Source organism: Rhinichthys klamathensis, unplaced genomic scaffold (assembly GCF_029890125.1).
Source record: "Rhinichthys klamathensis goyatoka isolate OS25496 unplaced genomic scaffold, OSU_Roscu_1.1 h1tg000157l_1, whole genome shotgun sequence".
Lineage (NCBI taxonomy): Eukaryota > Metazoa > Chordata > Actinopteri > Cypriniformes > Leuciscidae > Rhinichthys > Rhinichthys klamathensis.
Window position 1 is genome coordinate 3258539 of NW_026606692.1, and position 72089 is coordinate 3330627.

The window sequence follows — 72089 nt, forward strand, 5'->3', positions numbered from 1 at the left end:
AGTCTACATCGGTCATGTCTTTGATGACAATATTGCACATGCATATCATTGCATTGTACATGAAAAAAAATTAAATAAAAAATAGGTGATTTTTTTAGTAATTTTTTTTAATCTAAAAACAAATATGTGCCTACCAAATATGCTGTCTAGTTAGGCAGCTCAGTCGGTATTGAGACACAGCCATTGGAGCTAATCTGCTCAAGAGAAATCAAGCGCTCTACTTCGCATCTTCCCAGCAACCTCTACCTCTCCCTCTCCCTCGGCCGGTGCGCTGCTTTTATGATTTAAAAGTAATTTAAACAGCCCGGCCACTGGTAAATCCGTCTTTGGCACCCTGTGACAGAGGTGCGCAAATTAAATTGAATCAATGGCACCGCCGGCCTCGTGTCACGTCCTCTCTATTGCGCGCGCACACATGCAGGTTTGTTGCATGCTTACCAGTGACATGCATTGCAAAAATAAGACTGCTGACATATATCTGTAATAAGAATGATTGTGATTTATCTGGTATATTTCTGTATTCGTTTTTTAATTGAAATGTTTAGATTTAATTTAAGATGTTGCAGTGTTTTGCAGATGCACTATATTGTGTTCTTTCTAAACATTATGCCCGAATGGCCTATCCACACACTGTTCCTCTTTTATAGCTCAGGTGTCTTGATAGAAATCTAAGTTTTATGTTTTACTTAAAGGGATAGTTCACCTAAAAATTGAAATTGTGTCATTACTCACCCTCAAGTTGTTCCAAACCTGTCTGAGTTGTTTTCTGTTGAACACAAAAGAAGATATTTAAAAAAAATGTTGGAAACCAGACAGATGACGGTATAGCCGCATTGACTTCCATAGTAGGAAAAAAAAAATCATGCATGCGGAAGTCAATGGCTACCATCAACTGTCTGGTTACAAACATTCTTCAAAATATCTTCTTTTGTTCCATACAGAAACAAAACTCATACAGGTTTGGAACGAGGGTGAGTAAATAATTAAAACATTTTGGGTGAACTATCCCTTTAAGAATCAACTTTCTCCGAAGTTTTTCCTAAAGTTCCTTAATTGTTGATACACAGTAAAGAGTATAAAGCTAATTTATTTAGTCAAGGACTTGATGAGAAATGTTCAAGTTCAAGATAGGTTAAAGAAATGTTTAAATACTTCATATTTCACAGACCGAGATGTTTGAGCACAGTAGTCATTTTTTACATTTTACACAAAATAATGCATGTTCTAAAATAAAGTTGTGAATTTTGTTCTGTTTTACTACATGATGTAGTCTAGATCAATGCTTATTTGAATGTTCATGCATGTACAGTAGGCTATACAAGCATGCACACACTGCGCTTATAGATCACATATCGCCTTTAGATCACATATCACAGTGCGCTCTTGATGTGCCTTTCAAAGTCAAAGTTTATCATTTAATTTAAGGCCTGTAAACTTTAGTACCTGTCGTGTTTACTGAACATTAAAGGCCTTATCGCTGATTTCAGACATATTCTGCGGTCATTATCGCAGCTCAGCAGTGAACAGACTCATGACCTCTGTTTGATCCTCTGTCTGAGTCAGCAGTTCACTTCTGATTAGCATGACCCCAATTCCAGTCTGGTGCAACCTGGCCTGTTGTTCATCTTTATTTTGAACTATAATATGTCTGGAGCAAAAGTAATATCCTGGAAGTAATATTTGCGTGGACCCCTCACATCAGAAAAGGTAAAAATCGAGTCTATTATTAGATGTTTTATTAAACGTGTGCCATTCACGAGCCCTTTTAGTGTACCAACTTTTGAAAAATTAGTGTGAGGTTGCATCTAATGCATTATACTAATTATTCCTGCTCAGGAAAGATCTCTGAGGACGGCTCCTTTCCTGGCAGAGCTTCTGAACGCTGATAAATATCCAGCTTTTACCCAAATGACAGAAAGTAACTTAAAATCATTCTTTATCTATGGTTTTGTCCTCGATTTGCACCTTTCAGTGTAATTTGTGCTGCTAAACGTAACATGCTTTTATCAGGACTCATAAATTCATCTAGGCTGGCATGAAATGATGTTGCTTTATTATGTTGATCAGTTTTGTCATGGCTACAATGACTCTGTGATGGGTCAGGAAGCAATCGTTAGTTCAGATAAGACGACTTCAAAGATAATTATGACACCTCCTGTCCTCTCCATCTGAAAACACTCTTCATATTTACATTCAGGGTCATTTATGCAGTATATCATACTGTATATGTCTTAACTGATTGAATATTTAATCAAAATATTAAGAACAATATAATTTAAATAATTTTCAATAATAACTTTTAAGAATTTTTATATCATATTAATATTTAACAATTTTATAGATGGAAATCATATTACTGACTTCACCTTTATTACAATATCACTTTTAAAAGAACCTTTAACACAAACTAAAAACAGGCAATTTATTAAGAAATATACAATTTTTATATTCAAAATATATATATTCAATCTAAACATATTTTGTTGTTTTAATTGGTCATCAATTTATAGTTTTTCTATTATGTTAGTCTTTTGTAAAAACAAATAGTTCTTTAATGACATCATCATCCATGAAGTGATTTTGAAGGGAGCACAACAGCATAAACTGGAAATTTATAAAAAAGTGTTTTTCTTTAATTATAATATTTAAAATGTACATCTTAATATTGTTTTTACTGGTCATCAGTTTATATGTTTTTCTCCTGTGTCCCCAATGCACTTTCTATTAGACTTTTGTAAAAACAAAATCTAGTTCTTTAATGACATCATCCTCCAGGAAGTCACATCATTATTTGGAGGGAATACAAAAGCACAAACATCAGTGAGTATTAGCAGACTGGATTAATTATGTGATGTTTTGCGGTATTAGTTGTCTTACTTTAAAACATCCATCCAGAAACATTACAGAAATTTGTGTGTTAATCTCAAAATATTACAAGATAGTTAAAATGAGCTTTCCTCATGTAAGATAACAGAAGTCTGAACTCCCTTCAGAGTGCACCAAAGCCACGCCTCCTCCAAAACACATGAACACACACAGCAGAGTCTGGAAAGCGTCACGAGACGAGACAGCGTTAAACTACCTCTTGTCTCAAAGCACATAACATTACAATAATAATGAATATAGAGTCTGATAGAGACTGTTGCAGTTTAATGTCAGTGTTGATAGTGTTGCCATGGAAACGCATCATTTTCGAGTCACGAACAGCTCAGAGTATAACGTCACGGGTTTCCATCTCTTCCAAATTACAGTAGTTATAGTGTGAACGCAGCATAAGATGGTTGTTTTGGATCAGGAGGAACTGTTAAACGGTTTCGTTTGCGGTGCTCTGTGACTGACGTCTGTCTAACTGCATGAAACGCACTGATGACGTGTGATGTCTGTGCGAGCAGGTGCGTGGAGGTATGGCAATTCATATGTTGACAGGCAAGTGGACATCGCATTGGACAAACTTTTTTTGGCCCTACGCCTTCCACAGTCGATATATATACACATGGAAATACATTTAGACCACTTAAAGGGATAGTTCACCCAAAAATGAAAATTCTGTCAGTAATTACATGTTGTTCCAACCCCGTAAGAGTTTCGTTCATCTTCGGAACTCAAATTAAGATATTTTTGATGAAATCTGAGAGCTGTCTCACTCCTCCATAGGCTGCTAGGTAATTTCATCTGCCGGCCCAGAAAAGTTAGTAAAAACATCGTTAAAATAGTCCAAATGACTACAGTGACGTAGTCTATAACGACTTTATTCAACTAATCATTTTCTTCAGTGTGGGCCTCGAGATAGTTCACGAGAGCGCCACGACGCATGTGGAGAACTGAGAAGATGACGCAGACGGGTCTCGATGTAGTGTTTAAAGTGTGCATTTCCTGGATGTCCGAATCGTGAGAAACCAACGAGAAAACGTAAAAGTGCCTTAGCAATGCCGCAAAATGAATGGCTTTCCTTTCACAGTTTCCCATCAAATGATCGTGAGCGTCATCTTCTCAGTTCTCCACATGCGTCGTGGCGCTCTCGTGAACTCACTCTGAGGCCCACACCGAAGAAAATGAATAGTTGAATAAAGTTGTTATTTCTGGGGGGTTTTCCGCACAAAAAGTATTCTCGTCGCTTGATAAACTTAAGGTTGAGCCACTGTAGTCACTTGGACTATTGTAACGATGTCTTTAATAACTTTTCTGGGCCGGCAGATGAAATTACCAAGCTATGAAGGAGTGAGACAGCTCTCAGATTTCATCAAAAATATCTTAATTTGTGTTCCGAAGATGAACGAAAGTCTTACGGGGTTGGAACAACATGAGGGTGAGTAATTATTTTCATTTTCAATTTGACCGCAGACGAGATGTTTGAGCACAATAGTCATTTTTTTACATTTTACACAAAATAATGAATGTTCTAAAATAAAGTTGTGAATTTTATTCTGTTTTACTACATGATTTAGTCTAGAGCTTATTTGAATGTTCATGCATGTACAGTAGGCTATACAATACTGAGTACTATACTGAATTTTCATTTTTGGGTGAACTAAACCTTTAACTTGGTGATTGCTATCAGGATGCGAAGAGACTTTCAACCAGCATAACAAAAAAAATTTTCTGGAACAAATCACCTTTGATAAAAAATACTTCAATTAAAACACAAGCACATTCACTGTTTTAAAAGAGTTCAATCAGCCACCTGTTTGTTTTTTCCACGCAGGTAACAAACGCACCTTACGCACCTTACGCTTACGGTTTATGGCGGTTTAATGGGCCGCCTTTAACAAGCAGGTTTTTTATGGCCCCACACAAGGGCCTCATTGTGTGCTTGTAGATAAACAACCCATATTGTACCAATCACACACAAGAAGACATAATTACTTTCACCCTGATATCCCTGCTATCTCAACGCACCATTATCTCTTCCTTTAAGAGAGAAGACTGAGGGCTTTGAAGTTTCCTTTCTCCCAGTGAATCCCCTTGCCCGTTTCCCGCTCTCCATAATCTTTCATTATCTCCACTTACCTACAGCATATGTGCTAATTGATGTTGGTTTTGCGATGGATTACAACGAATCTGCTTTGAAGCTGGGCGGCAAAGTGACATATCAAGTCAATGAGGAAGTTCAAGTCATTAGCACACAGTAAGTGTGGCCTTTATTGGCTAATTTGTCTGAGAATGGCAACCTTTGGTTGAGATGGAGTCGGGACGCTTTCAACTTGTTACAGGCAAGATAATATGTCAAATAAGTTCAAGGCAATTTTTACAGTTATTTAACAAATTAACCATACACAGATGTACTGCCAAATGTTGCCTTTGGTAACCTTGCATTATAAATGGCTTTAATGCAAAATATTATTCTTATTTTTTTTATTGATTAACATCGCATGCAAATCACTACATAATCGCTGAATGATGTGGCCTTTGGTCTTTCGATTGCTAGTCCCCATGATGCTACTTGTAAGTGGTGCTTTCTTCTGGCTCATAGAGAACTGAACAAACCCTTCACCATAAGTAATAATATTCGGCATGTTATTGGTCCCACCGTTTGTGCTACGAACGTGAATTAAAATCATGTGACTTGTGTAGCAATGACCCTGAACACCCTGGCAATGACCTTGTAATCAATTAGCAACACACTAGAAGATATATTTATATACTGCTATAGTATTTATTCATATTTTTATATTTTCAGACTAAAAGTTTTAGTAATTTATGTGCTTTTCTCAATTTTTATTAGCTTTAGTTTTTTTATATACATATTTTTATTATCAAAAGAACATAGGAGGCTGTGTTATTTTAGTATTATTTATTATAATATTCATTCATAAAATTCAATTTTCATTTTAATGTGGATTTAAAGTCCCTGTAAAGTCAAAATTAAGTATGTGTTTTGAGTTTGTCACACCACAGAAAAATGTGTTATTAGCCACCCAGCCAAATTTGAATGATAAAAAAAGCCAGCAAGTACATAAAATAAGCTATCAAAATCTTGAAAAAATGAGCAGTAATCTCTGCTCTCAAACGCTGGGGGCGTGTCCACTGGCTGCGCTGAAACCACGCCCACTCGCGGGAAAGCTGCCGTCGTCGACTCGCCACACTCAACTCTACAGCCGGAATGGATGCTCGCACGGTGGGCACGCACTGCCGAATGGCACCAGTTGTCCGCGCGACGGGAGGATGAAGGCTGAGGCGGGAGTCGGTTCGGCCCCATTCACCAGTAACAGCGGATTATCAGTGAATCCCAGTTGTCTCCGACGAAAGTTTATAAAACTATCCCGTGTAAAATGATTACTTACAGAGGCGGGTTTTGGCGGTGATCCTCAGCTCTCCATCAAGGTGGCTCTTCACAAAATTAATCCACTTCTTCTTGATGTAATCGTTTTTCGGAAATTTAAACAAGGACACCGATCTGTTTTGTACGTGATCCGGTGATCGCATCCAGGTAGTACGCATTTCCGTGACGAAGGCATAGCTAGTAGCTAGCAATCTGTAGGCTGTGTTACTAATAATAGTACTGACAGTAACTCGCGATTGAGCGGCACACTGATGTGTATGTCAGTATGTGTGCTCTATAATATTGTTAGGAGCGGCCAGCCTCAGCGGCTTTAGTGCGTCATCAAGTAGGGCGTGTCCAGGAGCTCAAGGGCTCCAGTGCGTCATCGAGCCCTGTTTTAGCCCCGCCCAGAAAATCCGGAAAATAGCAATGGTGAAAAACTGTTTAACGGTCTAACTCCACAATTCAGAACTTCACAGTTCACAGTCTTTGTAATATGTTTTAGCAATACATTTCTAACATTTATAATGTGTTTAGAATTTTTTTTTGAAATTGCCTTTACAGGGACTTTAAGTTTTAGTCTTTTTGTTATGTACATTTGTCGGTTTTTTTTAAATATATATTTCTATTTAGCTTTAATTTATTAATGTTTATTTCAGTTAGTTGCCAAGGCCACGTTTCTAATTTTCCTTTTCAAGTTTTTAAATCTAATATTTTTTTTGTTTTTATTTTATTGTACCAAAAATGATGTTTATTAGTTTTAGTTAACAATAACAAAAATGCACACTAGCAACCAGTTTTACACAAACAAGGAACACATTTTCTTCAGAAGATTTTTCATGCAGAAGTTTTCATACTCAAGCATATTTTAATATTTGTTATCACACGAGTTCTTCATTATAGCTTAATATGGAGACGAATTCTGATACTCTCCAGTAAGATACACACTGTTGTTCCTGTATTAGTTTAATCCTCGACACAGTTGTTTGACTGAATAATGCAGCTTCATGTCATCTCAGAGAAGGGTGAGAAACATCTCCTGCTTAGACATTGACCTCTCTTTGCCTCCCTGGTCTGAAAGCTATCTCCACATCCTACAAGAGGACAACCCTCAGAGAACAATACCCCACCAGCTCTCTCTATTCTTCCATTGTCTCACTCACACGTTCCCTCTAATGACCTGTGAGAATTGAAGACTTCCCAGACAACAATTGTGACAGCTCACACAGTGCCTAAATGGCTTGATTAATGAGATAGACATGTTATGTTAAAATGTGAGTGTGTGTGGGCAGCAGATGTTGACACCATCTATTAACCACTTCAATTTGTCCTTGGTAAAAATTTGCATGGATATGCACGAACAGGACATCTATTTATCCATGCAGAAAAGTGGACATCAGACTGTCTGGTTATGATAAAGAGTGAAAGAATAAACATTTGTTGATCCAAAATGGAAATTTTGAGGACATGTGTTGAGTTGAAATACTCATGAAGAAAATTACGTTAATGAAATTTTTTTTAACGTGTTAAGGATTTTAAAATGTAAAATGAACGGATTTTCATAACGTTGACATCTTGTGGCAATTCGAGACAAAAACATTATTTAATATTACTGAATCAACCTGCAGTTAACAACAACTAAAGTCATTTTTATCAGTCAGATCAGGTAGAAATGACTCCTTTAAGGGTTAATTTCTTGTTATCGTGGGCTGTGCATATGTCAAGATAAAAGTATAATGTTCATCCTAAGTCTGGGTCTTTGAACAAAAAACAACGACTAATAATCAAGTGAAAGCAGTCATGAAATAGTTTGAATATGGAATAACTGTTTATGGCTCATTTTAATTTTAATCTTATGGGGACATTGTCATACATAAATGTGGACTTCTAAGGGAGACATAAAATCTTTCTGTGCTATGTAAATCTGATTTACAACGTCTGGGTAGAGGTCTGTCGGAGTAGCTTTATGCCCAAATTATTGAGCTGGTAGATCGAGGTTATTGAGGTAAGCAGTCTAACTGTTTTGCCAATATAGGAACCCTGTTGAAATTGCTACGCGCCAGTTTTGCACTTCACTTCTGACTGTCGAGCTTCGACCACTATCGGATTGCCAAATGAAAAAATCAATTACTCAGTCAAGCTGTCGAATTTTATTCAATTCCTCATAAATTGTCTGAACAACAAATGGCTTTTTGGTGTCAGTATTTCGATTGAGGGTCTGTGTCACCTTAGCTGTGATCAAATCGAGTCCAACATCTCTCTCAAGCTCTTATTGGATGAAATTTATTCATCAACAGCTGCTAAGTAAAGGCCACGGCATAAGTAAGTGGCTGCATTAGAATATAAGAGTATGGAAAAGCAATGAACCTAATGTTGACTTCTGACTAAATCATTATATTATTTATGAACACAGGTTGCAACGGCTCACAACTGTATGTTATTAGCAATACAACTGTTCCTTTTTGCTTTATCACTGGCAAATATATTAGTATTCCTAATTTTATTTGTGACTCTATTGGGTGCAAGGATGTATTCATTTTCATTTTCAGGTCATTCTCAGAAAATGGTACTATATATCTCCCCATGACTTATAATGATAGAATTAACCGATACAGAATGTAGTCACATTATTTGATAGATTTAATAGATGTGTTTGATATGTGCAATGAAAGTGAAAAAATAAATAAACAATAAAAAATGTTCACAGAGTGCATGTTCCCATTTACAACTCCTACGCTGTGGCTTTATATACATGTAGAATCCATTTAGCTTCTTTTGGAATTAAAGTGTTTTTTTCTTTCTGAAATACTTCATGTATTTTCTGCGAAAATTCAGTTAATTTATCCCTGCACTTATAACCAATTAAAATAAATTCTAAATATGTTCCCCATAGATTTCTAGCACAACTGACACCATTTGCTCAGAATGACCCATCCACTAGTTCCCAGTCCTCTCCTGAAACTCTCATGAAGATGAGGCAGTCAGCGATGTCATTGATAGATGCCGTGGGGGGGGGGGGGGGGATATAATACTCAGTTCATTTCATCAGTAGGGTTAATTAACTGGCGCTCGATTGGACCTGAGGTTAATCTGTGTGCCGAACTGACACATTGCCGTTCATCACTCTCATCACTCCATCCCCCTCTCCTCCTCCTGTCCTCCTCTTCCGCGCACTCGTCCGGTGGAAGACGGGTCAATTAGTTCATGTCTTTTCACACAGATGGCCCGCTGGCCCTGCTGCCGGCAGCTAATTGACTGAAATGAGCAACCACGCCCCCTTATAAAACACATTCAACATGTTTAATCAAGGATTGGAGGCAGTGTACACTGCAGACTTAAACATAAAGGATTAGTCATTGCACGCGCTAATATAAAATAAAGGGGGGAAATTAGTTTTGAGTGCCTCCCAAAATCCATTTTAAAGCAATTTTAATTTTATTTATGGTATTGGCACTTGCCACATGAAATCTAACAGTGTGAGTCTAAGTAATCTAAGTGTGTGAGATGATTTTTTTTATTTTTGTAATACGATTTCTTATGTGTTTGACATAAATGTTATCTCAAATTATGTGGCTCATTGATGAAAGGTGTGAAATTTGTTAAATTGCATTATTACTTATTCAGAAGAGACGCTTTTCCATCGTTTCATTCCGATCCAGCCCAGCCGATGCGGAGTAACTGAGAAACTGGCAGCCAGGCAATAGTCAAATGACCACCAATCCTGAGTTGTGACGTCATTTCACGCTTCAACACTGTTAGCAACCCGTGCGGAGAATTCTGGGCCGAGAACGGTTTGTAATCGAGCCGTGCCGTACCAGCTCAAGTGGAAACTGTTCCTTACTATTCTTAGAACTGTTCGGTCCAACGGTGGAAAAGTGGCTTATAATGATTGAGTTCACACATAAAGACTTGTCTCACTTGTTTCGTTCCTGAATGATTGACCGTTATTGAACGAATGGGTTGAATGAACGATTCAATGACTCATTCATAAAGACAGCAGCGCTGCCTTCCGAAATCGAATACTTCCCAACCAGTGGGGATTTCTATAAGACTGCAAGAGAAGCTCGGCTTCCCCTATAATGTCAAAAAATTAATGGTCAAATATGTACTATTGTGTTAAGATTTTATTGACTAAAAATGCGTTAGAACACGTTCATCTCGAAGACGAGTTTGTTCAGAATCAGCTAAATATAGCAGGTCGGCTGACTCTATATCCTTCTCATATATTTCCATAGCGTAACAGTGCATTTCCCCGTTGAAGCCGAGTGTCCATTGACTTCAATGGGGCTGCTTTGAACAGTTTTTTTCAGTGCTTCGAAACTAGACGGTCATTGGATAAATGCTGCGATTATGTCCCGCCCACGGACGCTCAGCATCTCTGGGGTGAATGGAGGAGTGGGCTGGCTTGGACTCCGGGCTTCTGCGTGATGATTGGAGGGTCTGTCGAAAGACTGCATCTCCTTTTGATTGACAGCGATTTTGTACTATAAAAAGTCGCTGACGCTGAAGCTATTCGAGCTCAGTCCCATCACAGATTTTGCAAGTGTAGTCGAAAGACAAACTGCTGTGACCTATTTCTTGGTATTTGCTTGGCGAAATTGCTAGCCAACATTTCACACAATTATACACCACATTCCTTGTTTCTGTTTAACCTAATTGACCCTTCGCTAAGCCACGCCCGAAAACCGCCACTGGCCAATCGTGGCTTAGCAACCGTAACTAGGCGCGGGAGGTCTGTCAAGCTTTCGAGCGAGGGAAACATGCCAACGCGTTGTGCGTATGGATTGTGCAAATCTGATACCCGGTATTCTAAAAGTTTGGACGGTGGGATGGCATTTTTTCTCTTCCCGAAACCTAAAAGCCAAAGGGGAGAAATCCCTGGCGTGGATCAAGCAGTGTGGAGACCCATTCACAACTAAATGTCTAAAACGCCTATTGCTTGGAAATAATGGCGGTTCTTTGTTCATAATGCATATATTTGAACGTAAAATAAGACGATTAAAGGCAAGACGGAGGCTCACTGACATACTTTAAAATATGTTTCAGCATTTTGTTAATCGACGGCGGACGGCCTACTAACGTTACCCCTGTAACTTTACCCCAATCCGATCGCGGCTCTCCCGGTGTTAGATTGATGGATAAGCTGTTTGATTTGTAATTATTAGATTATTTTCACATTTCACTTACTCTGCTGTGCATGAACATAGCTGTTCAATTTGTGTTTCCCATTTGAATGGTCTGCTAAGGAGGCAGCTGCTGCTTGCGCTCAATGCGCTGGGACCTAACGTTATAGGCTTTAGCTTCAATTTTGATGAAATTATTCTCTAATCGGTTGCATATTATGTCGTGGATATATCCCTCGAATGCATACTGCTGTCCCTTTTGTCTTGCTCTCTCAGATATTTCACTTGTTCGCCAAAAATGACTAAATATCTCCTTGGGAATGTCTGACACCGGTGCATTCACACTGTAATAGACGTGGCAGCCGCGAAAGCTTGACAGGCGTAGCAACAGTAACTAAGGAGGGCGGGGCTTAGCGAAGGGTCAATTCCCACATTTCACCCTGCTGGCCATTGAGAGGACACTTTTCAAGTCACTGGAAAAGACGCCTAGTTGGTACGACAGGGTCACAGAGCATTTTCTTGAAAAAGAAACGTAGGGCAGAATTTACGTATAAATAAATGGACAATTTTTATGACTTAGGCCGAAAATGAGCTTCCCCTCTTTGAAAGGCAGCAGTCGCCACTGTTCCCAACTATATAGTATGCGAAAAACAGTACGCCAACAGAGTAGTGTGTCCGAATACATACAAAAAGTAGATCAATCCAAAATGTTTAAGAGCAAACATGTTGAAGATTAGGCGATGGGCTGTCGATTCATTAAATGTTAAGCCGTTTTCCCACAAAAGCAGTTTATTCAGCGTAGTGAAGCCTCTCCTCCATTGACATCCATTAAAAAAATGACCTCTGGTCTCCTTCCCTGTGCGTACCACAACATTAGCAGGCGTTAAGCTGTTTTTGCTAACCTTGCAATCTTGCATTCAAGACAGTGGCTTTGGATTTATGAATGGCAGTGAAGCGCTGGTTGGTCACATGACAGTAACAACATGGAGGATGTAGTACGTCCAAATTTCCTTCATACTACCCATATTCGTACTATATAGAATAGAACATATTTTTTTAACAATCACTAAGTAAGTTCAAATTCAAATGTATACCTACTCAGACAGAATGCGATTTCAGAGGCACCATGGGTGTGTTCGACTTGATGCGGCGCTGCACAGACTGATCAGTGTATTTCATCAAAGTAGCGCCACGATTTGAAAAAATACGAAACACACCTGTTTGCTCCTGTAACCTTAAATAGGGCAATATTTGAGGGGACAGCCATTTGTAGGGCACTCAATCGATCCCACAAATAACAAGTGTACAACTGATGTACACTCACCAGCTAGAGAATACCCATAATGCAGTGTGAGGGTCATGTCTAATGAATTTACACTTCTCGCCAGAAGATTGCGCTGGTCCAATATGAGTACCGCATAATATTATACAGGTACAATACTGCTGGAGCTGCCAGTTTGCTAAGTTTCAAATGATTATTAAACAGTAACTATGCAAAAGCTCCAACCATTCCAGTGCACTCAGTGTCCAAATTCACTCACTTGTTTTCATTCACTCCTTCAAGTGAACTATATTAGTGGAGTAGCCTAATGTAGGGAATGAATGAGGGTATAGGGGTGATTTCAAACACAGCTCCAGTCACTTTTTGTTCCTGCACAATTCGGTTAAATAAATGTTTCAGTTACTCAATGATTGAGGTGAATAAACGATTTAGTGTATTTTTCACAGTACACATCCGGGACTTACCACAAACACCTAGATGCAAAACATAACATTTCTGCAGTGCTTAATACATCTCACCAGACAAGTAAAATACTCTAGTGCAAAGCTTCAAGGAGATGAATGTTTGTGCATATGTGTACATGTATATGTGTAAACCGGTGTATTTGTGTGTCTTGAGAGATTACACACCTCATTTATCAGAGCACTTCACCTTGTGGCAGAAGGTTGTAATCCAGAGTGGAACTATCCACTTGGTATAATTACACCCATTAAAGGTGCTGCCGTCCTGAGTTCCATCACCTCATTCAATGTCTTCCCCTCATCGCTGCATGTTCGTCTAAAAAATTGATAGCCTGTACCAAAACTAGCAATGAAGATCATTCAAGCAATAGTAACACTGATGTTTGCATTTTCAGTTTTTTTTAGCATTGTAAGACATTCTAGGAATCAAATAGACAGCATCATAAACACAACTGCATGAAAAGCATAGACATATAGTTCATACGGTCTTTTATAAACTTGATATAGGCCTTGCAGCAAAGAGGTGACAAAACGCTCTCTTAACAGTTAATTGTGATCATTAATATCCAAATCAACTAATATAAACTGTTTGTGTCAACATTTCAGCATGATGTTTAATGCAAATGGTTACCGCTTTCTCACTGTAATCATGATAAGTGATACTAAAAAGTCACTGGATGAATGTGTGTTTGTGTATGCAATGAGATGAGAGGATGAACAGCGTCCAGAGACAGATAACAGCGTGTCACTCCATCTTTGCATTTGTCTCCGCACACTCCATCAATATGAAGCGGCTGTCAGCTGCCTATTTCAGGAAAATTAAAAGGGCTTACGGTAAAGATGCTCTGCGAGGGAGGGGCGTGCATGAATTTATGTGTGTGTGTGTGTGTGTTTATAACCTCTGCTTAACACAAACACAAAAGTCCCATGAGTACTTAAAAAAGCAACACAGTCTCATGAAAGTGCGTATGTCATTTCTCGTGCCATTTATACGCCAAAAATGTTTTTTGCGTGCATATGCTACGCACTGAAAACCCCTTGGGTAGGTTTAGGGGGAGGGGGGTGGGGAGTGCGTGCGTATTACACGCCATAAAGTGCGTATCATATGCACGCGAAAACTGCGTATCATATAGACGCAAAAACTATTTTTGCCGTATAAATGGCACGAGAAATTCGTTGTATAGATACGCACTTTCATGAGATCGGGCTGTAAAAAAGATGTTAAAGTGTTTGAAAGTTGAGCATTTGGGAGACCAGGGCTAGTTGTCACACTTTTACCGCAGTGTAAAAGTACTTTACCGCAGTCAGTGCAAGTCGATTTCTGTATGGGCATAAACCTTAAAATCTTGACTACAAAAAAATCTATTTAACTTATCCACAGTTCTGTCATGACAACTCTCGGGAGATTGGTATGGTAATAGAGATTGGTATGGTAATGGATATGGCAATGTTACTGTATTTGGTCTTGGTGGAATAGATCTGCTACACTGCTGCTTCTGCAGAGCACGCACAGATACTTGCTACTGCCGATACATTCACAGACATTGCTGTGAGCATGTAAGACATGCTTCTGCTGCCGCACATGTACTGTAACATACACAAATTAACCCCTATAGCAGATCTATACAGGTGGAGCTGGGGAAGAGGGAGGGTTTCTGAAAGCGTGCTGCAGACTGATAACAGCAACACTACCGGTATTTGTTTGAATGTTGAGCCGCAGCTCATTGGCCGCTGATGCAACAACAACCAATCAGCTGTGCTATGTAGATGATGACTTGAACTCTACCAAAAGAGTTAGACTATCAGCCTGCGCCATCTAGAGATTCATGCCAGAACTAGCTAATTATTTCCCAGGGAATAAAATGGACCCATGTGACAACACGCCCCATATATATGATTGTTTAGACATTTTTTAAATGTCTTTTGGTTGAAGTCTACCTTAATTTATATTGGCTTCTGTCTTAATGTATGGTAGTGTTGTTTTATCATGTTTACTCCAAAAGCTATTTTTATCAATGATTTAATTTTACAGGTTTAAATTCACAAAAACGTTGACGATGATAACAATTGACATAATAAAATTCCAACTTTGTTTTTAAGACATACAACACACACAAAAACAGCTCGAAAATGGGACTTTTGACTTAAAACCTCAAAAAGTCCTATCCCTCTGTGTCAACTAGCCCCGGCATCCTCCATTTGAATGCATTTGTGCATACATAGTAATTGTGCATGTTTGGATGACATTACACTGCAAAGAAATAGATGCACACACACACAAACGCACACACTTTTCCCGTATGAGATTGATTGCTTGCAAAGCAGTCTCATGCAGATGGCATCTCTCCTTTTGACATGATAATGGCTCTAAATTGATGAAGACATCTCACTCATTCTCTACCAGCTCGCTGACAGGCCTTACCCAAACACTTCAACCTGCTACAACTACCCATCAATCACCCGCAGCCCCTCCCACCACCTTATGTCCCAATGCTTGTCCATTTTAATCAGCTAATTCTCTCCTTCACCGTCACCCCGTTCACCGATACAACACTGTGTTTTGCCCATCTTCTCTCACACTTAATCTGCTTTAATGAAGTCCTGATCTGCCAATTAGAAACAATCACAGCGGAGCAGAAGATAAATATAGCCTAACCATCACACTGGGCAAACTGGAGGGGGTAAAAAACACTAAAAGAGATACAGATACAGTAAGCAAGGACAGTTCAAGGACTTCTGAGCTGATTTCTAGATTTGGTGTCAAGGTTGCAAGATTTGTACTAGGAGGTGACTTTATTATCAATGAATCAATGAATTTCCTAATGAAATGTTGGAAACCAATTGAGCATGGCATTTGAAACCCTAAGTATCAAATTGTGTCCTGCACTGTTTCAGACATAAATAACACCCCAAATCATACAGTCTTTTGAGGAGAAGTGTGCTTTTCTAAGAGACCAAACATACTATAGATTTACTTTGAAGAAACCACATCAAGAGCCGAATATCATAGAGACTTAATGATGTACTCTTTTGACCACCTATACCCGTAACCACTTGGCAACACCTTAGCAACCATCCTGAAAATCCTAGGTTTTTTTTAAAACAAGCTATTTTATTATTGCACGAGCAATCCTGGATATTCGACTGTTATGTTGCATGTAAGTGGGTTTTAAAACATTTGTTTTCCCCGGTCTAGGCCACTTTCTCGCCTACCTCAGCGTTTTGCACTCCTTGACTAAAGAGAGTTGTGATGCATTTAAGAGCATCAATAACATCCAACCTGTTCTGACCCTGAGGCAAATAAAAAGTTATTGATTCCACCAACCTCACGGCACCCTTAGCAAAAGGGACTTTTTGTTGCCCCTGATGAAACACTTTCATCTAATCACTTGGCAAAATCTAAAGAGGTGGACGGCTAAAGAAATAAATAAACAAGTAACGCCTCTGGAGATAGAGTGCACACCTTTGGAGATGAAATTAGCCTGAAGTTGTTGCAAATCAATGAAATCGATGCAATCAGCTTAACTGACATAGGTGGCGCAAATCGTCCAGTTGGGGTTCGCTCGCTCACAATTCCGTCTTAATTGCCCTCCAGGGCCAAGTTTGCGCATGCCATTTGTTCACTTTAATTAAATTACAAAGACAGGTTTCCAAAAGTCGTAAGAGCGCTGGCTTGGCACAAGCCCAGTAATTAAAACGACACCCTTTTTGATTACCGGAATGTGCCCTAATGAACTCATTATGTATTTTAACCCAAACACACCAATTACGGAGCTGGCAGAAGACATGCAGCTTACTGTAAAAACTCAAGGCTTTTCGCAGAAGCGAATAATTTAAGTGAGAGGTTTCTGATTTTAATGTCCACCCTGAAGATGGAGTGGTAATTGGAGCGGTGGCATATTTGTTTGCACGCATGCCGAGCTGTGGTGCTCATGTGTCCGACTTGAGTTTGAATCTGGCTTGTGATCTGGCTGATTTCCTCCACCAACTCATTTTGATGACAAGGCCCGGTTTCACAGACAGGGCTTAGATTAAGCCAGGATTAGGCTTTAGTTTAATTAGGCCATTTAAGTAGCTTTTATAAACATGCCTTTGGGGTAAAAATACTGCTGTGCATCTTGAGACAAAACAAGTGACATATTTTAAGATATATCAGTGCAAGTTGCTTTCAGTTAAAACAGCTCAAACATGCATTTTAGTCTGGGACTAGCTTAAGACTTGTCTGTGAAACCGGGGGCAAATGTCTTAAAAATTTAAATAAATTTGCGTCTGTTTATGCATAATTATATTTTCGGTTTTGTCACTTTAATTGTATTACCTTGGCCCATATGTTAAGAGTATTATTCATGCTCAAAACTGATATGATTTCATCTACTCAAAAAACAACAACTCTTTTTATACAATACTTAATAAATACAAGTAGCAGGGGCTGTGATTCATTTTAATAAATGGGTTTTGGTGAGTGGAAAACTGTGTTTACAATAAACTGCATTGGTCATTTAAAATGATAATTTATATTATTTAAAAATATACGATGTATAACAATGTATATATTTTTATATAAGTCTGACTGCCCTGAATGTTCTTTATGTTGTTGTTTTTTATGACATATGCATGTATAGTTCAACCAGTCGTTTGCCTTTGAAGTTCGCATCTTCTATCATTTTCCTGTCATAAAAATATGTGAAATTCTTCTCAGGATGTAAAAAAAATCCTATATACTGAGATTACAACCAAATCATAAATTCTTTAACTTCCTCTCCTGACTGTTTTTCAACACATTTAATGACCTTCTTCAAAGAAACACTTTACTTTTCTATGCCCTAAAATTAGCATAAAGTATTATATTACTAAGTTACTGCATTGTACACTTTTATAATTTTCTAATGCAATATGTTTTACTGCCAGGCTAATTATTGCTTAAATGTTCAAATACATGTTGTCTTCATTAGGAACAGTATTTCTTTTTCTTTTCTTTTTTTTTTATACTGTTTATCATTTCAAACATAATTTAGTGAAATGCTTTTTGTTAAAAGTGTGATTGTGTTATTTTTATTTTACATGGCTATTATCAGATATGGTGATAAATGCTACTGTAAAAACGCTTGATGTTGTGGGAATTTGGCTCCGTTTATTGAGATGAAATCATCATGTCAATCTCTTTGAGCTGTTCATGCTCTGCTGGATCTCAAGAGGACACATTTGAAAGGAGGAGGACAAAACGAAGAGCATCTAAAGGTATTGAATGCTTACAAATGATGTGACGTGCTGTCAAAAGGCAAGGTGTGCAATAGGCGCCATCTATTGGTGTGTTTGCAAAGGTAAACTTGATTTTTCATTCAAGTTCAAGCCCGTATCATACATCATACCCTTTTCTTCTCCTCCTCCTCCTCCTCCTCCTTGTTTTTCTGCGTTTCTGTTTGTGCTTGGCTGTGTGTTTTGTGAACTGTATATTTACAATAAAGTGTGCTAATGCATTAGCATTTCTATTAAATTCTTTATTTATAATAAATATATTTTTTAATAAAACACAAAAAAACACTTCCTTGAGTTTCGTTAAAGTGGGGGTGTAATTTGATATAAAAAAAACTACATTTCGCATCATGCATCAGTATTTCTATTACACGCATTATTTATAATAATATATATATATATATATATATTTTTTTTTTAAATAAAACAAACAAGCACTTCCTTGAGTGTCGTTAAAGTGGGAGTGTCATTTGATATAAAAACTACATTTCCCATCATGCGTCTACGCGGATAAAACTAATGCAACCTCGTGTTTTCAGTACAGCACGCGGTGCACGAGACATTACAGCACAACTCTCAAATTTACTCTGCTTTCCCTGCAGCATGGCATCTGAACTAGGTAATCCTATGTCGGTTTTACTTTCTGCACACAAATCAAATACTTTTCGTTGTGTTTGTTTTTGTTAGATGATGTAGCACTAGCACGTAATGCCATGTTGATCCGTCACAGCCTTTTTTTAACATTAACTTCAATATCAGGTTTAGAAAAGAGTAATTAGTTCCCATTCTGACCACTGATTTGATATCTTACTTGTTATAAGACAACAACAACAACAACAACCCAAAAGTACCGTGGTAATACCATGTTTTTTGACAGTACCATGATGATAATACCATATTTCAATGTGTATGAATTTTACAGTAACGTTACCATAGTATCAAAGTATCATAGTATTGTTTTGAGGGTCAATATATCATGATATCACTTACCAGATGTAACGTTACAATGGGTTTTGGAACAAGATACCATGGTTTTCTTCAAATTGTGTTAAGTGTGTCATGCGTATACAGTGATGCTGCATAAATTATTTTTCTTTTTTGCATGAAGTTTGGTGTCATGGTATGTATCAGAGTACCATGATTTTACCGCCTGAAACGATTACTAGACGATGTTACTGCCACAGTAATTATTTACTGTAGTACCATGGTATCGCCATCATATTCCCTCTTTGTTTTGCTTTATTGAGAAATCTGGTTTTGTGCAAAACAGTGATGCTTCATGTGTAATTGGAAGTATAGTCCTGCTGCTGCAGTTGTTAAAATATCAGATTTGTGTATTTTCTACTGCATGCACAGTTTATGAGTGTCTGTCTAATGTATTTGACTAAATGGCGGTCTCTTTCAGCTTTGCTGAGTGTGTCGGATAAGACCGGACTGGTGGAGTTTGCCAAGCGACTGGTATCAGTGGGTCTGTCATTAGTGGCATCAGGAGGCACCGCCAAAACTCTCCGAGATGCTGGACTCTCTGTCAGGTCAGACATCTGGCATTCAAACTTACTTATAGTTGCTGTGAATACTAAATCTTACAGATATAATAAATAATGATAATAAAAGGCTAGTTCATGTAAACTCTTTTTTTCATACAGGGATGTATCCGAGCTCACTGGATTTCCTGAGATGCTTGGAGGAAGAGTCAAGACCCTTCATCCCGCTGTCCATGCCGGCATTTTGGCTAGACAAACTCACTCTGATAAGGCTGACATGGAAAAACTAGGGTTTAGTCTTGTCAGGTAATACTGTTTTTAGTAAGAAGAAGATTCTAATGCTATCTGTGTTATAGTAATAAAAGCATAATACTTGTCTAGCAAATTCTGCTTTATAGATGCTTCAGGTCATGGAATTTCATGAATGATTGTCATGTGCCACCAGTACAAGATATAATCCGGTTAAGTGGTGCTAACATGCTTTCCATTGGTTTTTTGTTAGAAGTAGAGACTCAGCATTGCTAATCTAATCACTGATAATTCAAATAGTGCCGCTGTGGTGTGACCAAAAGTCTTGATCTCACTTAGACAGGGTCACATGAGCAGCACTGTGTATGGTAGTAATGATACAATCACGGCAGGTCAGACTTGTAGTATACTGTAGCCAGTAAATAATTTTTAAATGATTGCATCAAGAGAAAAGACAGTAGTACCTAATGTTGGTGTAAACTTGTGTTCCTCAAGAGTGGCTGTGTGCAACCTTTACCCGTTTGTGAAGACCGTTGCATCCCCCAGTGTGACCGTGGAAGACGCTGTTGAGCAGATCGACATCGGTCAGTACCGCGTTAATTGTTCACAGGGTTTCCATTTAGGGGTTAATAATTGACCCTTTATTTAGCATTTCCATTGACTGGAATTCAACAATGCAATTCTTTTGTACGGTTAAGAAATTTGATAATTTCCTACTTTTTTTAATGTTTGGTGGAGTGACAATTATAAGAGTGTAATGGTAAATTATGCATTTATATTAAGTAAGTCTCAGAAAGCCTGTCCAGCTCAATAAAAAAAAAGTAAAGCCTTTTTACATAAGTAACCATATATATAAACTGATTAATATATTTTTTTCTGAATATCTTATTTTGATATTTTTTAGGTTCCTTTTTTTTAATGTTTCTGTTTAGGTTCAATTTTGTTATTTTAGTACTTTAACCTTTTTTTCAGTTATTTGCCAAGGCCATGTTTCTAATTAGGGCCCAAGCCTTGAAAAGGTGAAGGCCCTATTGTTTCCTAAGGATTATTATTATTATTATTATTTTACTACCTTTTGGGCTCTTTTGGGGGCCTTAACGTGCTCAAAAACTCTAGAAACTTTGCACACGGGTCAGAACCCGCGGCCATCAGGGCCGGGCTGAAGCTGGTACCCGGGCGTGGCAGGGGGGCTCGACAGCGCCCCCTGGAACGCGGTCCGAAAACTTGGTCCATAAATCAAACACGCTTGCATGGAATAACATGAAACTCGGTACACTTATAGATCTCATCGGTTCATATATCCTTCATTTTCTAGTTTGTTTTTCATCTACTGTAATATTTATACTTTACTCTAGATAAGCTTTATTTCATTTAACAAATTTTTAATAGTTTTAGTAACAATGCTGGTTTTATGGTAGCATTTATTGTATTTGTAATATATTGAACTTCTGGGAATTGTGCTTGATTTTCATGAAAATGTCATCTAAAAGAAAAAGGATAGGGTGTGTTTGGGGTAAAATGTTACACGGACATCTTTATCTTGGCAGCCTGTGTCCGATTCACCCTGTTGTCTCTTATTTCACCATTAATCTTACAATCATATTTAGGTGGAGTTACTCTTCTTCGAGCAGCAGCTAAGAATCACGCCAGAGTCACTGTCGTCTGTGATCCGTCCGACTACAGTGTTGTTGCCAAGGAAATGGAATCTTCCGACAACCATGATACCACAATGGAAACACGCAAAACTCTTGCACTCAAGGTAACGGTGACGATCCTATCGGAGAGGAGATTTGATTACGCTTTGACGACCCACTGAACTTTGTCCACATCCAAAACTCAGTGAATCCCACCCGACATGAGCCCAGTGAAATCTGGAGGAAAATTAAAAATGAATAGATGCAGAACATATTCATTCTAATGTAATACTGACATTGATTATATTGACAGCTTTAATATTGTTCTCCTTTCATTCCAATTCTAAATGAATTAAATGTGTACACATGCTATGTTACTGAGTAGCCAATGCTCTGATTTGTATGGTAAATCATGTTCAGACATGAATTTAGATTTGTTGTTACTATTAAGCAATAGACTTGCTCATAATCCCTTTTAACTCAAATAAACAGTCAGTATGGTCTAATAATCATAATCTAACTTAATCAATGTTTCTCAACTCCGCTCCTAGAGTCCCACCTAGCAGGATATTTTAGATGTCTCTCTGATTAAAACATCTGATTAAACTATTCGACTTCTTGGTGTGGTGAATAGGAAAACCTCTAAAAACATTCTGGGAGGTGGATCTTGAGGACTGGAATTTTAAATGATAAAGGCTTTCACAACTGGCAATTTTGGTCCCACATTTTAAATGGCTGATGCATTTGTGTCTATTTTATGTGTGTAATTGTATGTCTCCTCTGCTGTTGTTAAATTATCTTACAGTATTAATTTGTATAATATTAGCCACCCTTCTCTCTAGACGTCTCTCTGCATCTGTTCTTGATAAACCCATCGATCTGATTAAGGGTTACTATTTTGATAGACAATTACTCAATTTCAGTTGTTGAAATGCCTTTGTGTTTGAATTTGTATTTGTAATATCTCAGGCCTTCACACACACCGCTCAGTACGACGAGGCCATCTCTGATTACTTCAGAGGTGAATATAGTCGAGGAATTTCCCAGCTGCCTTTGCGATACGGCATGAATCCCCATCAAGCTCCTGCTCAGCTCTACACTATACGCCCAGCACTTCCACTCTCTGGTATATATGATCACATATGCTACTACCAGACAAATATTCAACCACGAAAGTTATGATATTAATGTTCCTCTCCATTTCTGACTGTGTCTCAGTGCTGAATGGATCTCCAGGCTTCATTAACCTGTGTGACGCTCTGAACGCCTGGCAGCTGGTGAGAGAGTTGAAGAGAGTTCTTGGTTTGCCAGCTGCCACTTCATTTAAACACGTCAGCCCTGCAGGTATTAACACAAACTTGCTTCCCCGATGCCAGGAAAGCTTTGGCCCTGTTTACAGCTGGTATTAAGATCCAATCGACCAAAACACAAGTAGATGAGGCAGACAGATTCCCATTTACATCTGGTGTCTCTTGTCCTTTTTCAACCACTTCTGTCCTGATTCCTTCAAGGGGAGCGTCTATGGGCGGGTACATGTATGGGCTTTTTCAGGTATTTCGATCTATGGACAAAATAAGCTCACACAAACAGCAGAGAGCGTGTGTTGGAAATCAGGAATTGTGAGAGAACATTGCGCTTGGTGCGTTTTTCATCTCCAAACCAAACTTAGGTCTTCAGCCGACAAAGTTTAAATCCTGTTTGACTAGTGCGCGCCACTTCCCATAATATTTACGCAGTAGGCCGTCTTTGGTAACACTTTACTTGAAGGGGTGTGCATAAGACTAACATGACACCTTCATAATCATGACATGACACATGTTATGAATATTAAGGAAGTTGTATGCATGTTTATGACAACTGTCATTAAGTGTCATTCGCTCAGTTATGACATTTTTAATGCAAATATGACATTGTTTGAGATGTCTTTGTTATGACACCTTGACATAAACCAGCACATCATAACCTGTCAGTGTCTTTGTCATGACAACTTGACATTACTAAGACAACACAACCTGTCATAAACATGACATAGCAGATTAATTATCAAACTTAAGAAACCACTTAGCTTTATTGGTTAACATTACATTAAACTGTCAGGTGGTTGGTTTTGACATTGGCTGTCATGAAGCCATTATAACTTTTTAATGACAAATTCAATGTGTACCACTGTAGTTGAGGTCACGAAAAATATTCATGACACCGTTATAATGCCTCATGACAGCCAATGTCAAAACCAACCACATGACAGTTTAATTTCATTTAATGTCAAGTTGTCATGACAAAGACACTGACAGGTTATGATGTTATGGTTTATGTCAAGATGTCATAACAAAGACATCCTAAACAATGTCATATTTGCATGCAAAATGTCATTATTGAGCGAAAGACACTTAATGACAGTTGTCATAAACATGCATAAACCCTACTTCATATATTTATGACATATGTCATGTCATGGTTATGAAGGTGTCATGTCAGTCTTATGCACACCCCTTCACGTAAAGTGTTACCCGGTCGGTAAATGTCTGTTCGAACACATTTGACAGCATGAGGGTCTACACCACAAAAGCAATCCGGTTGAATGTGTTTTCGACTACCTCTGGAAGTGGACAAGGTCAGAACGTTTTAGACCTGTAGTATTTAGCGTCGTCCACTTATGATCCGAACGACCAAAACACATCTTAATACCAGGGCCCTGTACCATGATGGTAGTTGAACAAACTTAGGGTTACATGATTCGTTTCGAGTTGACAAAACCAAACCAATCCAACCAGGCTTTGTTGGTACCATGATGCTGATCATCAACTCTCTCTATCAACTCAGGCTTTCATCCTGAATTTAGGAGTATAGGTGTGACCTCAGTAGCGAACAGCCAATCACGTGCTGAGAGAGTGAAACTACGATAAATTTCTCGTGAGAGAAGCAGCGCGATTCACTTCTCTTCTGCAGAATATTGAGAATGTTAAAAAATATTAAGAATTTTAACAAATTTACACACACCGCTATTTTCTTCTTGCTATGAAAGAGGAAAACTAAAAGAAAGTCTTCAGTGCAAGTAAAAGTTGTGAAGTTAGTTTATACAGCTGATAAAAGTATTGAGAGATTTGAACTTTTAAGCTCATACATAGTCTTTTTATAGCTTTATCTATTGATTCGAAAGCGTATTAATATAACCTTTATATATTTATTAATTTAAACTGTGCGTAATAACAATTGATAAACTAAAATTGTATATGTGTGATCGATTAAGGGTATACTAATTACGTAGAATAATAACTTTGTATGATTTAGATATTATTTAATTTAGCATTACTGAAAGCCAGATGATTTTTGTCTTTAAAAATAACTTGCTATGTAGTGATGTTTAATTTGGAGTAGAAACAGGTGGAGTGACTATTGCATCAGACATGGACCAATCAGCTGTGAGCAAAGTGACACAAGTTTGATTTTCAACCTTTTAACTGGAACATAACTAGGGCTGTCACTTTTGTGAAAAAATCCTGTTCGATTCTTGAGACGTAAGTGTTCATTGAATCGATTGTAAAATCGGTTTTCCATTGTCTAAAGACGTTTCCATTTTCATCACCAAATATAGGCAAATCCACGGACAACTAACAGGCATTAGGACGAACGTAAAGAGGGCGCTTGAGACGCACAAGTCAGCAATATTTCTGATGATTTATTGGCGTGAAGTTTCGAGCCCAATGACAAACAGGAGCGCAACATTCAGGGATTGAAATTAACACACTCCAACTCGCCAAATGCGGGTACAAATGAACTTTGGTGGGAAACGCTGTCAAATCACGAGCCAATCTGGCGTGTTTCTGTGTTTACTCACTTTGCTGGGGAAGTTCGTGCAAGCCAAATCTGCGCGGATTCAGCGCAAATCCTCAACTCGTGAGTCCTCATGATATATTAAATACAGCGTATTGCACAGAATCTGCTCATATCTGGCTTACTTGAACACACACGTCACTACGCAACAAATAACGGCGCGCTTGTTCACTTGCATTGAAGTAATAGCGAATATTAAAAAGCATTTGGTTAACAGAAAAGACACTGTTATTATCCAACACCCTTCATGTTCTGTGCACTGTATTGGTCTGTCCACCTAAAACACATTTTTGGTAAAAAAAATAAAAGGCTGTTAAAATCGATTCCCTATTTTCGTTTTCGATACTTGTGTTGGTTGGTCCGATCGATTGTGCAATCAATTTTCGAACGTAAAGTGACAGCCCTAAACATAACCTGACCCGGACCAGGTTAGCCTTGGAGCGTAAGTTACTATGGCGATGAACACTGCTAAAAGCCAAACCACTTTCATGGTGCCTAAAACCCAGGGTTGGCGCAAACTAAACTGAAACATACCTGGCTAGACACCTAAACCGGCTTCCTGGTATAGGCCCCAGGTGTAAACAGGGCATTTGTTGTAGAGTTTCAGAAAAGATCTCAAACTAATTTTCACATTTAGGAGCTGCAGTTGGCGTCCCATTGAGTGAAGACGAGGCAAAGGTGTGTATGGTAAATGACATGCTGAAGGATCTCACCCCTCTTTCCACCGCATATGCCAGAGCCAGAGGTGAAACATCTCTCCATGTATCTCCTTTTCCGTTTTCAAACCAGAAGCATTAATCTTCTGTGTAGTTTGGCACGTTTGAACCTAAAAAAAGTATGGATAAATCTGAAAAATATCTTGTAGGTTCTGACAGGATGTCCTCCTTTGGAGATTTCATTGCTTTGTCTGACGTCTGTGATGTCCCGACTGCCAAGATCATCTCCAGAGAGGTGTGTGAGAGAGAAATGAAGAATAACTTTTTTTCACTAAGAGTTCACATTCTCTCAAAGCATTAGCCTCTTATTTAGCAAATACTTGATGCATTTATTTATACATTTTTATACTCAACTTTGACCATTATTTTTTTAAGGTGTCCGATGGTATCGTTGCTCCTGGTTATGATGAGGAAGCACTGCGAATTCTGTCCAAAAAGAAGAATGGAAACTATTGTGTCCTTCGGGTAAATCACGCTTATTGATTGATTAAAGAGACAGTACAATAATAGTCTGAAGTCTGTTATCCAAGTTTGATCCACGGTTTCACATTGCATTTTCTTTTTGGTCAAAACAGCACTTACAAAGAAGAAACTGTTGCAGGTTTTTTTTTTTGGGGGGGGGGGGATATTGATTCTGTACCTTGGTACTTTAATATATGTAATAATACCTATTATTCTGGGTGAATAGTGAATTTAGTATGGTAGTAATGCTCTCCAAGGCTGCATTTATTTAATTTAAAAATACTGTTCACTGCAAAAATATGGTGGAATATTATTACAATTTAAAATAAGGTTTTTTTAAGTTTAATATATTTTAAAATGTAATCTATACAAGGATGCTGAAGCTGAACTTTCAGCATCATTACTTCAGTCTTCAGTGTTACACGATCCTTCAGAAATCATTCTAATATGCTGATTTGCTGCTCAAACATGTATTATAAATGTTAAGAACAGTTGTGCTGATATGTCAAAACCATGATTCATTGTTTTCAGGATTCAAAAGAATTGCGTTTATAGATTTCAAGGACTTCAGGGTTATTGAAAAGAATGGTTCAACACAGCTCTGTCACTCTAAGCCTTCATAATGTATGTCTTGTTCAATTAGATGGATCCTGACTATGAACCGGATGAAGAGGAGGTGAGGGTGCTGTTTGGTTTGAACCTCAAACAAAAGAGGAATGGAGCCGTCATTGATAAAAAGCTTTTCAGCAACATTGTGTCAAAAGGCAAGGTGAGAAACTCCATCAATGCTGATTTTGTTCGCACTTTATTTTCCAGTACATGTGTGCTTATGTGTACTTGCCTAAAAAAACAACTAGGTAACTACATGGGTTAAGGTTAGGTTTTGAGGAATAACTACATATGTACATGGGGAACAGGACTGTAAATTGTTCAGTATTTAATTGATTTGTTTAACACCTTTAGCTTGGGTAAGGTTTTTAATGTTACGTTTTGGGGGTGTGAAACAATATTCTGTAGTAAATGTTGCTCACGATTTTATCAATTGTGATTTTGATTGGACTGTGGCGGGAAGAGGAGTTATGATATTAGCATATTATTTTCAACACAGAAAATGTGATTTTGATCTCATTGCAGCTCTCTGAGAGTGCTCTTCGAGACCTCATTGTAGCCAGTATCGCAGTGAAGTACACTCAGTCCAACTCTGTGTGTTATGCAAAGGATGGTCAGGTAACCAAAAACTTTTAAAAAAATGCAAATGCCTTTGCAAAATGAATTGTAAACCTCATTATTATGGTTTGTGTTTGTTAGGTGATTGGCATTGGCGCTGGGCAGCAGTCCCGTATCCACTGCACTCGGCTGGCCGGAGACAAGGCTGATAACTGGTGGCTCAGGCACCATCCCAGAGTGCTCAATATGAAATTCCGCAGCGGAGTTAAGCGTGCAGAGATGGCTAATGCCATCGATCAGTATGTCAGTGGAACAATTGGAGAGGTATTGTATCCAAAAATTGGTCATTTGTACTATGCCAGCCTAATTAATCAGATGATATTTCGCTGTTTTGAGATTATCTACATCAGCCAGCAACCATGCTTACTTGACCAGATCTTTCAGAGAATGCAAATTTTCTATGAGTTATTGTGCAAAAGAAGTGTTCATTTGTTCTCAGTTTTTTTGTGATAAGTAATTTGGATTAATTTATATATTTGGATGAATCTGACCAAAACTGTCAAAAAATGTCTGGTTCATTTCACCCCAAAATCCAAAAGGCATATCTAATATAAAGAAATATGATGCTTAAAATGACAGAATCTGGTATGAAAATGTGCTTAATTGTGAAAATGTCACTGTTTTATTTCATATAATGTTTTGAGTGAAATGACAGTGCATTTTGATGATGATTATTATTATTATACCTGGTCCCTCAACCTATAAAAGGCATCAGAAACAAAAACTGAAAATATGAATCTTTGAAGTTGCGGTCAGTGATAGAAATAATTTTATTGCCCAGTTTCACACACTAGGTTTAAGCTAGTCCCTGACTAAAATGCATGTTTCAGCTGTTTTAACTAACTTGCACTGATATCTCTTTAAATGTGTCAGTTTTTAACTTAAGACTTACTCCCAGCTCAATCCCTAAGTGAAACCAGGCCTGTGTGTCAGTATTTCTGCAGATTGCTGAGAGGTGGAGGTTTTCTGATGACATTTAATTTTTGTTTGTACGTCAGGGTCCAGATTTGGAGGCTTGGAAGGCTCTGTTTGAGGAGATTCCTGAGCCTCTGTCAGAGGTAGAGAAGAGGAACTGGATCAGTTCTCTGCAGGCTGTGGCCCTCAGCTCTGATGCTTTCTTTCCCTTCCGGGACAATGTTGACCGTGCCAAACGGGTAAACACCCTCTCCTAGTTACCAATCTTAAATCATTGTTTCCATATTTATGCACCTCATTTATCCATGCACACTTGTATACTTGTCACCAAAGTGATTTGTTGCTATATTATACTTTCTAAATGCCTATATTTAAGATGTCAAATGAACGGCATATAAAAGTGACAATTTTCTATCTGCGTATGGTTTTAGAGTGGTGTGGAGTATATTGCCGCCCCCTCTGGCTCTACTGCTGATGAGGTGGTCATCAATGCCTGCAATGAGCTGGGTATTACCCTGGTGCACACCAACATCCGTCTCTTCCATCACTGAAAAACGCCACACAACATCCAGTTGAAAACAAATAACCAACTATTTTCACTGTTACAAAGATTTAGGGTTTCTTTCTTTTTAGATGTACATCTTTTACTATAATTCCTAGTTTCTAACCATGTCATAACTTCTAGCCCAATAGCTAGTCTGTCCACTCAATAGATTAAGTATTAGAATGGTTGAGTTTCTGTTTTTTGTTGTTGCTGCTAAATAGTTTGGAACATTCTTCATGCATTGCTTTAATACTGATACACTAATAAGATGATCCACTCCTGTTCATTTTATAATGTGTTTTCTTTGCATAGTTTCTGCCATGCTGTCCTTATTTTTTCTGCACCATTTGCAATATGAAATTGCCTCCATACTCTTCCTGATGCATTCCATTGTGCTGCCTTTAATGTCTCATGAGCATAAAAAAAAAAAAAAAAAAAAAATCAAGGATATAATAGTTTCTCAAAGATTCCATCAAGGGTTTATTTGCATTTATTGACATGTTTTGTTTTTTTGCAAGGTTTGCTTTAGAATCTTGTTCCAGAAGATTTTGATTTGAGTGAAGTTTTATAAATACAATTTGAGTTTTGCAATATCAAAAAAGTGTATTTAACAGTAACGAATACTGTTGACAGTATAACATTGACAGTCAAATGCAACAAATAACATTCTATACAAGCAGACACTTCTGAATGAAGGGATAGTCAAAAAATTAGCAAATTGACATACAGTATCAATCTAAAAACAGTGCTGACTCTAAATAATCAATGAGCCATGTGGGGAAAAAAAAGATGATCAAATTTAAACTTGGTATTTGGTACCCCAGTGGTGCTCTAACATTCTTATAAAACAGTGCTTTTCTCCCCTACTACCGTATGTCTCACATTTGCTTATTTCAATTAATAAAGGTTAAAATCGGTTAAAAATACTAGTAAGGTAGTTTTTTTGTAAATTGCCCTATCAATTCATAAAGGCTAAAATCCTTTAAAAATAATGTTTTAGTCTTTTGTCAATTTAATTGAACTAGAAATCTGTTCTTTCCCGTTGCAGTTTTAGTATAAAGTAGTAGACTGTATTAACCGACTAGAAAGCGGAATTTGTATTAACCAGTATTATCCACACTAGCAAACACAAGTAAAAGCCAATCAAATTTAACAGCAATGTAACAGCAGCCAAAGGCTGTGAATGCATCACAACAGACATTGTGTAAAGCAGCAGCTGAACAGATGTGGTAACAAACAGGGAGGCTTTAAAGGCAGTATGTGTTTAGTACGTTCTCTTATGTCCTACGTGAAATATTGCATAATGGGGGCAGGAGGTCATGGTGCAGTTCTGTCGGAAAGGTTTCACTCTTGGGTTTTGGGATTGGCCACAGCATCTGCAAGAAGCTCAGGTCGGAGACATTCGATGGGGCATTGAATGTTCTGGAAGAACAAAGGGAAATATGTTATACAATGAAAACCAGAACTATTTAGATGTATAAATTCAAATGTGTACTATGAACCTTGGCAATGCAGTGTTCATTGCACATTTACCAAAAATATAATGGGTACATTCCCAGCTTGAAAAACTAAAGATATTTTGTGTGGCCATTTGAAATGTTTGAATGAATTAAGGCAGATACCCACCATCCTGTGGCCGTTGTTTAAGCGGACAGGTTTCAGCAGCTCGGAGCTTATCTCGGCACCAGGCTTTCTGCAATTCTCACAGCGCCAACCCTAAGAGCAACATGTACACAATGCATTTCATCAGACTCAAGCATATAACTGTGAATCACCCTCTTTGAAGTCTCATTTCTCTTTGAAGGACCTTTTCTACTTGTTTTTAAATTTACTTTCTACAAGTTGTCCATGCATATGGATGTGAATTAAATAGTTAATACCTGCTGTCCTCCATAGCATGTGCAAGTGCAGATTGCCCCCAAGTATTCCTTCTGCCACTGGTTTCCGACCTGGTACATCTTTCCGTCATCGTAACATATGGACTCATCTATAACGAAATGTACAACATTTTTATTCCACTGCTTGGAACTGAAGAAACTTGACTATACAGAAGAAGAAGGACTTACGTGGTTCGCACTTGAACTCTCCTTTACCATTGCCAAGGCAAGCGCAGCTCATCAAGTGACCGTTTTCTGCCCGTCGCTCCCACTTTTCACCAATGCGGTAGTTGTTTCCACTATCGTGACACCATTCTGTGTAAAAACAGGCATTCAGAGTGCATATGCTTTTGATAGACAGGATTGCCTTCAGGATAAAATCCACCATTGGCCTTCAGGTGTGAAGTTACTCACTGGAAGAGTCACATCTGAAATGTCCACTTCCCAGGCCAAGACATCTGCACCAGAGTTTGAAGCCAGTCTCAGACATACGCTCCCATTCCTCTCCAACATCATGGTGAGTGGCTGTGAAGGTGTCATAACATGAGTCCTTGCTGGATGAAACATCTCCTGGTACTGTCGATTTTATAGGGAACACAATAAAGAAACATTTAAGGCATAAGCATCATAAGCATGTGCAATTTTTAACTTTCATCACTGTTCATAGATCCTTTCTCGACCTGTGTTTCCAGCGGTGATAATTTCCTCCAAGATCTTGTGTTTGAGGGCTCCTTTCAAGGCCTCCACCATGACATTATAAGAGGCACCAGAGGTGAGACCAATCAGGGTGGCACTTGTGGACGTTCCTGGGAAACGCATCTGCAAAACAAGAAAAGGTCAATCTTAAGAGCAAATGTAAGGTGATAAAGAAATTCGGTAACTTATCCTGTACATCCTGTCTTTACCTGGAACTTCTTCTCATCTTGATGGGTAATGGGCTGACAAGACACCAGATAACCAGAACTCTGCTGGTAGGGCTGCCATGAGATGGTGGTCTGGGTCTGGGCCTCTTGCGGTCTTCCTGTTTTGTCCTCTGAAAAACCAAAAGGATGGCCATCGCCAGGCTTCTCATTAACCTGAATAATCTGAGGTACACGACTCCCATCGGGTCCCACCTTAGGGATGTATACTAGGGTCTCCCCAACTTGAGGCACATAAGGCTGGGGTCGGGGTTGGTTAGGTTGACGATGTTGAGGCTGGTAGCCTCTGTTGGGTTGATTGGGCTGATTATTGAATTCTGTGTACTCCACGTGCTGCCCGTGTGCATCAGGTGATTCATGCCCAGTGGGACCCACTACGTGAACTCTGTTGTCAGGCTCAGGCACATCCAGCTTGTCTGGGCCGCCATGGTGAGGCAGGCTAGGCAGATCAGAAGTCAGCTCTGTGCGGGAAAAGGGTGTTAAAAGCAAAGCAGCAGGTAAAGAGGCAGCCAGAGTTGCATCTACAGTCCAGTAAGGCATTGAAAGTAGAGTCAAGTAATGACAGTACTTGCTGACATAACTTTAAAGGGGGGGTGGGTCCAATTATTTTCTCAAACCAATGTTTTGCAATTAAACAGTGAGGAGGAAGTGCATATGATTATACCAACCAGTTGAGAGTCTAAATATCAAAACAAAGATACTTTGGTTTGGATATGGTGTAAGGCTAAGAAAGTATAAAGTATACACGTCTCCTCAGAGTGAAAATATTGGCGAAAGTGAGATAAAATATTCAGTATGGACCAGCCCTTTAAACACAGATCAAGGTTTTTGATCATAGTAGTCCACTGAGAGAACACTTTGCTTGAATCAACAAGGTGATAAGCTAGCAAGTGTGTCAATTAAGCAACATTAAATGCAATTTTTCCTTCATTTTGCATTTCAGTACTAAATGCATTTCACCATTAAAAAGCTAAGCACTGCAACTAAGAAAAAATATGGCTTAGCCAAGTATCTTTTACTAGTAAAAGGCAAGCGAGTGCAATATCAAAGCTTTTATAAAATAAAAAATACAGTGTTGGCTAGTTTAACAAAATGTGTTCCATTCGGCAACAAAGCATAATGGAGTACACCTTATGTCTCAATATGTGGATTGACAATGTACATTTATTCATTAAGCAGATGTTTTTATCCTTACAAATGAGGAAAATAAATGTTTTTATATGAGCAAACACTTACGAGTTGTGGCTGTGCCAACCAGTGGTGCACTTCTCTGGGTATTCATTAGGGCAATGATCTTAATGATGTATTCGGTGCCTGGTTTCAGACCTGTATTTAAAATATCACAATATGGACACATTGTTAAATTTGTTTTCTAACATCTATGTATACCACATGTAGGTGTAACGTGATGCATTCTGGGTCTTACCAGTGATGGTGGCATAGTTCTGGCCAGCATTAGGACTTGGTATAAGCTCACGAGGCTGACCACCTGATTCTTCATAAGTGATGTAATATCCTGTAATTCGTGTTGGGGGGGCTTGCCAAGTAAACGTGATGGAATTGGGGGTCAGGGAGGTGAACTGAAGGTTGGTAGGAGACTGAACAGCTGGCCGAGCTGTGATGATATAAAGTTCATAAGGGTCATTCTGGGAAATGTCAATCAATTTATTTTGAGACTTCATGCATTAGCATTAATACAGTGGATTACTTTTCCCACATGGACAAATTTGCTTAGTTGTACCTGTGGTTACAGTCATTGTGAATGGAGGGGATCGACTATTTCCGTTCAGAGTGTACATGTTGACCACATACAAGACACCTGGCTGCAAACCTGAAGTATGAATTAAAATTATTTCATTAAACAGCAATACTCCAAAACATGGTAAAACAAGTTCTGAAATCATTCTTCATCTATTCTAAACCAATCAGGATGCAACATTAAAATATTTACCATGTTAACGGTAAGATACTATAGATTTTGGACAATACCATAATGGTAATATCATGGTATTCTTTGACGTAACTTACCAAAGAAGTTCATAATTCCAGGTTTAGTTTACTCATTGAGCTGACAGTGGTTAACCATCAATGTTGAAACCGATGGCCTATAAGGTGTTACTTGGATTATGTACATTAGCTTACCAGTGACAACGTAGGTTAGTGTGTCAGCAGGAATAGTTTGTCTGACGGTGGGGTATCCTCCATTTTTGGGTGTGGCTTCAATATAGAAACCTGTCATTGGCTCATTATTGACAATGCGCCATGTAAGAGTGAATGAGGTGTCTTTCACATCAGTGACACGGACTCGGCGAGGAGGGGTTATATCTGTGGAGCCAAATAGATTATAGCTTCCATTTAATACAGGATACTAATACTAAAAAAAGTCACTCTATAATCCATATTATGGGAAACACACTTACTGTCTGCAGTGGTGCTCTCTCCAGTGAGAGGAGGACTACTGTCTGAACCCCTCAGTGCATAGACATGTACATCATAAGCGGTGGCCACCTGGAAGTAAACAGCAGATATTTAAGACTAAGATGGATTGGTCATCATGATTGGTTAAACATGGCAAATGCTTTGACTCATTTTCTTTGGAACAAAAACATTGAAATGCAACAACCAATGTGTCAAACATCCTATATTTATTACCTGTTTATTGGGATAATTGATTCTTATATTTAAACATTGTCCCTGGCAATAAATCACTCTGCTGCTTTTACTTGTGACTGTATTTGTTACTTGTGTGTTACCAAAAGATGAATGTATTTGTAAAGCGTGAGAAGGTAGACATATATTACCATAAGCCCGGGCACTAAGACTTGTGTAGAGTCAGGTGAAACATTCATTTCTTTGGGTGTGGGATACTGGTTCTTTGGGGTGACCACCACACGGTAGCCAGAAAGTCTGCCACTGGGTGCCTGCCATGCCACAATAAAGGAAGATGGACTGATCTCGTGGAACTGGATATTGGTCGGAGCAGGAACAGCTGAGAAAGGTGAAAGGACAAAAATCAGGAAAGATCCCCCGTAACACTCAACCCCATTAACTTACTAGCTTAAAAATCTAAGCTGAATTACAATATGACATACCAGTGGGCTGAGTCTCCTCATGGGTAGTGTGCTGAGTACCCTCAAGGGGACGGACTGGGTTACGTCCTTTCATGGGAATGACTTTAACATTGTACTTGGTTCCTGGGCGCAGACCCTGGAGAACCACACTGTTATCACGACCACTTGGGGCTGGTTGGTACTCTCGTTCTCCCTCCTCTGGACTAGAGTACAGAACCCTATAGGAGGTCACTGGAACCCGTGGAACATCCCATGTCACAAGCATGGAGGTGGCGTCCACATCAGAGAAGGTCAGGTCTCTTGGATGCTGCAAATTGGCTAGAAATTTGAAAGGGAAGCGTTAAGGGAGTATGCATAGGGTGGTTTAGCATAGTTGCTAGAGCTCAGCACTATTAACTGAAAGGATGCTGGTTCAAATCCCGCAAGAAACAAGCAATGAACCATTGACCCCTTGAGCAAGACACTTATCTTCAGGTTGTTCCAGTAGACAAGTTAGACCTGAACTGATTTCAAATGTTAAAAAGTTCAATAAGTTAAAAGATATTAAAAAAAAACACTAACCTGTTGTAGCTTTCTGGACCACTGGGGTGCTCTCTCCTTCCCGGCTGATAGCTATCACATTAATTGTATACTCCACTGTGGGTACCAAGCCACCGATTGTCATTTCAGTACGCTCTAAAAAGGCAGAAACAGAATAGTTATTATACCAAGTTCAAGTACTGAACTAATTCTTCTAAGTCAGCTTCAAGGTCATGAGAAGGAATAAAAATTTATAAAAGGTTAAAGAGCGAGAGATGTCTCACCAGGGCCGACCAGCTCAGAGAATGTAGGACCTTCCCCACCCTTGGGCGTCCCTGTTACTTTATACCCTGTGATGGGACCTGTAGCTGGGCTCCAGCGGACAGTCAAGGTATTGTCTTGAATATCAGTAACATCTAAATCTGATGGAGATGAAACACCTGAAAATGGAGAAAAGTAAAGACAGTACAGTCACAAGAAAATTGTGGTAAGCTAATGGTCAGAAACCGTAATACATACAAATGACTTGTGCATGAGCACTTACTTCCACCTGCAGTCCTGTGTGTGATGATGACTGGTGTGCTGGAGGCTGGGCTGTCACCTCTGCCTGTCACGGCATACAGCGTGATGGTGTAATCGGTGTCCGGCTGCAGGCCCTGGATGGTAGCAGTGGACTGTGTTCCTGGAACAGTGAACTCTCTGGGTGTATCTCTTTCCCCTGGGAATCAACGAGAAGGAATCAACTGCATTTACAAGTTCAAGTAAACTTTCAGCAACAGAACACAACAACACAAACACACTTTAAACCATTTGTCATACCTGTTTCTCCATGTGTGATCTTATAGTAGCGTACAGTGACTGCAGGGGCATCCCAGGAGATGATGATGCTAGTGGGAGTGGAGGACGTCACAGCCAGGTCAGTGGGAGCGTCAGAGACTACAGGAAGAAACAAGAGTCACATCAATCTACCTCACAAAGATTATCAAATTTTTTTTATTAATTTCTAACTTCTCACCAGTTGCTTGCGTTCCAGTAAGTGGTAGACTCTCTGTATTGCTGCTGACAGCATAAATATAGACATTGTACTCTGTCTCGGGGGCCAGGTTCCCCAGTGTGAAGTAATTTCTTGTTGGGGGAAGTCTCTCATCTTTAGGGCGCCCATCCCTTGTTGGCTGATAGCGTAGGCGGTAACCCGTAATGACGGCACGTGGGGCCATCCAGTGCACGGTAAATGAGTTGGTGGAAACATCAGAGAAGTCCAGATTTGTCGGGGAGTCCAGTTCTGTGAGAATGAGGAGAAAAAAGAAATAAGTGGAAGAACTGACGGACTTGAAGTGGTAAGAAACCTAATAACTGAATACCATTTCTTGTTTCCAAATACATACTTGTTTTCTGAATACCAGTTACTGGTTCACTCTCTTTGTCATCATAGACGCACACTACTTTCACCAGATACTCTGTGTTTGGCAGCAAGTCTGAATCGAGAAAAAATCAGAATCAGTAGGTGAAATGTGTTTGGACTGTGAGATGCACAACATCCATCTTGTGATTTGTTTCCTAAAGGGTGAAATAAAGAAAGCATTAGTAAACTCTTACTCTGAAGGATGAAGCTATTGGTGCCACCTCCTACGTTGACTTCCTGCGTGTCATCGTCGTTGTTTGTGGGATGGTAGCGGATGACAAAACGACTAATTTCGGATGGCTGAACAGAAGGTGCGGTCCATGACACATGCATGGAGTCTGAGCCCACCTCAGGAAAGTACAGGTTTGTGGGGGCTAGAACAGCTAATCAAGAGGACATTGAGAAAGAATAAAGTCATAAACGAAGTAAAAAGTTTGTCAGCATGGATTGAAATGTGTATGCTAAAAAAACATTTAAATTAATATTATATTTGCAAAAAATAAATGCTATTTAACTTTTTCTTATTAACATGAAACAGGAATACAATGAAGACAAACAAAAAGATTCCCCACCTAGTGAATGCAAATGCAAAGATATTCCTAGAAATCCATCAGTATATTCTGATGTAAGCATATTATTGTTTGGGAAATAGCAAATTGCTAACAATCTTGGTTAGCGAGGAAATAATGAAATGAAGTGGTCTGAGCGAATTATGGTTGGGGGGGAAGAGGGTCTCGGCCTCTCTTTTACGTCCATATTCTCCATTCCTTTCTTACTTTTTTTACTCCCACCCTCCGAAATGTAATAAACCTATGTGGCATAATTCACCAGTTTGGGTTTGCTGTGTGATCACTGAGGGCACGCTCTCCGCCTCATCTGTAATGGTGGACACACTGATTTCATAATTGATGCCTGGCTCCAGTCCACGAATAGTGTAATAGTTGACGGAGGAGTTCACCATGTCCTCTAAAATAAGAAAATTCTGGCCGGCTGTAGCAACTGTTATATGGTATCCAGTAACCGCTGGGTAATTTAGTGGGGTCCATCTAATTCCGATCGTGGTATCCGTGAAATCAACAAAACTGAGATCACCCACCTTGGGCACATCTTTAATCGGTTTACAAAGTTGCATTCATTGGGAAGGGAGAGAGAAGACAAGACACACAGAAGCAATGACATTGAATAATTAAGACAAGTAGCAAATCATTGTTTCTCATGCCATCAATGCTAACAAATGCTAATAGCTAAATAATAGTCAGAAGACATGCACACAATAATGATACAATAAACAGGCTTTTGATTTGAATTACCGGTAGTCATACTACAAAAAAAAAAAAAAAAAATCAAGCTCCAACTTTTCTAGCAACTATCAAATGCAATAGATATTTATAACCATAAGTGAAACAGCCATGCTTGTTGAGAATTACACAATTATTTTCATGATGCACAAACAGATTAAACAATGCCAAGGAATTGCATTACTGGATTTTCTTAGTAATTATTAGCTCTATATTAAAAGCAACAGTCTTTGTGTATCTGTGATGCATATAAATGATCTGCAGCATTTAACAAGAACATCAGGATTATGTGGTGCAGTGGACATAGTTCAGGGCTGGAGACTGAACTTTTGGGTGAATACTAGCAGCAGGTTGGAGACCTGTGAGGAGTAAGCCATTAGTTATCACCATTGTGGCCTTGAGCACTAAAAATGGACCAATGGTGGTTTGGCTTCCACATAATGTGTATAACATGCCGTCTGGTAAGATGTGCTTGTTGTTCCTATTCAGTGCTTGTTATTGTTTGCATTAAAAGCAGCAAATGGCAAGCATATACGCCAAACTGCTGTCAATGTGAACATCTCTTTACACCTCTTTTTGGCTGGGTGTCTTGAGTGGGTGAATTTATAAATCTACAGGTCCATGATAATCAGGTGATTCTCTGGATCAGTCATGGTGGTTTTGATCCAGCATAGCATGGCTTGAACCTACCTTTAATTATCTTATTACTATACTGTTATACACAATAAATGAGGTCTTACCTTGCGTAATGGTGGTTGAGACAGGCTCACTCTCTAGGTGGTTTTTAACAGTGTAGACACTGACATTGTATTCAACTCCAGGACTCAGGTTGTCAAGAGTACATGAGGTTTCTTCCGCTTGAACAATCTCCTCTAGAGTAGTTCCACGCTGCCCATTGGTTGGTGCGCACGTCACTCTATAGCCAGTTATATCTGAGAGGATAAAGGGGATATTTCAAGTATAACAAATAGAAATGGACACTTACGAAATAGCAATGTGAATGTACTATGGTTGAGAGGCGGTAATACCATTTGATTGCCATATTCAAATTCCATAGGGTTAGGTTAATTATAGGTTCTCTAAAGAACACCATGGTGTTGTTCAATAAACTATGGTTTATATATATATATATATGGTAATACAATGAATAACGGGATAAAAATAAATGCTAACAGACAGTGTGTAGGGTTTAACATGTACAAAAAGAGTTAGAATTAAACGCACTAAATGTAATAATAAACACGACAAACAGATGAAAGATAAATAAACAGAGTGGGAGCAAAGGATGATTCCCAATGAGAAGATTATTAATATAATTAAACCTAAATATTTGCAACCAGTCACATACACACACAGCCTACACAGATGGCCAAGGTCTAATAGCATGCTTCAAAGAAAGGGTGAACAAGGATAAGAAGTGGGTGTACAGTCAATATTTACCCGGACTGTTGGTTCTGCTCCATCTGACATTGAGGTTACCAGTGACAGGGTTAGACACCACATTCAGGTCAGTTGGTGGGGATAGGGCTTATTGTGGCAGAGCAAAGAGGAATAAAGTTCAACATTAGAAAATGTACCTACTACTTTAAGCCCTACAATACAGGCTAAAAGTCTCTTGAATAGCATTTCATTTAATCTCTGTCAGAGGTCTAGTCATAAACCAACATGCGCGTTTTGCTCTCTAACATTTAGAGCTTTCGGACAAAGTAGGATTGACTTGAATTAGACTTATCAGTAACTTACATGTCACAACTTTATTTGTGATAGGGTTGCCACGCTTTCGGCCATTGAACAGGGGCTGCAAGCTGTAGGTATACTCCAATCCTGGAGTCAGACCGGAAAAGTAAATTGTGCCATCCCCAGAGGTCACATCTCTGGGAGCCTCACCACCTTGGCTGGGCCTCACAGACATCTGAGAGAAAGGACATATATTAAGACTATCTTAAGACAGGAAGTCAAAGTTGAAACATCACAGGGAAATGGGGGTTTTTTCTCAATGTTTTACTCAACAAAATGCTAATGTGAAAACCAGCAAATTGTAAATAAAGTGTTTATACCCTGTAGCTGAACCGTGGTATAGGGGTCCAGGTAATGATGATGGCCGTGTCGGTGACATCAGTGGTGAATCGAGGAGCATTACCCGTTGGCTGAGCTGGAGAACAAAAGCAAAAGAGAGGATAGGTAAAATGGACACTCCTTGGAGGACACTATTACTCTATTGTTTCACCTCAGGAGAAAAGGTTACGCACATGTTCTGAAGGCATCAGTGACTCCTTCGCTGAGTGTGCTCCCTTGCTCTGAGTGCAGAGTGACTCTGTACTCTGTATCAGGCTGAAGGTTGCTGAGCTTGTATTGAGACTCGTGGCCAGGGATCCTCAGCTGTTTGGGGCTGGAGCTGCCGATGCTGATGAATAGACGATAACCTGTGACCTGAGCTTTGGGTACAGACCAGATGACCAGAGCGCTGTCGTCAGTGATGTCAGTGAAGCGCAGGTCGGTAGGGGCATCAGGCTCTGAGGGAGGAGAATGTTGAATTGATGTTTACATAGGCAATGTAAAAATCTTTGACCTAGATGGTATGTATGACATACTCATAACTATAAACAGATTCAGCAACTTTTGTTAGTTGCACTTCAGATCATGAACAGCTCAAAGACAAATGTATGAATGTCACTTACTCGTAGATTTCTCCCCAACCAAAGGTTCACTCTCCACTCCTCCGACGACTGCATAAATATGGAAGCGGTAGAGTGTGCCAGGGTGCAAGTGCGTGAGCTCGGCGTAAGCATTTTGCGTCACAGGAAGCTGAAGGGGTCTCTGGGCCCGGCCGTCTGTGCTTACAGGCGCAAAGGTCACTCGGTATCCTGAGACCTCATTAGGAGGACCAGTCCAGGTGATGGTGATCTTGACATCGGTAACTTCATAAAACTGCAGGTCTGTGGGAGCTTGGACCTCCTCTGTTAAATGAGGTGGAAAGCAAAATTGCAATCTTTCAGTGCTCTACTACAAGGAAAGGTATAAATGATCAGTAATGTAAACACAAGAGTAATTTGGGCAAGCTAGGATTAGGAGTCTGTTCAAGTATCCACAAGTATAAGCAAAAAAATAGTGATGATTAGTTTAACAAGTACCACTAAATATTTTTTTCATCGGAATGTCTATGTCCCCTGCTGAAAAATTGCTGGTCACCAGCATGTTTTGAATGCTGGGACCAGCATGGGAAGTGGGAGCCATGGCGAACCAGCTACACCTGCTAAGTTTTGCTTGAGAACAGCATGACTATGCGGGTCCACCAGCTAGTAGGGCTGTCACTTTTGTGAAAAAATCCTGTTCGATTTTTGAGACATAATGTTAACTGAATCGATTGTAAAATCGATTTTCCATGTCTAAAGACGTTTCCATTTTCAACACCAAATATAGGCAAATCCACAGACAACTAACAGGCATTAGGACGAACGTAAAGAGGGCGCTTGAGACGCACAAGTCAGCAATATTTCTGATGATTTATTGGCGTGAAGTTTCGTGCACAATGACAAACAGGAGCGCAACATTCAGGGATTGAGATTAACACCCTCCGACCCGCCAAATGCGGGTACAAATGAACTTTGGTGGGAAACGCTGTCAAATCACGAGCCAATCTGGCGTGTTTCTGTGTTTACTCACTTTGCTGGGGAAGTTCGTGCAAGCCAAATCTGGCGGATTCAGCGCAAATCCTCAACTCGTGAGTCCTCATGATATATTAAATACAGCGTATTGCACAGAATCTGCTCATATCTGGCTTACTTGAACACACACGTCACTACGCAACAAATAACGGCGCGCTTGTTCACTTGCATTGAAGTAAAAGTGAATATTAAAAAGCATTTGGTTAACAGAAAAGACATTTTTATTTTCCGACATCCTACATGTTCTGTGCACTGTATTGATCTGTCCACCTAAAACACTTTTTTTTTTTTTTTTTTTTTTTTAAGCCCGTTAAAATCAATTTCGAAACTTGTGTTGGTTGGTCCGATCGATTGTGCAATCGATTTTCGAACGAAAAGTGACAGCCCTACCAGCTAGCATAAACCAACATGGAATTCATGCTGGTTTTTGCTGGATTATTCAGCAAGGTAATCAACAGATGCTTTCTTGGAGTTCAAAAAAGTAAAAGAGTTCTCTATTGGCTTCAAAAGAAAAACAGGATGATCACACAAGGAAGAAATGACTTTTCACAGTTCTCATAAGGAAGTGTCTTTTTGGGAAAAAGACGTCAACTGGCAAGACAAGAACAGAAAGACACTCAACACTTCCCAGTCCATCCTTATAAAGTTGTTTTGGCTAAGCACTAAATCTCCCAGCTCAGGCATTTGCTATAGTCAGCTCTCAGCGTGAGGAGGCAGAGAACTGGCAGACATATTTACACGTGAGTGAGAAACTTGAGCACTTTCACTAGCTTAGAGAAATTGAGTAAATAAAGTTGTTTGAACTAAAATGTAGATATAAAATACTAGGAGTGTGAGGGTGTAAAACATTTTGACACAACCAGAGGTAAGAATACACATGTTGAACTATTTGAGAATAAGAGGGGCAGCAGAAAGCTATAAACACAAAAATAAACTGGGAGGTGCAGCCTGCAACATGTCTCAACATGACTTCTGTCTCCAAATAATTTCCTGTCACTTTCTACTATATCTTGCAATTAAAGAGGATCCCAAAAGAGGATATTCTGAACTCTTACCAGGCTGTTGCTCTCCAGTGGTGCTGACCAGTAGGACCAAAGGTTCACTCTCCAAGTTGTCTTCCACTGAGTAAATACTGATATTGTATGACAAGCCAGGTCGAAGATCACCCAGTTTCACATTTGTTTGAGTCTTGGGGAGGATGAGCTCAGTACTGCTGCCCTCGACTGAGGGTCTGTACACCACACGATAGCCTGCGCACACATATTACATGAAAAAAATGTTGATGCCTATTCCACATTCATGTACATTATCAGCAGACATACTAAAAGTGCAACTTAAGAATACAATTAATATCTTAATTCACAAATGCTGGTACACAAATTTACTCACCAGTTATAGGTGCTTGGGGTTTGGACCATCTTATCATGATGGACGTATCCTGGACATTTGAGACCTCGTGATTGGTTGGAGTGTCAGGTGCTGTTAATAGACGGTTAATTTATTCACCAAGAACTTCATGTGGCAACCCATTCTTAGCATCAAAATTTTAGCAACAAAATCACATCATAAAATAAACGTTGCTGTTTGCTCTGCAAATGCAATGTGAAAAACACCTAGGCTAAATAAAATAGTTTAATTAAATAATGCACAATACTGTTTTTAATGCCTGGTAAGAAATATTCATGGCTTTTAAATGGCTTCTTAATTTTGAACCCTGTGCACAGTGATGATCATCTTACCAGTGGTCTGAGATGTTGACAGGATGCGATTTGTTTCTCCTTCTGGATTGACTTCAAAAACTTGGACGTTGTACCTACGGCCAGGCAGAAGATCTTGGATGTTCACTGATGTAGTTGTTCTTGGGAGGTCTGTGTATTGGGGAAAAAAAGAGTAATTAATTAACTAATTAAGTCAATTGAATTTTACAGTCACTAGAAAATCTGAGAATTATATTCATCAACGGTGTTTAATTCCCAGTAATATACAGTTTTTCCAACTAGTGGCATGTCTCCAACTATTACTCACCAATCACACGTGGCTGTGCTCCATCCTCTGACAGTTCATATTCCACTCTAAATCCAGACACTGTGTCGGATGCAGATACCCAGGAGATGACGAAGCTGCTGGAGGTGATTTCGGTAACGGACTCTGAGGTGTCCACCTCCGGCTGGGGCTGGGTGGTCTCCCCCTCTGCTTTGGCCACTGCAAAAATGGGGAATGATGTTAAATGAAGTTTTCATGTTTTGTTGCAATAGGTTTTTGAAATTCCTATAAAAAAAAAAAAGAATTGAAGATGATCAAAAAGTTCAAAATCTACATACGAGAGCCATACGTAGTGGTGAAGTCAAAGCGAGTGACCTCTCTAGGTCCATAGCGCAGAATGCTGATCAGTTGACCCTCATAGGTCAAACCTGGTTTAAGCCCTGAAATGGTGTAGGAGTTGATGTTGCCAGGAATGGTTGCCTCCTTCCAGGGTTTTTGTGTGTTTTTCTGCGAAAGGAAAATGTTACACGCTGAAAAAATCTAGAAATAAATATTTAGTTAAACAAATAACAGATTTATACATTTACAAAAGCAAGTTAATACGTCGCAAAGGTGTTTCTAATACAACGGCTGAGGGAGTGATGGTAAATTTGACATCTTTCTTTCTTTTGACTGCTGTAATCAGTCTCTATATTTTTTCTGTTTTGGAAATTTGTGGAAACACTGTAGTGGATTTTTTTCTTTTGCATTTGAGCAAATGGAAGCGCAAAAAATCTATTTGCTGCCGTCTACCGTTCACCGCTATAGAAGTTCAAATTGACCTTCTGAGAACCCCAGAAATGTGAAAAGGGTGCATTATTCTGCTTTATTTACAGGCCTTGAAACAGCCCTGACCAATCTTGCAAAAAAACAAAACAAAGAGCAGGTATTCACATTAGGAAAAATATAAATAATATATATTCCAAAAAATATATCGTTTTTTAATGTACTTAGGCCTGCAAAAATAAAATATTGTTCCACTTTAGATAAATTGCTATTCAAATTCCCTACACCCTGAAAAAAAAACAAAAAAAAACTAGAGAGCCTCTTTCTTTTAGTTAATAAGAATAAAGATGCACAATTTTGCAACTTTCCACTGAAGTCCATGATTCACTGTGTCAGAGTGAAGAGTAAATGTGTGTTTTTTAGTTCAAGGACTGTGGCTTGTTTGTGTGTGATGAAATCTTATCCTGTACTTTTAGTATAAGCGATCATCCCTTGCCGAGGGAGGTACACAAACATTCTCTGAAGGGACAAAATCTCGTTCCAGGAATCTGGATAAAAATCGATGCTGTTGGAATCTTCTTTACTGACATAAAACTATATCACCAGAAAAATCCAGATCTGAAAATCCTCAATGCGAAAGTACCAAACAAAAAGACTTACGACTCTCCACTTGAGGATGTATTGCGTAATGTGGGCAGACGAGGGAGCGTTCCATTGGATGGGATGGGAATTCGGCTGATTTCCAGTTTCTGTGATGATGACCCGAACAGGAGCTTTTGAGGAGGAGGATAAACAAATAATGATTGTTAACTGACTGATTAGCTAGTTTCACATTGTAAAGGCCATTTACTCTGATGTTGTATTTAATTCACCGAGAAGGAAAGGAAAACAAAGAAGTCTTTGAAAACAGTCTGTTTCACATTAAGAATTTGAAAAGAAGTTTGGATAAGACAGTCTAATCATTTTTCTTGCCAGATGTCTGAAAATGGAACAAAATGACCCCAGCTTGTCAAGTGAGGGGCGTTAAACAGTTCAGAGGATGATTGCATGGGTGCGGTGTTAAAAATCACACCTGTCCATAACATTCTGCACCACTTTACCCTTTATTATCCCCAGGCCTTCACATAATTTGGTTAACAGCTGCATGCAATTCAACACGGTGAGGTCATTTTGAACAATTCTGATGTCCCCTTCACCTCTGGCAGAAAATACATCAGTCTTTGTGGTGTCAAAACCAAAATTATACTGAAAATATTCAGTACAATTGACTGAATTTGAAGATGGTCAAATCGACCATTTGAAGATGATCCCCTAGATACAAAATCACAGTGGCCCTTCAAAAGCACAACCTTCAAAAAGCATAACACTTCAATCAGTGTTAAAGACAATCATTTACAGATGGTCTAAGTACATAGTGCAGCTGTCCTTTTTTGGTTCTGTGAAGGTCGTAAAAATGCAGCTCACACTTTCCTTGAAAAAACGCCAAATGCTAACAAACGGCACCCTGTCTTGCATTACTTATTGCTACTCCTACAGGCCATTTGGTTGCAAAGAATCACAACTGAACATCAAACCGTGGTATTGCAAGCTATAAATGCTGTTTGAGAATCACCTGTGGTATTTTGCACAAGTTTGCCATAATCATAGACTAAAATAAAACTCTACCAGTTGCCAAAACCAAAGATTAAAATAAAAATCTAACATCGTTCAAAGGCATGATTTTCAATGAATAACGACTAAAATGGTACTCCATTTCTAGCACAAAGCTGTCATTTGTCTACAGAAGATGTGAAATATACAGTAGTGCACAAATCATATGACTACTTTTATGGTACTTTTGGGAGGTTGAAAGCCCTAGAAACTTAAATGTATCTATCTATCTCTTTTTTATATATATATAGAAGCCAGGACATTCTGCTAAACATCTTTACAAAAAAAGCCATTTCTGTCCTATCTGCCTAACTTCAAATGGTTAATGTTTCCCCTGTAGAGAGGTTAGATGGAGGTTGATCTACATCTGCTGAATTTCAAAGAGGTTGTTGATTGGTAAACGATGGGTGACAACGATGGGTGACAGCTCTTTTAGTGGGACCATTTGAGGCTTTTAAAAGAAAAACAAACATGCATAATCAAGTGTTAGTCAAGTTAAAGGAGGGTAATTGCGGGAAAGTGACTGTTGCACAGGTGTAATTTCCAGTTGGGACGGGTGGGACATGCCCCCACTACTTTTTCAAAGCCACTAAAAAATGGCAGGCTTACAACGAAGAAAAGAAACAGCATCTCCAATCCATCTTTCTTTTCAAATTAATTCATACATGTTACGCAAAATGCATTTGCGCCAACCACACAGGCCTGATTTATGAATCTTGTCACACACATATCAGGATTTATAAACAAAAAACGATGTTAGTATGTGCACAGCACCCACACACAGTTGTGATCTCTTACCAGTAGACTGTAGAGGCTCACAGGCCAGTTCTCCAATGCCGTTACCATAGCAGGAACATCTATACGGGACGCCTTGGATGACCTTGTTCCAAGTCTGGCCAATCTGGTAGAACACCTTGGTCTCGGGTTCTTGGCACTGGTCTAAAGACAAAGAAAAAATGGTTTGTGTATACAAAGTAAAAATAATCTTTCTTTTCTCACAACTCTGACATGTTTACAAAAACTATTGTTTAAAACGAGTCTGTTCGATTTGAATTGAAGGAAACATGACCATTCATGTTGTAAGATACTTTGAACGTATGAAGTGAAGTTCTTACATTTTGAGAAAAAGGTTAGAAAAAGGAAAGAGAACAAAAGGCTGAACATAGCAACGCATGCCTGCTTACCGATGGCATCACATTTCCAGCGACCACGGCCTTGTCCAAAGCATGTGCAGTTCATCATGTAGCCCTGGTCATGACGCTTTTCGAAGGTCTCGTTCACGTCATATGTCTGTCCATTCACAACGCACTGATCTGAAATAGGCAAGAATTTTTTGAACAACTTTATGATGACATAGTTTGTATTTATTGTATTTCATGATGTCTTTTGTCACGTCCAGAACTACTTATTACCAGTATATTTGTAAGATAAGTGTATTTCAGAACATCTAATGACCTTTGAGCTGAGTGAAGGAAATGCAGTTCCACTCCCCGCGTCCATTGCCCTGGCACGTGCAGCGCATCATGTGACCAAGTGTGTCATGGCGCTTGTCCCACTCGTCACCCACACGGTACATGGCATCATTAACAGTGCAGACTTCCTCGTGAGCTGGATTAAAACGAAGAAAGGAAATTTATGATTGCATTAAAAAACCAAATACTTACAACAAGGATGTCTATTCTGAATGAATGTAGTCTTTGGTGTGCATTCTGATCTCATTCTCCCTGGAACAAAGCCAGGAACCATGTCTGGTCTGGAGTGGAGCCAGGCTTAAAACCCTGACAGGGGCGGACCCCATAGATCCAGTCAGCGGAGCCACAAATCAGTACTGCATTACATGGTCTTAAAAACTCCAACTGCCTTAATAGCTCTTAAATACAGCTCGAGAACTCATTTGCAGGCCACTGAGTGTCATCATAAATGACCAATTAAGGCCAAAAAAGCTATTACTGTCTATAAAACCTGACTTCAGCTGAATGTATTAAAAAGAACCAGTAAATTTAAAAGGATAACAACCCACAGTTATACTCCTAATGGCACACTGAGTACATGAAAACTGCAAAAATGTGATCTTTATGCAGCTATGTGCTCAAATCCTCCAGTATTTACAGTATACTTAAAGTTCAGTAAAGTTTCAGTGTTAAATTTTATTTCTAAGCTATTAATGTATTTTCCACTATTAGGAACTATTTCCTCTGTTACATCTAGAGGCAATATCTTAGCGTACCAAGCCAAAACTGCTGTGGGGGAACTGCTTAGTAAAACTTAACGACTTCAAAAAGGAGAAAAGCTGATTTAAATCAATCAAACATTCTCACCAGCCATGGGACAGAATCCGTATTTACGCTCTCCATCGTAGTCAGTAGTAGTACCACACCACTTCATCCCGTCACGACGGCCTTCAGATGTGCAGTCGGTGTAGTTGCGTCCATTATACTTGAAGGGGAACTGGCAGAGAGCGCCATTAGAGTTTCCACCACGGGTCGTCACAAGCTCTGAAAGACCAAAGAAAGGAACAATCAGACAAACCAAGAGGGAAATCTTGAGCCATTACTTTACTAATGTGGACCAGGCCACCATATTGTATCTGTAACTCTTTGGTCAACCAGCTTTACAAGAAAGACCATGAAATGTGGCTAGGCTGGTCCGAACTAAGTATGGACAAGTATAGACATTTCTGCAGGTTTAAGTAGGTCTATTCTGCAGAGAACATAAAGAAAGAGGCTCTGAGATGCACTTACGGTTCTTTCCGGTACAGAATGAGTACAGGCCATCACTGTCGTAGTCAGAGGTGGTACCGCACCATAGCTGCCCATCACTTCGGCCCTCAGAAACGCAGGAGTAGTGGGTGTTCCCACTAAAAACAAAGGGGAACACACATGGCTGCCCACCAGAGTTGCCACCATAAACCTGGGACTGTCCATCTGCGTAAATCAAAGAGAGGACAGCATTATTAATGGCACCAGGGGTGTTTCAATCATTAGAAATGTGGGTTCATGTCCTGCCAATATTTTTAAAAATTATAAATTCATCCCCCGACTTTTTGAGAGATAATCAGTATGTGTCAAGGGGTACAGAATGAGGGTCAATGGGCTGGCCAAAACAGTTTGTTTTAGCCCTTTTTCCAATAGCTAAAGCAGTAGAACATAGCGCTAGCAATGCCACGGTCATGGGTTAAATTCCCAGGGAATGTACAAACTGGTAAAACTTGCATGCCAAATACACAAAAGTAAACGTTTTTGCCATTTTATCCATAGAAATAGTAGAATGTGGACAAGAAATGGGTGAAAAAGGACTTGAACCTACATTGGCCCCATGACCTCCAAGTCTCAACAAGGTCGTAAAGTGCACGTAAAGATTCTAAGACCTGGATAACATTCTGGATAGTGTACAAAATATCCCAGGATCCCTGGATTTAAACGTCACCTTGCTCCTCGCAGCTGATTCCTCCTCCAACACAAGTGCACAGCATTTCCTTGCTGCCTTGAGTTCTGATCCAGCTCATGCCATTGGAATAGGACACACCTGAATCGGTTTTACAGTTACCCTCCTCCTCAAGAAGTTCAGACAGGACGTTGACTTGGTTCATCACTTCTGAAACTCTATGAGCCACGGAAGAACCAGAACCTATAGTCACAAAGACAACAGAGACAAGTTGTTGAAGCTTATGACCAAAAAAAAAAGAAAAAAAGAAGCCTTTTGGGAATTAAAAATCTATTTTTTAATTTTGGGGAAGTATGATTCTATGATCCTACAAAAACTCCTACAGATCTTTTTGGTTCTTACTTGATTCTTAGAGTCCTACTGGATATTGTGTAAACTTCATCAGATCTCAATTTGTATTGCATTGAAATAATGTTCTGATGCTTGTATCCTATTCATGTAAATCACGTTAGGGACTTTAAAAGTTTAAACACCCTGAAAGATTTCCATTTGATGTTGTATAGAGGCATTTATCCTAATTTGTAGTCATAATGGCCTAATTTTGGGAATTGGGAACTTTGTGCTTTAAGATCTACTGTAGTTCTAGTTTTATGCTATGCTTCGATCCTTGGAATTCCCATTTGGTCCCAGATTTGTTACAACAGAAATTTCAAGAGGTTGCTTTGATTTGATTGTCATTATGTGAAAATTAATTCACAAAAGCGGGGAGAATTGTAACGAAATAATGCAATTACACTTCTAAGTCTTTTCCATCCATTAATTAGTCCTATCAAACAGCAGATGGTGTACACTTACCAATGGCAGGTGTTGCATGGGAAGCAGAATGTCTGTCACACTTCCATTCTCCACGACCGTTGCCTGTGCAAAGACACTGCAGAGTGTTTCCATTGGAGTCAGTTTTGGTCCAGGTCTCACCAATACGGTATGAGGTTCTGGAGTCCTGGTCATTACAGCGGTCTGGAAAAGACAATGAAACAATGCCAAACATGTAGTCAAGGTGATAAGTGGCATATAACAATGAAAACATCCCTCACATCCATTCATCCCACCCCTTCTCTTCTGATGTTCATGCTTGGAACAAGCTTGTTTAGGAAACACTTCCACACCATTACACTTCAGTAGGTTGTCTTAATTTATGACCCAAGTGTTTTCAGACACTTTCCAAGCAGAACAGGTGAAGGAAGCCAAGATCTTAATAGTGTTTCTTCACCCAAACCACTTTTCTTTCACTGCAAGACTTCGACTTCAACTTCAACAGCCCTGCAAAGTGCATGCTGTAATTTTCCATGTGCATAAGCCCATCCAGCTACAGGAAGCTTGCAGAGCTCATTGGTAGTTATGTAATAAGGGTGTGTCATGTAAATAACTTCAAAGTCATGAAAGGAGACATGGGAAAATTGTGTGCTTTGGAGAAAAAAAAACAGGACCTTGGAAACGAGTAGGCATCTACTGGGCAATAAACACAACAAAGAGGTGTTTTTAGAAAGTCCGTCACAAATGTATTCTTTTTCTTTTTCTTTTTTTTAACTGATGTTGAAGACAGACTCTTACTTCTGGAGGTGCAGGTTATGCGCCCGTTGCCCTCCCCCAAACAGGTGCAGTCCACTATCATCCAGCCTTGATAGGGTTTTTGCCATGTCTGACCAACCACATATGAAGATCCTAGTGAGTCATCATAGCAACGCTCCGCTGTGAAGATACAGTAAATTTAGCATCTTGTTCTTACCACTCGGGTGTGGCATGCTAGCATGTCAAATTTCCAAAAAGAGTCACAAGCAGTTTTATCTGTATACTATACATAATCAACCAAGCATCAAATAAACAAACCAACTAACAAACAAATAATAATTAAATCCACAGGTCATATACACAACCTTAAATAATAATTTAAAAAAAAATACAGCATAACCTTTCAAAGAAATAAACATTTTAATTGAATGACATTTTAAAATTATTTTTAAAAATAGATATGCCTTAATCCCTTCTTTGCAAACAACTTGAATATTTATCCAGAATTACTGGAATCACTATTAGTCTGAAAACTGTTTGCAAAGACAAATGTACAGGTAAACACTTTCTCACCGACTCGTTTACAGGTCCACTCTCCCTTTCCATTGCCAAGGCACACACATTCAAGCATGTAGTCTCCAGTGTCGTGGGGTCGTGTCCAGGTGTCCCCGATTCTGTATGAATTACCTCCTTCATGGCAGCGATCTGCAGAAAAAAAACTCTGATCCGTTTAGCAACGAGAAAAAAGACTTTATTTTTCAGTCTTGTTCCCCAAGTACTGGGTAATAACTAGGTATTCTACTAACCAACCTACTCCTAAACCAATACTTTCTTAGGAAAACTGCACTGTACATACTGTAAAATAAAGTGCAACCAAAGAAACACTTTAATGTGAGCATTTTTAATTTACAATTCACACTTTTTTTTTTGTCTTGGACTTACTTGTGATGGTGCAGCTAATTTTGCCTTTGCCGGACCCAATGCAGGTGCAGTCCCATATCATGCTATCCTTCGGTCGCTCGTAGGTCTCTCCGACTCGGTAGGAGCGTGCATTGAATTTGTCATAGCACATCTCCTCGGCTACAGGTGACATAAATGTGCATATAAACGATATATCTCTTGATTTACATCATGCTACAAATTTTGATTCATATTAAACAGAAAATAACCAAACAACTCGTTCAGAACTCACATACGTTATTAAGCACTCACACAAAAAAAGCATAGTGGAAAAAAAAGAACCTTAATGTGTCATAGCTGAAAATTAAAGAGTCTGAATAATAAAAACAGTCACCTGCTGGTTTGGATTTACACTTGACCCCTGATGCCCCCTGACAAGTGCAGATGAGAGTGCTGTCCATGTACGGGCGCTCCCACTCATCGTTCATCCTATAAAATCGACCGTTGTCGTTGCAGCCATCTAAAGTTAAAAAGACTAAATTAGCATATTCCTATATAAAACACCTATGTAGTCAACTTTTACACTGTACAGTGGTCTAATATACGCCCTGAAAAGTTTGTCTATATTTTTGAAGATAATTTTTTTCTCCATTCAAAATCAAAAAAAATAACCTGACGAACTTACTTTCATGGATGGCTAAACTCCTGGCTTCCTCGTAGACCGGGTCCAGACGGATTTGTTGCTGCGTTTGTCTTTTACTTTTCCCTGCAGATTGTGGCATACAGTGGACAGATCCCCCGATGCACAGCAGGAGCAGAAGCTTCTTTACTGAGATACGGGTCATTTTCACCCGTTACGGAGAACAGTTGTTTTTTGTGTGTGTGCAGTATTTTCTGTTGCGCACTGAAGAGGGAGGCGCGGAAAGGTTCGCGGAGGCTGAGTGTCTTTGCGCACGTTTGTTTCCAGCTGCCTTCCCCGACTGTGCTGAACCTCCGCCGTCCAGCTGATGTGGGACGAGCGCTCTTTTAAAGGGGGATTTTATGCAGCCCAGTGCGGAGAGAGAGAGAGAGAGAGAGAGAGAGAGAGAGAGAGAGAGAGAGAGAGAGAGAGAGAGAGAGAGAGAGAGAGAGAGAGAGAGAGAGAGAGAGAGTGTGTGTGTGTGTGTGTGTTTGGGGGCTTGAGGGGAGGGATCTCTCACCCTCTACAGTATGTGCGTGCGTCAATGTCGGGAAATCTGCGAAGTCACCTGAAGTCATAAACCGGCAGGTAACTGTCATCTAGAGTTCATAATTATTCTGAGCTGAACAAGTTTTAACATTCTATATATTTGAGATTATCTATTATATCTTTGTAAATATATATAGGCCTATAAAAAAATGCAATGTAGGCCTATGTGACCCTGGACCACAAAACCAGTCACATGGGTACATTTTTTGAAATTGCGATTTATACATCATAAATGCTGGGTTGTTTCAACCCAATTTTGGGTCAAATATGGACAAACCCAGCCATTGGGTTAATTTTTTTAATTGCATTTTTAATCCAAAGTTTGGGTTTGTCCATATTTGACCCCAAATTGGGTTGAAACAACCCAGCATTTTTTTAGAGTGAAAGCTGAATAAATGGGCTTTCCATTGGTGTATGGTTTGATAGGATATGACACTATTTGGCTGAGATACAACTAGGCCTATTTGAAAAACTGGCATCTGAGGTTGCAAAAAGATCGAAACATTGAGAAAATTGCCTTTAAAGTTGTCCATTTATGTTTGCAATTGCTGCATTCACTCACAAAAATAAATGTTTTAGATATTTACGGTAGGAAATTTACAAAATATCTTCATGGAACATGATCTTAATATCCTAAGGATTTTTGGCATAAAGGAAAAATTAATAATTTTGACCCATACAATGTATTGTTGGCTATTGCAGGGTCACATTATCTATCTATCTATCTATCTATCTATCTATCTATCTATCTATCTATCTATCTATCTATCTATCTATCTATCTATCTATCTATCTATCTATCTATCTATCTATCTATCTATCTATCTATCTATCTATAGGCTACGTGTAACAAATGCCCTATCTTTTCCCTTATGTTTTTTTATTTGCTTAGCTTAAGATGTATCCTCCATGCTGAATAAAGAGGAAAGAGAGCAGAGCCATTCTGGGCACACTGCTTACCCATCATGCCTTGAGTTTTTTTTCTGGGTGGAAAATATGTGATATTGCTGGTGCATGTTTTCGTCTGGCTTAGGTGATTCTGGAAGTCACTGAGTAGAAAGGGAAATAGCTGCTGGCTAAAAAAATGATTTAGTAAACGTTCATTTACAGGAACTGATGTCCAGTGGTGTCCATGTCCAGGCATGCGACTCATTATAAAACTCTCATTGCCCACAATAGAGCGGTCTACTGATGCAAGTTTGTTCAGTTTTGTCATCCAACTCTTTCCTTTTCACATCTGTGAAACACATCAGTAGGATTTTTAGTAAATGTCATTATAATCAGCCCATGAAAGCTTGAGTGCTGCTGTCCTAAAAGGAAAAGAGAACAAACCAAGTACAAGACATTCATATGCTCACATAAATTTTTCAGCATTTAAAATTAAAATTAAGCATATACATTTTGTAATGAAAAAAGCTATATTAAATTAGAAAAGAATACAAAATAAGAACATTTTCACTATTGTCTCCTACTGTATACCACATATTTGACATATTTTCCACCTTTATGACTTCATGCGCAATTGACCAATCAGAATCAAGCATTCCACAGCATTCCATATTATAATATTTCAAGCATTCCACGTAATACAATTTAATAATAGACAAGGAACCTGAAAAAAAGTCATTTAGTTTATTTAATAGAACAAATCACCAATTACATGTAGGCCTACCTGTGAAAAAGTAATTGTCCCCTTCAAGAAATTGCTAGAAATTTAGGTAATCAGATATGAGAACAAGCAGGACTTAAACCACATATATTGAAAGCATCTACAGGTGCACAATGCTGTGTTGAAAGTGAATTCCAATTTCAACTTATGAAGTGGTGACATGAGTCTATATTTTTAATATTAACTCAAAAAATAAAATAAATTGTGTCTTTACTCAGGTTTCCTACAATGTTGTGTACAATGTTGCACGTCAGTTCTCAAAAAAAGGGTGCAAATACCTTTACAAAACTCTGTATATACACATCTTTAAAGTTGTAAATAAGTATACGGATTTACAAGAAAATACAATTTCAGTCTTTCCATTTCAAAACTTCATGTTTAATTAAATGTGTTACTTCTTTGTAAAATTTACTAGCAATTTCTGAGTGAAAACAGTTTCTACACCATTTTTTTGTTCAGTGTATACACACACTCACAAGGTCTTCTCTGTACGAAGCTGTCTCACACCCCATATCCAGTTACAGTAAAGCAGTGTTGTAAGGGACCGTCTGAATCAGAAGCAAACAAGCACTCGCACAAACACCGCAGGCATGGAGCAAAGGCACGTTGATCATTTGACAAGTTCAAAAACATCATGATTCAGAAGTGAATTGACATAACAAGCAGTGACTCAACGACAGACAGGTGAGCTCATCAAGACAGAGATACGGCCTCTACAAGTTTTTGCCTCCAGCTGTTTTTTTCCACTGCATTTTTTTAATGTATATGCTGAAGAATTAACAGAGGATTCACTATTTAAACAAAACGTCCTTGAGAAAGCCTTGCTCTAGTATATAGTTGCATAAGAGAGCGGATCTGTGTAGTTAGTTTAATATAAAGTCAGTTTGATTGGTGTGTGCAGTACATCTACTCCGGAGCACTTTGCTGAACTTTTCCCCTCAAAACTGATGGAAAACAGGATTTCGCTGACAGGGCCGCCCAACATTCTCCAAAGGTTTACAAGCCCTCTATTTTGTCAAGTGCAACACGATATTTTGTTCACTAAGCAATCTGCCTTCCATTCCATGTGTAGATGTTACAATAGACATCTTTGGAATTAATGTTCTTCATAATGTTCAAACTCTAACCCTGTCACAGTTGTGGATCTAAAACAAAAATAAGATCTAAAATAGATAAAGCACTTTGAAACCTGGGAGTGTCAATATAGTTAAATGAATAAGGTCACTCTTTAGCTTCTTCTTAGTTAATTCTTAGTATTAACTTACTATTACCTACAACTTTTGCCTCTATAAACTCCTAATTACTGCTTATTAATATTAGGTATTGTGTAGGATTAAGGGATGTAGAATATGGTCATGCAGAATAAGGCATTAATATGTGCTATGTACTAATAAACCAATATCCTAGAAATATTCATGCTAATATGCAACTTGTTAATAGTGAGAATTGGACCCTAAACTAGTGTTACCATCAATTAACCCTTGTGTTCTGTTCGATTTCTGTGTACACCCCTTATGGACCGGGTCAAATTGACCCTAATTGGATTCAATACAATTCCTCAAAAATCACACTATGAAAAACAACAAAGATTTAGATACAAACTGTAAACTTTTAATATCAACATTTGTCAAACATTACAAAAACATTATATCTGAAAATATGATTTATGAAAATGTTTTTAAAACATTTTTTTAAAACATTTTTGTTTTGACAAAATTGGAAAATAAACAGTATACTGATTTTTTTTGCATATATTTTTTTTTTTTTTTTTTTTTTTTACATTTTATGCTTTGAACATCGTAACTGAACAAAAAAAAATTCTGTATAATGAAATTTTTTCATTTTCCTAAATTAACTTTCCCTAGTTTCCTAAGACCTATTTTCCTAGTTTCATTATTCACTCACCGGGAAGTGAGAAACCAAACATAACAAAAACATACATCAAATAAATGTTTTTTATTTATTTTTTGGCTCTGTGAAGCTGCCTTTGAAAATCCTACATAAAAGTTTTGGTTAAAAGCTAGGCATTTTAGATATTTTGAATATTGAAATGAGAGCTTATTTTACTATCTGTGTCTGACAAAGATTTTCATCTGTAATTTGCAAATAATTCTGAACACTGTAATTTTAGCTTTTTCAAGTGTGTTTGGTTAGGGTTAGAGCACTTTTAGATGCACTTGCACGTTAGAACTATAATTGAAGTGCCCTGACATACAGAAAATAAATGTTTTTATTTTGTGTCTGTACAGTTGCTTTTGAATGGCTGTCTATGAGGGTCAAATTGACCCGCGAACATCACAAACGTAACAGTAATTTTGTTTGTATATGTCAAAACACATCAGCATGTTGAAACTTTGCATGCATGTTCATCATGATAAATGAGAAAAAGTCACAAAATATCAAGACAAAAAAACAAAGGTTAACCAGTATTTCCAACAACTTGAAAATCGAAACGGGTCAAATTGACCCGCAACATTTTCTTTTTATCTTTCATCAAACCATCAAAATGGACAAAATGGAGTTTTTCATTTCAATTTGGCACTGCCAACATTGAAAATTTGTATTGACAAACTATCTTTTAGTTTCATTTGTTGTTAAACAGTTATCATACGTTTAAAGTTGCGTTGTTCCAACAATACCAGAGACACAGTGGTGTAGTCTAGTTTTTTGTAGTGAGTATACTGTGATATACCAGCCCCCCACCCCGCCGCCGCCCAATTTACTACTGTTTAGTGTTAATCGCCATGTAACTCAGCCTGTAAAGAGCTACATTTAGCCTTAGATGTTATATGAATATGGTCCCTGAAGCACAGGTTTTATCAGCTGACAATTAAAAGACTTAAACTGAGAGACATCACATATAGTGTCTAGTGACTAACCTGGTTAATTTGACAAAAATTCGAACATTCTAAAGGCTCGGATAACTATAACAATAATGATGTAGTAGTTCTAAAAATCGTTCTGGATATAAAAGAATTGCAGGGTCCACAACAACTATAGCGGCACAAAGAAACGATATCTTTGAAATCACTTTCAGAATTATATGTTTCCAGCTGATGAATGATAGAAACGCTGACAGCCAATCAGATTCCGCTCTGCTCCATTCCCTTTAAAGAGCTCGAACATTTAAAGCGGCAGAAGACACAACTATCAGCCCGTGCTTATGATAAACACAGCGTTATCGTTCGTTGGTGTGGACTCTAATGTTGTTATCGTTATGGTTAACTTTATAGTTATTGTTCTTGGTGTGAAAGGGCCTTAACAGTGATGTAAGTGCGCAGGCACAGATATATCCCAGACCACCTTGCTGATAAATGACCTGACATTCTCCAAAAACTCCCAGATGGGCTACATGCTTCTCTTGCCCTCAAATTACTCTTTCACATTGCCTGAGAGGAAATTCATAAATATGATTGTAATTGATTGTAGTTTTGCAGTTTTCTGCACTAGTGACTAAATCAGTCTTAGTCAAATGTGAGATGGCCATCCCTTGTTGACCATTATTCAAATGTAGCCTAGCCTATCTTCTCCTATGAGAGTTATTAACTGTTTGTTTAAATAATTTCTCAGTTAAAGCATTCCCAAATTATATACAGATGACATATTACATAACAACAAGAATTTGCCAAGTCATCTGAAAATTGCTCATAACATAGTGTTTCTGCAACTACGGGCATTTTTAAGTTGTGAAAATTTTAGATTTATATTAAAATTTGTCATTTGATGCTTCATAAATATAAACGTAGTGTCAATACACACCTTGACATAAAAAAATAATGATTAAATACTATGATTTCATGTAAAATTATGAAGCATTTATATGTCCAAACACCATTTTTGCTCATGTCCCACGCCCGTGGTTTCAATGTTGAGATACTTAAAATTAGCTCATTCTTTTACAATATGACATTATTTAAAATGAATTAGTTTTATATACATATGACTTTACAGCATCTTAAAGTTATTTTTTTTTGTTTACTGATTGTTTATATGATTTTTTTCCCCCATCTAAATAAACCGAGTCCTTACCGCAACACTGAAAAAGACTCTTAATATGACATTTGTTCAAAGCCAAACAAATCTAGTTTATATGGAAACAGAAATTAGCATGTGAGCACATGTCTGACAGATTGGTCAACACGATCTCATGAAACTGTGTATAGGCCTACCACGAATTAAATTTCTCGTGCTATTTATACGCCAGAAATGTTTTTTTTTTTTTGCGTGCATATGCTACGCACTGTAAATCTCTTGAGGTGTTGAGTGCGTGCATATTACACACCAAAAAGTGCGCATCATATGCACGCGAAAACTATTTTTGGAGTAAATGGGACGAGAAATTAAATTCGTGGTAGCCTATACGCGCTTTCATGTAGGTCACTCACAAGATCCAGAAAAAATAAGATAAAGATAATCTTTTCTTCTTAAGTAGGCCTATTTATTGTGCGTCCTTGTCATTCAGCTTAGTAATTGTGTATTTTGAATTACATTTTAAAAATGAATTTATATTACTGTTGAATACATATATTTGTTGGTAAAAGTCAAAACTGATGTATCAGACCTTGTTAGCTGCTAGTAATCTGCAATATTAGCAAACGTGTAATTTCCGCAGCACGTCTTTACCGCAGCATTTTTAGGTGTTGCGGTAAAGACTTTGTATTGCAGTAGAGACAAATTCAAGGTTTATACTGTATATTACATTGATCAGCCACAACATTTAAACCACTGATAGGTGTGGTGAATATAATTTACTATATCAGTACTGTGGTACCTTTCAAGAGGATATATTAGGCTGCAACTGGACAGTCAGTTCTTGAATTTCTTGAGTTGGAAGCAGAGAAAAGAGTAAGTGAAAAGATCTGAGTGACTTTGACATGGGCCAAATGGTGATGGCAAGACAACTGCATCAGAGCATCTCCAAAACGGCATGTCTTGTGGGGTGCTTATGGTCTGTAGTGGTACCTACCAAAAGAGGTGCAAGGAAGGACAACAGGTGAACAGGGTCATGGATGCCGAAGACTCACACATGCACATGGGGAGCAAAGGCTCGCCTGCCTGGTCCGATCACGCAAAAGAGCTACTGTAGCTCAAAAAATTGCATTACAACGTAATGCTGCCCATGATGGAAAGGTGTCAGAACACAGTGCATAGCAGTTTACTGGTTTGCAGACCGGACAAAGTGCCTGTTGACTCCTGTCCACCACCGAAAGTGCCTAGTGGGCATGTGAGTGTCAGAACTGGACCACTCGACCATGAGATAGCAGCAGGATGCACTATGGGAAGAAGGCAGGCCGGTTGAGGGAGTGTGATGCTCAGAGCAATGTTCTGCTGGGAAACTTTCCGTCCTGGCATTCATGTGGATGTTACTTTGACACGTATCACCTACCTAAGATTGTTGCAGACCGTGGCAATGGTATTCCCTGATGGCAGTGGCCTTTTTCAGCAGGATAATGTACCCTGCCACAATGCAAACAATGTTCAGGAAGGGTTTGAGGGACGTTGCCTTGGCTTCTTCAAAATTCCCCATATCTCAATCCGATTGAGCATCTATGGGATGTGCTTGATGAACAAATCTGATCCATGGAGGCACCACCTCACAACCTGATACCACAGGACACATACGGAGGTCTTTCGGAGTCCTTGCCTTGACATATCAGAGCTGTTTTGGCAGCATGAGGGGATATTAGGCAGGTCATTTTAATGCTGTGGCTGATGTATATTGCACATATTAAATCTATTGTGAACTAAATATAAACATGTCATTTTTTTTCAACCCTTGATGATACCAGATTAACCTACAATAAGATGACAGAAGAGAAAAAAAACCAAACAGATATGAAGAGTTATGGCAAAAGAGCATTACAAAAACAAAAAAAGACAAAAATAGACAGTGGAGGATAAACAAAAGAAACAAAAAACAAAATACAGAGGGCCTCAAATTAAGTTTGTTGTTATAATAGAAATTTATACATGTATTAGTATTTGAAACAAGAAAATCAGTGTGTCCCGTCTTTTCTGCAATACCTCTACTATCTTTGACAAAATACCTTCCGTTTTTGTCTGTTACTGTTTTTCTCTACAGTAACCTATTGTTAAGGTTACATTATTAACATGTGCCATTAACATTGTGTCCTTACCGATACAAACTGTCATTACCGCAGCAATGATTTATTTTAATTATTAATCAGATTTTTGTTTGCAAAAATTATTTTAACACTCCAGTAGAGATGATTTAAACATTAAAATGATATATTTGTCATAAAAGCTAAATGTTTGATCTTTGGTGTGTATGAAAGCAATTGATATCTAAGGTTAACATCAACATTTTCCACGACATAAAGAAAATCATAAACCCCCCTAATTTCAAATCACTTTTTAATATTAGTTTTTACAAAAATGGACAAATCTTGAAAGTAACTATGTAAATGTATAATTTTTTTATAGAAATTAAAAAATAAAAGTGTTTAAATTTAACGTTATTGTAATGTTTTTGTAAAAAGAAGAGATGAAAACCATAAAAAACGAACATGTTCCAGATTAAAATCTTAACGACAACATTCAATTTTGTGCACATATTTTTATGTATTCTGAACTGTGATGGTTAAAATTCATAGGGTTTTAATTTTTTAGATTTGGGAGAGTCAAAAGTGCCCGTAGTTGCAGAAACACCCAGCTTCAGTCTCCACATTTTTCATATTCTGTTGGCAACAGAAGTATGAGTACTTAAGTATGATGTACGTAATGGTCAATGAAATGCACAAACCCAAGAACTCTCAGTTCCATGATGAAATATCTCCTCCCACACACCCAGAGTTCACCCCTTTTGTACAGTGCTATCGCTCCTTTTGTCAGCCTTGGGTTTACATATTTTAGCACAGTCATTGAGTTATGGAGATGATGGTAGAATTTGCATAAGTCATCTTAGTTGTAGGTTCTTTTGTCCATTTGCCCACCACTAAACAGTATATAACATTTTAAAAAACAACTACAGTTCAGAATTTAGCTAGCAGTGAAAACACAAAACTGGATGCATTTTTTTTAAATTGTAATAATATATTCACAATATTACTGATTGATAAATCTTACCAACCCCAAATTTTTGAATATTATGACCTCTTCTTGTCTAAGATGGTGATTCAGAATAAGCTGTAACGTGGACTAGCCATTATACTGGTGGCAGGGCTATATAAGACAAGAAAGAAAGGCAAGAATTTATCACAAATACAATTTATTTGGAAACAGTTATTAGATATGAGAAGTTATGTGAAGCGCAGCAATAATAAGATACTAAGAAACAAATATACTTCAAATTTCCATGTAGAGGAATTATTTCATGTATCTAAGATAAGGGCAGGCCATGCTTTTCAATGAACATGCGCGCAGAATCTCCAGGACTGAAGTGTTTGGTCAGCATGAGCTTCAAGCCAGACCTGGCATTGTGATGAGACTTTGGAATCTCGTCCGACGCCCACATATGTCTGAGGTGGAGTGATTTTCCATGTTCTTTCAGGAAGGAAGGATCAGAGATCCATTCACCTGGACAGTCAAGGGCCATTCACACATTCGTTGACCATTAAATCACTGGAGGAGTCTCTGTGCTGTTGCTTTGTACATTCTTTGTAGAAGGGGTAGTTCTACCAAAGATGAAAAGTCTGTCATTAATTACTTTCATTTCATTTCATTCCATTACTATGGGTTCAAAACCCATAATACTTTCATTTCATTCCATTACTATGGGTTCAAAACCCATAATACTTTCGTTCATCTTTGAAACACAATATATTTTTAAAATAAATCGGAGAAATTTCGATCCCACCATTGAAAGTCTATTCACCCAAAATAAATCCATATGCTTTGAGCGGAGAGACACAATCACTTCATATGATGAAGAGATTTAATTTAGGCTTTTAGAAACTCAGTCGTATTTCCTTGAGGAACTTCCTTGATCTCAGATTTAGCTTTTTAGACTGGGTTTAGAACAATGTGAGAGTGGTAATTGGTGACAGAATTGTACTTTTTGGGTGAACTAACCCTTAAGCTCAAATATTAAACAGCATCTCTTTCATTGTAAGTTCATAAGCACATTGAAGAAAGAGTTGACTTTGTTTTATTCAGACAGTTGGCAACAAATGCCAACATGTCAAGCGAACTCTACTCATTGCTTGGTTGGGCTGCTCAAACAGCAGTGCAGTGATTTCTGGTAGATCACCCTATGGCTTCCTAATAGTCTCTCCACTTTACACTGGGAACTACACTTGGGACCCTTCAGTTCCATAATATGAAACGGTTAAATAAAAGTATTATCAATGTTTTATGTCAACGCTTCTCATTTGTGGTACATTGTGGTTGAGATATTTTCATGTTCTGCCAGAACCAGGTGGGAGTACATTTACGGTCAGAGGAATAAAGCCTGAGAGACACTGTCAACCCTTTTAGGGAATGTTTTTTACAAGATTTATTTTAAACATAATAGATATGTTTCCATGGAGTCTCTAGACAAACACAGTCTTCAGCCAGAAACCATTGAGTCACATAGATTGGCCTAAATTACTGTTCAAATGCCAGATGTTACTGCAATTAGTATCTAAAGTCCCAAAACAACTTCTTCCATATGTCTAAAATACACTATTTACCCAGGAAAATCTGCCTTTTTGTAGATTCTTTTTTTCTAGTATAAAATGGTCTCATGATATTCAGTTCTGACTTTGTCCAGTCAAAATCAAAGTGGACTGATAGACATTTGTCAAACTTAATGATCTCACATTGAGTGATAGCAGGGATGAATGATCTTCTGCTTACAGTTATAGATGCAGTCAAATAAGGTATGAATTTAATTTTGATATGAACCTAATTTAATAATAATAATAAAAAAAGAATAAACAAGAAATGCCTGTATACAATTCAGGGAGGAAACAGGAAACACAAGAAACTACAAAATAAAACACTTCAAAATAAAAGACACATATACGGTACTGTATCTATCACTTAATGTTGTTTAGATCATAAAGCACTGAAATTATACCATTCAAAAGTTTGGGTTCAGTAATTTTATTTTATTTTCCTTATTTTCTTTTATTCAACAAGGACTCATTAAATTGATCAAAAGTGGCAGTAAAGAGATTTAAAATGTTACGAAAGATGTATCATATCTTATTATTGATAATAATAAAAAATGTTTCTTGAGCACCAAATCGGGGTAATATCTAAATTCAGCTTTGCAATCACAGGAATAAGTGACATTTAAAAAAATATATTAATATAGAAAACAGTTATTTTAAATTGTAATAATATTTCACAATATTACTGTTTTTTTATCCAAAAAAATAAATAAAAATACAGCCTTAGTGAGCATAATTCTTTCATGAACATTTAAAAATCTTAACGACCCTAAACTTTAGAATTACAGTGAATATAAAGCCTATATATCTTCAAACGTTTTTTTTTTCTTTTTTTCTTTTTTTTTTTCAGACAAGGTTTTTGCTCTTGAAAACCAAAGTTTGTCTTGACTGCTTGTCTAGTCCTTCCCTTCTCCTTCCTGTTCGCCACTTATTCTTTTTCTCTTCCTCACTCCTCACCTTCACGTGAAAATTGTTTTACATTCACTCACAGAATTCCGGTTTCTCCATACTAATCTCGCAGAACGTCACTTCACCTCATCCAGCTCATGTTGGGCTGACGGAGCTTTGACAACGTGCTGGATTCCACATAAACACGATGCTCCACTGAACCAGTTCCTGTTTGCCGGGACACTCTATGGTGAACGGGCGGCCAACCCTGGTGATGGCGAGACATGTTATCCTCAGGGAACTCAGTGACTCAGCGTTGCTGTACAGGTAGACATGAGTGTGTGTTTGTTGACGGTGTGTGAATGGTGACGGTTGTTCGATCACTCAGCAGTGTCTGCAACCTTGTTGACCCCCAGACCACTAATGTAGCCTTTCACAGGGTCGCTCAGGTCATCAATAAACACCCAGTTCAATTAATCAACAATTGTAATTAAAACAGAGAAATAATGGTTTGATGTTTTGAAGCTCAATAAGACTTATGCTACTTTTAAGAGTATGCACTGAAAATAGGCTAAATTACTATTATTTAACAAATGACGTAGGCTGAAAAAAAAAAATATATATATTTCCAGTACCCAAATTTTTCCATTCAATACCATCATTATAGCATGGTACCATCACAGTACCATGTCTTGAGTACGATTTTTTAACGAGGGAATACTAAAAATCTCAAGATTATTTCTTTCAACAAAAACAACAACAACAACAATAACAGAGAAATAGTTATAAGAACTATATTGAACAATGATAAACTTTTTCTATTACTAAAACATGAAGGAACAAAAACTTTTAAAAGAAGGGGTATATATTCCATGCAATATCCCAGCAAACAGCTGTTCTGCTTACTCTGTTCCTGTCCAGACTGTGGGACGGGGGTCTGCTAGTCTCACAGATCCTATCGACATGTAGTCTGCTCAATATTGCAGCTTATTCTGCACCACCAAGTCAAAGAGTCTAACAAACATGTAAAATTGACCAAGCACAGTCCTGTTATTTATTTACTGTTTCGGGGTGGGTGTATCTAAATTCATATAAATGAATATTCAAAAACACAGTTGCGTATACACTTGCATTCTTACAAAATGTCTGTCCATCCGAAAGCACACATTACATCACATTATTTCATGATTATTTTGCTTATACATATTTTCATGCCTCAAACTAAATATCTTTTTGATACTACTGTTTTTTGATGGACTGTTGCATTTTTTCTCATGCTCTGCTGGTAAGACTGTATCTGGTTAGTGCAAACTAAGAGGCCATTTAGGCCGACACAACACAGTTTTCAACTAAAAACGTAATACTTTTTATGTTCATTTATACGACAACAGCTTTTGGGGGTCTGAAAATGCAAACTTTTGAAAATATACCATTATCGTCTCTGTGTAAACCATAAAAACGTGAATTTGTGAAAAAACAAATGCCGTCAAATGAAAAACAATGACAAACAAACGTTATGTGCAGTGTGTGTTCTGTTTATAGGCGCTTATAGTGTTTCTATATAAAGTGACATCGCCAACTACTGGCCTGGCATGAATATTACATCGCTTTTAGTCGTTTTCGCTGGTCCATGTGAACGAGGTTTTGACTTTGACAACGGTGTGGCCTGTTTTTGAAAAATGCAAAGGGAAAACTTTTCCATTTTTAGTACATTGTTGTCGTGTAAATGTATCCTAAAGTCATGATCACACTATCATCTTTACACACCGAAAATGCTGGGACCAGGGGTGAGGGTTCATGTAAATGATTGTCTATTTCCATTGTAAGGTGATTGCACGACTTAAAATTTTAGCCAGCACACCTTGGTGAATACTAAACAGTATCTGGAAAATGGCAGGATAGGGTGGGATTTACACACACACACGCGCGCACACACACACACACACACACACACAGCCACAGCAGGTAAAGGGTGAGAGAAGTAATGAAACAGCTGCCTCTACAAGACCCCAAGAGGTGCTGTTTGCTAAGGTGTCTGACGGGTTTCTATTTTCCATCTCATGTGACCACTAAAATGTCTGAATGACACTGTGTACACTAGTAGTACTACAGTAGTTTTGTTCTCTACTAAACCCGGTGCAGTGAAATATACTTTGGATTTGCATAGAAATGCAATATCTCTTAATCACACTGTCTTAAAACCGGAAATGCTACTTATAACAGGTGGGATGTAGACCAAAAATGGGCCACATACAGCAGGTATTATCTAAATGTAAATTATAAAATATTTAACTATATAATTGTGCATAGTTAGGTAGAAAAATGAATAGGCTTATCTTCCAAAAGGGAGGAGAAAACATTTCCCTTATCTTTTTTTCGTTGACGTCAAACGCTGCGCATTCATATAAAAGTTTATCATCTGTATTTAGATTCAACTGTCTCTAGAACCTAGTAAAATTAGGCACATGGAATGGTTGCTTAACATATGTGAAAAACAAGGTTTCTATGTGTGTTTTATGAGATGAATTACTGGCTGACAACAACACGAAGCAGCAAAATTCAAGAAACACTTAGAAAATGAACAATACTTTTGCATATAGTTTGGCATGGCTGCATGGCAATATGAATACATTTTATAATTGATCTTAAAGACATTTACTAAACCAGATTTGAACCACTGTCTGACAATACAATAAAAATGCACAATAGGCTACATATATATTTTCCAAAAGTATTTACAAAGCATTTACAATTCTGAGTGAATATTTCTTACCAGCCAAATTTTAGAAGAAAAAAAAAAAACACTGCTTGTTTTAATACAATTTTGTGTGTGTGATGTATTAAGCACTAAACCATACTAAGGGAATGTTTACATGACAATGATGTACTAAAAATGGAAACGTTTTTCCTTTGCATTTTTCTAGTACAGGCGACACAATTGTCAAAATGATCCTTGTTCACACGGATCCACGCAAACGACTAAAAACGCTGTATTATTCATGCCAGGCCATAGTTGGCGAGGTCACTGTGAAGAAACACTACGCAGCTATAGACTGAACACGTAATACGCATACACATGACGTTGTGGTTATGAAATGCATTAACATAGTTAATAAAGGGGATGGAGAACTGACTTCATTATGTACATCCACTATCACTGTGAACTCTGGATTAAAAGTCATTGCAAAAATGACTTAGAAAAGTTAGAGAGTAAAGAGAAAAGCATAATTTGTCTGTAAATGCCAGTTGGTTTGATTTCTATTTATTTTATGCAATAGCTTTCAGTTGTACGTGTGGTTCATGTGTCTAAATACTTTTCAGGGACACTGTATTGTTATATATAGACAGTAGTAATTAACGATATCTAAATATAATCATGTTCAGGGGCGTAACAATCATTTTACATTTTAGAAAAGTCTAAGTTTGTCCCCTCACATTTTAGATTCATGTATTCAAGTCCCCCCCACACATTTTTTCAAATAGTTCTTTACACGCCCTCATTTTAATTTGTAATATACAACTTAAATTTCATCATATCTTCTGGATGAAAAGTAAGTATCATAGGCGGTGAAAAACTACTCGCCAGAAAATTCTTTGTTAGTTAACACCGTCTACTCTTGCTATCCTTCCTGATGACTGTGGTCTCTTTATTTGGCAACATCCAGGTCATTTTGCCCAGACCAGGCCACATTTTCATGCCCATGCGATGTTGATTTAGTGTGTGATGATGATAGTATGACCCGACCATCCACTGGTACTGATAGCATTCACTGTTCTCCAAATGTACACACACACACACAGGTTGGGGTGAAAGAAACATGCCTAAAATGGGCAAGGCTCTCCGTGTTTTCTCTCCTAGCCAAAAGCAAAAATGTCCTGAGTCATCACATCCAACCAAAGGCAAGTTAATAAACACACTGCTAATAATCTTTTCTGCTAATGTTTTTTTTTTTTTTTGCTCTATCATATCTTCTAGTTGAAGCTGTATTAGTGCTTGTCATCTACTGTTTTAGTCAAGTTAATTGTTATGCCCAATCACAAAAACGTATTAAAGGGATAGTTCACTTTGAAATTAATTTGTGGTATGTTTTAGCTTACCTCAAGGGCATCCAAGATGTAGGTGTCTTTGTTTCCGCAGTAGTTTCAATTTTGATATTTTTAGGTCAAACCATTCTTGTCTGTCAGTCATATAATGCAGATCTATGGTCACCACCTCAAAGAGCATGCACAGAGAAGTCCAAATTAAACATGATTTAATGACTCGTAAATGTAAGTACACATTGATGGCCTAAGACACGAAACGAGCGGTTTGTGTGAGAAAACGAACAGTATTTATATCGTTTTTACCTCTTGTAACCACAGCCACGTCCAAGTGATCTGAGGGCGCGGGCGCCTCGGTCTGCGCAAGCGCCGGAAGTGATCTCTCGCGCGTGTACGTCACTCATTGTTTACACGGAGATTTCGGAAGTGTTACCTTTCACTGTGAAGATCTAAACATATTTAGATACCGTAATTCCTCAAATAAAGACCGGTATTCAAATAAACGCCGGGCCTCTGATAGTGGCCGGGGGCGTGGTCAACGCGGACAAATAAAGGCCGGTCTCAAATTAAGGCCGGGGAAAAAATAGTGTGAATAGGTACACTTTAAATGAGTGTACACTCAAAGACGGACGCGCTCAGCGCTTGTCATATATCACAACTATTCAGTGTTTTTAACCACATGTTTATTTTAGGTTTCAGACATTTAAATAGATATGATTTATAGCAAAACAATAAATTTATAGTTTGTAAAATACACAATGGTGTCTATGGAAGCAGCAATAACAATCCATTCAAATATATTTGGCGACGTGTTTTATTCATATCAGATACACAGTGTAAGTAACTATAAAGTTTACTCTATTCTTCTCCCAGTTCACCGGCCACTTACTTTCATGTATTTCGGGAGAAACTGAAGAATTCACGCGCTGTAACGTAACAAATCCAACAGACAGGAATCTCTGAACTGCGGTGCCCATCTCACGTTACAGATCAAGATCATTTATAAAGGGTTTTAAACGACAAAACAAACTCACTTACACGGATTTGAGAGTCAGAATAGAAGAGAGTTGATGACATGGTAAGCAAGTTTGTTAATATTTAGAAATAAAAGCGCTACATCTGTCATACAGCGCTATTTTGGCTGTGGTGAACACGTGCCAAGCATGACGCGTCACCATGGAAACTTGGCTGGCGGGCGGGCGGGGATCGCGAATTAGAAATAAAGGCCTGCCTCTAATAAAAGCCTGCTTCAAATAAAAGCCGGCTACCATCTGCAGTTCAGGTAAATAAAGGCCCCGGCCTTTATTTGAGGAATTACGGTATACAGGAAATCGCAATGAAAGACGATTTCGATATATCAACAGACAACGTTGAATTTTTTTCGCAACCGTGCGAGAGATCACTTCCGGCGCTTTCCAGCGCTTGCGCAGACCGAAGCGCCCACGCCCTCAGATCACTTGGACGTGGCTGTGGTTACAAGAGGTAAAAACGATATAAATACTGTTCGTTTTCTCACACAAACCGCTCGTTTCGTGTCTTAGGCCATCAATGTGTACTTACATTTACGAGTCATTAAATCATGTTTAATTTGGACTTCTCTGTGCATGCTCTTTGAGGTGGTGACCATAGACCTGCATTATATGACTGACAGACAAGAACGGTTTGACCTAAAAATATCAACAAAACAAAAAAAACTACTGCGGAAACAAAGACACCTACATCTTGGATGCCCTTGAGGTAAGCTAAAACATACCACAAATTAATTTCAAAGTGAACTATCCCTTTAAGCATACATGTTGCAAATTAAATCATATAACGGCTGCCAAAAATGTATTTAAATCCTTAAAGGTTACATTCAGAAAGATTATGATTACTCAGAAATCTTACCTCATTTACTTGAAATGAATTTGTCTATTAGATTCAGTGAGCCAAACCAAAAGAGCCGAGGAGATTGTTTACAGCTGAGAAAGCTCAGATTTTCATCATTTATCTTCAGGACAATTGGCTTCAGATGTCATTAACTGTAGGTGACGTAACCCAACAGCTGTACATTTGTGTTGTTGACGCCCTAGTATTTCGGCTTCCAGACTATATCTACAGATGAGAGAACCAGGGCTGTGTTTCCCAGAAGTTAGCATAAGTTGATCATAGAGTCCATTGGTGGCAATTGTTCTACGATAAACTTATAGGCTTACGATGCTTATGGGAAACGCAGCGCTGCTTGTTTAAAGCTTGATCCTAAAAACGTCTGTGTGTTTATCTGGAGAACAAAATTAAAAGCATAATAAATATTGGACCAAACACAAGAGCACTGAAGACTTCAGTGCACAAGAAACACTTGCTCCCTGAAGTTGACTTTGTTTACAGCACATTTTCTCTGATAAACAGCCAGTCTTCATACAAGCCTAATTTGAAAATAAGCAAATATTAACTTACAGACCACACAGAATATTTGAAAGTATAAGGTTTAGACATCCGAATCTCTTCAAGCCAAAAACAAGAAACAATCTGGACCAAACACATGCTCGGCTGTGATTTATCTAACCGAGAAAACAAGTACTTACAGCACACCAACTTAAGGACAGTCTCCCTGCATAAATCTGCTTTCTCAAAGGTTCAACGGCTCTCTCTGAAAGTCTTTAAAGTCACAGGTCACACACAGCTATAATCATTGTGTTAACAGCCCAGAACTTTTAACTCTTGGCTAACCAGAACCCAAACATGATAACATCGTTGGCCTTATCCACTTTATTTTTAACATAAGAGCGGGCCCAAACTTGAATGTGTGAGGCTTCTGGTGTCATTTGCTTCCTGTTGTTTTACCTTTCCAAAAACAGTCTGTTATGCTGCTTGATATAACTGGCATTTCATATTATTTTACTTTATTATAATAATAATAAACTGGTTTGTAGCACAAATACTTTTACCATATACTGCACTTATTTCTCTAGTTATTTACATGTAGTGACTAATGAATCAGAAGTCTTGCCCATTCAAAGAAAATAACAAATAATAAAAAGGCACTGTAGAAGGTTTAAAGCAGAAATGTGAAGCTCAAAATCATGTTGCTTTTAACATTCGACGAAGAATCATTGGGGGAAAAAAATGTGAAAATAAATCATTTTCTTTATTTTAATGCAATTCCTCTCTCCATATAGTTCCACTGTAAGTCCATTACTCTAAACACAATATTTTTTTA

General features: G+C 38.3%; 2 protein-coding genes across 4 annotated transcripts; one reads left to right on the forward strand and one right to left on the reverse strand.

Moving 5' to 3' along the window:
• Positions 1–18856: 18856 nt before the first annotated feature.
• Positions 18857–29616, forward strand: atic (5-aminoimidazole-4-carboxamide ribonucleotide formyltransferase/IMP cyclohydrolase). The gene is made up of 15 exons (XM_056258677.1): positions 18857–18997; positions 19784–19910; positions 20025–20168; positions 20607–20695; positions 21719–21870; positions 22715–22871; positions 22964–23089; positions 26217–26324; positions 26445–26530; positions 26671–26760; positions 27401–27526; positions 27892–27984; positions 28066–28248; positions 28983–29138; positions 29331–29616. Exons 1-15 carry the CDS (start codon positions 18898–18900, stop codon positions 29448–29450), a joined length of 1857 nt encoding a protein of 618 aa, XP_056114652.1. The 5' UTR covers positions 18857–18897; the 3' UTR covers positions 29451–29616.
• Positions 29617–30432: 816 nt separating this feature from the next.
• Positions 30433–53465, reverse strand: fn1b (fibronectin 1b). Of its 3 annotated transcripts, XM_056258671.1 has the most exons (46): positions 53132–53465; positions 52841–52966; positions 52489–52626; positions 52120–52251; positions 51589–51726; positions 50833–50994; positions 50020–50220; positions 49335–49517; positions 48912–49088; positions 48049–48201; positions 47778–47906; positions 47392–47532; positions 45604–45716; positions 44517–44685; positions 44221–44397; positions 43935–44063; positions 43585–43674; positions 43251–43445; positions 41209–41487; positions 40780–41043; positions 40588–40682; positions 40274–40442; positions 39971–40057; positions 39271–39462; positions 38061–38339; positions 37427–37615; positions 37216–37305; positions 36846–37112; positions 36650–36766; positions 36375–36548; positions 36115–36270; positions 35873–35986; positions 35333–35629; positions 35042–35229; positions 34661–34748; positions 34383–34565; positions 33982–34071; positions 33667–33855; positions 33477–33566; positions 32226–32701; positions 32001–32139; positions 31735–31896; positions 31510–31635; positions 31324–31430; positions 31070–31159; positions 30433–30865 (listed from the first exon to the last, which is right to left on the reverse strand). In XM_056258671.1, the coding sequence occupies exons 1-46, from the start codon at positions 53289–53291 to the stop codon at positions 30788–30790; spliced, it is 7488 nt and encodes a 2495-aa protein (XP_056114646.1). In that variant the 5' UTR covers positions 53292–53465; the 3' UTR covers positions 30433–30787. The 3 variants fall into 3 exon arrangements, with proteins under 3 accessions (XP_056114646.1, XP_056114645.1, XP_056114644.1); XM_056258670.1 differs by lacking the exon at positions 38061–38339 and having other exon boundaries at positions 32226–32353; XM_056258669.1 differs by lacking the exon at positions 38061–38339.
• Between the last annotated feature and the right edge of the window lie 18624 nt (positions 53466–72089).

Bases quoted from the DNA above. Each gene is read 5' to 3' on its own strand.
- fn1b (XM_056258671.1), bottom strand. From the start codon at position 53,291: ATGACCCGTATCTCAGTAAAGAAGCTTCTGCTCCTGCTGTGCATCGGG. The intron at 41,488-43,250 runs GTAAGAGTTCAG...CTCATTTAACAG, and splicing joins CACTGGAGAGCAACAGCCTG to AGGAGGTCCAAGCTCCCACA. The intron at 32,140-32,225 runs GTAAAGACAGGA...CTTGTTTTGCAG, and splicing joins AAGATGAGAAGAAGTTCCAG to ATGCGTTTCCCAGGAACGTC.
- atic (XM_056258677.1), top strand. From the start codon at position 18,898: ATGCAACCTCGTGTTTTCAGTACAGCACGCGGTGCACGAGACATTACA. The intron at 21,871-22,714 runs GTAACGGTGACG...GTAATATCTCAG, and splicing joins GCAAAACTCTTGCACTCAAG to GCCTTCACACACACCGCTCA. The intron at 23,090-26,216 runs GTATTAACACAA...TTTCACATTTAG, and splicing joins TAAACACGTCAGCCCTGCAG to GAGCTGCAGTTGGCGTCCCA.